Below are 72089 nucleotides of genomic sequence, written 5' to 3'. Positions count from 1 at the left end.
CTATAGAGAACAAGCCCATTATTCAAATAAAGCAAGATGCAAACAGCAAACAGGTGAAAGCAATGAGGTCACAATAAAGGTGATAAATCCCTACCTGTGTGCTGAAAAATAAGTAACAAGGCACATGATTGCCTGTTACACTATACTATGCAAAATAGGCAATTTCAATACTATATTAACACAACAAAGTACAGTACCATGACATTTTCACACTAATGCATGATACCAGGTAGAAGGATGAGACGCAATCATGAAAAGTGCATGTGACTGATCTCATTTATAACAGTATCAGTCGCCCATAATGATTTTCCTATGGCTGAAATCCTTGCATTATCAAGGATTCCAGTTAAGATGAGCCCCAGGATTGTATTGCTTTCAGTAGCTTATCTTCAGTCTAGCAATCTCCATAAGAAATGCCATCAAAAGAAAAATTTGATCAAAACATCCCATAAACATTGACAATGCTGTGTGTAGCCTCATTTTTCTGAGGTTTCTTCTGGGCAAAATGGCCTAATGGGTGACTTAGTGTTTGTTCATCTAAGCCTGTAAAGATAGACTGATCTGAGAAGAAGGGTCAGATGAAAGCATTTGCTCGTGCTCATGCCTATGTTGTCCTCTCTAGAGTAGACGTCAGCAGTTCTCTGCATGGAAGCGGTACAATGATGGTAAGTACAAGCTGTATCTCAGCCTCACCACTGTGGCAGCTGGGTCATGCCATGACAGATTAAAGAAACCAAGCAGACTCCTTCGCTGGATCCATCCCCAGCAGCTGGATCCCCTCCACACAAATTAAGTACTAGGTTTTTGCATTCGGGCAGTAAATCCACTGGCTGGAACAGGAGCACTCTAATGCTGCCAGTGCCCAGGGGCTCTAGGTCTTGTGAATCCCAGGCTCCTTATTTGTTAACAATTGGATTCTGAATGGATAAGAGGTGGGGGATGTGGGAAAAGGGGTTTTGTGGTCAGAAGAGACAGTCACTAACATAGAAAACAATTAATCCTTTATTACCTAGCTGCTATGGCTGTTTACTGCACAGAAGAATCTAGAATTAGAATCTAATTTATTTTTCTGTGGTGCTTAAATAAAGGGAGTGCTTGGAGTTACCATCAGCCTATATCATGAAACAATACCCTTCACTCCTGTTTTGTCCATGTAGGGAAAGTGTTGATCGCATAAGTATACTTGTAATATTTTACAAACGAGGATTGTATAGCTTCATAGAGGTTGTGGTTATTGATGATCTTATCATTTCAACACACATCACTGCTACTAAATCATATTCCCTCTGTGTTTTGTTTCACATGACCAGGAACGAGAAGCACGGAACATGAAGCATATTGTGATATATATATATATATATATATATATATATATATATATATATATATATATATATATATATATATATGTGATATCTATCCATGGATAAACTGCCTTGTCTCAGATTTGTAACACCTATAATGTGCTCCAGACAGAATGATGTAAGAATCAGGCAGAAAATAAGCTTTCATATGTGAATTCATCTCTGGCAAATGGCTCCAAACAAATTCAGACTTTATCATTTGTGTTTCAAATACTTTGTTGGATTGGTAAAAACAATCGTATCACATTTGTGGTCTTTCCATGTTGTTTTCCGTGTTGCGTTAGTGTGGGAATGCTACAGCACAGTGACATGTTGCTAAATCAGTCCACCTTTATCTGCAAGCAGAGCTGTGCTTTAAGAATCAGACTGAAATAATTCATAGTCCTTTTGCTGGCAATCATCTTCAAAACAGTTGGAAATACAGTTCTGTTACTGTTTTAATCATTTGAAGTCAACTGGCAAGTGAAGTCAAATGACAGTGCATCAGCTGTAATTTATATCTATCTGTAGCCCTAAGGGAGAGTCTTCTGTGTTTTGATCTGTAGAAAGAGTTTGTAGAAGTTTGTAGAAATGTGGTCTGAAAATAAACCCTAAAGAACATCTGGCAAATGGTTTCAAACATTTATTCCTGGATTTAATCAGCATTGTCCAAGACTCTGACTTTAGAATAAATTCAGGTGTAACATTTTTTCTCAACAAACATAGTTGATTGAGTTCAGTGATCCCCAAAATGAATGAATAAATTGTGTTGGTAATGAAAAAAGTAACACCTGCATTCATTCTTTAGTAAAAGGTAAGGACAGGTGTTGTCTGAATCCATCAATAGTAATGCATTCTGAGGGCAAATTAAAGCAATTGTCACTTATTTCCTCCTGAAAATTTATAGTTACACAGCAAATTTACTGTTAGAAACAATGGCTGTTTGTCATACAAGGTGTTAGATGCGTGTCTGTATTGTGTCTATTTTAATCTCTCTAGATGTTTGAAGTCAATTGCCAACCTCTGTCATTTTCAGATGACATGTAAATCAGTGAACTGTATGCATGTCCTGTTGCATTTCCTCAAGATGTAGATGTTTTTCTGCTCATCTAATGAAACATAGACAATGCATCTTTAATCTCTTCAGAGCATTTTTGAAATCTTCTTGCATGTATAATATCCTTTGGATGACACACATCATCTTAACAACATTTCCATTGCCACTCTAGAGTGTCTCTGTCCTTTGAGCTGTTTTATCTGAATGTTTAAAATGCAGCTGTGCATGATGTCCTTTGTGTTCATTCCACAATGAGTTATATTCTTGATTCAACCCTGTTCATCTTGATTTACAGCCACTGCATACTTTTGATATGGGACAAACACTAATCTGACTATATGGTCTAATAAACTTAATTGTGACACAGAAATATAAATTACCTTCCCACCTCTGAGGAAGTCAGTAAAAATTGCAGTCCCAGACACTTGAAAGCATATAGAAAGCTAGAATTCAAATATTCCATACTCCCGATATGCTCAGCTCCCCTGCTGACATCTACGGATGTGAGTAAGAACAATTAAATTGAATTAAGAACAAAAAAAAGAGGTGGGTGGAATGAAAAATAGTCTCCTGTGTTTCCTCTGCCTACCTCTGATGATAGTCACAGACTGTGTATTGTGGAGAGTTGGTCTGAGTTTTGTGATTGTACAGAATGTGGGGGTTTAATTTGAATGGATGACCTGAACAGCATCTGATTAGATTTCATTGATGAAAGGAGGTGGTAGGGGCTCTAAGCACACCACATGGACCTTACTTGAATTCTGGCACACAATCAGTCAATCAGGTTCTATTTGTTTTTGGTTTTTTTCTATATTTTACAATGAATTTTTCACAGAGTATTTTGCATAAAAAATAAAAGCAAATGAATTATGAGCAGACTACCAAATTGTTAAACAATTGCAGCAATATGAGACAGAACAGATATGGGAACTTTGTCAGAGTATTAGAGAAAGAATGGATGGTGTGGTCTTTAGAAGAAACGAGACAGAGAACAATTAGACAGCCTCAGAGTCAAGGGCAAGAAGGAAGATGAGAAAGAGGCTATTTTACTTGGGCAGGTATGGTGTGTGAAAAAACTGCAGAGAGATCTTTGGGGAGTCTGTGTCAAAGGTCCATGACATAATGCCATTTGTATCATTCGATATGTTGTTTTTGTTGTTCTTTGTTTTTTTCTGGCTTGTGCCCAATAATAATGGCAAATCCTGTGTAATTTTGGCAGACAAATACTTGTTCAAATCCATGGAACCAGCAAAGTACCAGCCTCTCTGCCGTTAAGCCTTTCCGGTCTCCTAGCAAGTTGCTATAGCACCCTCCTACAACCCTTCTCACATGCCTTTCCCTCCAATCCCTTTCTGGCTATTTTACATCAGCAGTTAAAGAGCAAACATACAGATGTACAGATTAACCAACAGTGTATCATAAAATATTTTTATTACAAAGAAATGAGACATGAGATGGGTAATTACATGCCTTTCCCCTTCAGTTCAAGCCCTGAATACTGTATCACTCCCTCACTTTCATGTGACTAACAATTACCATATACAGTGATTAAATAAGAACAACGAGCAAGGATGGCTCTTTAATCAAGCCAGGGGAGAGTATCAGATGACGATGGGTAGAATTTTTACAAGGCAGGTACCATAATAATTCCTTATGCCGCCCTTGTGTTTTGTCTGCTCGGCTGAACTCTTATGAGGACACTGACACACAGAGGTGGAGAGGTGTCCAGAGGAAGCTACCCTTGTACTAATTTATGCATATCTGTACTGTATTACATGCCTCTGCTTGTCCAGGGAACATGAATAAATTCTTATGTACTTCTGTCCAGATCCCTCAACTTCCAAGTTGGAAAAAGAAAAACTGAAACCTTTGCATGTGCTCTAACCTCAAGGCTTTAGGTAAGGCATTTTACAGAGTGAAGTAAATAGGTGATGCAATTGATATACAAAGTGCTGGTTGGAAAAGGGCCATCTGAATGTTTCATAAGTCCTCTTACAGATCATGGATCATAATTAAGTGGTACAGTTTTCTTACCTTTCTTTCATCTATTATACCACTCTCTCCTAGTTCTTACAGTCTGCTGTAGCTTTCCTCAACCTTGGATGGTTAAAGCTTGTTCCTTGATTTGTAGTGACTCGGTGTTACAGCTGGTTATTGGTATGCCACTCCTGGACACATCACCAGTTGATCTCTTTATTGCTCAATCTGTAAATTAGAATGCTTCCTTGGGGCGAATCGCATGCTCTAAAATACAAATGCCACCTCCTCCTGCTCTGGCAACTCTTCTATATTCATTAGCTGCACATTTTAACCAACCTTTCACAGCCTGTAAACCTTGTCAGGGAATCAGAAAGGAAAGTTCTTAATTCTCATTTAAAGATATGCCTGTGGCAAAGGGGTTCCCATGCATTTAGAATACCTAAGCAGTATAATAAGCAGTATGTTACAGCATATGAATTTGGTAATCTCATTATTTGTATTTCTACCATTGTAAGACAATACTATCAAGAATTGATGCTGCATTGCAAAACTACAGAGGTTTATGGTGGGATTAACAGACTGCAGGAGTGATTTCGTAGGAGATCTCTGTGCTTATTTCCACACAAAAATGATGCATCATGCAACACATGCAACACATTTGAATCAAACAGGGGTTCAGTATATGTACTCTAGAACATGAGGGTGTGAAAATTCACACTCTGTGTTAATATCAGACAACTACACAACCATGGATTTTTATATGTGAATGTGACCACAATTTGGGCAACTTTTGCTTTCCATTCATTTTTCTTAGGGTAATGCAGTGTACTGTTGGTCCAGAATTGGCAACCATTTACTATTGTTTTTGGGAACCAAAATAGATCACAAATCAGCAGTAGAAAGTTATTATTGCACTTCCCCGTACAAGTAGCACTTAGAACACCGACACATCTTTCTGATGGAGGGTTTTATAAAATATAAAAACTCTAGGATAAAAAATATTAATGCAGAAACTGTTTCAGTTTTATTTGGGGATGTATTTTCAAATCTTATTACTGGCCAGCATATTTTCAACTCATATTAAATCTGATTTACAGGTTGCAGTGATGGTGAACCTGCAGCTGAGGTGAGGGAAGGGAGGAAATAACATCAGAATATGAATTTTGTATCCATGTGTTTGTTCTGCTATTTTCTGATGATCCAGAATCAAGTTTTAAACCCAAAGGAAACACTGTGCTGCACTCCTTCCTCCTTCTGCTCAACATTTGCAATACAGTGAGTCATTGCTGAGTTGGACTCTAGATTACTTCTGGGAGAGCCAAGAAGTTAGAGCATGACAGAATTTTCCATACCAAATAAATTGCTTCAGTTCAGACGGATGACTACAGTGTACTTAACTTTTAATTGAAAATAAAAATAGCTGTATGTTGAACTATTATTCCATGAAATATGAAAATACCGTGCTCATTCTTGTTAACCCATCTAAGAGCTGAAGAGTAGACCAAGAGCATATTTAGGACCCAAAAATAAAATTGGATCAATGTAAATGTCTTACAATGTTGCCTTATTCTCTTTATATTAAAATATGAATAGTAACTTCCCTGTGCAACTCTGTGACAAGTCTTTATATCATTGGTCCTATGTTTGAAAAACATAAAGCGTGAAAAAACTCTTGCAACATATTTGGACATCAAATGCGGTTTCTATATTTTAGGCTTTTTGGAGAAGTGTTGATTACACATTTCCTTCGCAAATGTAGATAGTAAAAACAAGCATACTGAAGATTAGGCAATGCGCCCCATATGAAACAATCTTGTGCATATTCCCTGGAATTATACCTAACTGCACTGCAGGGGAGGAATTAATTTTGCAATTCAATTGGTTGCTCATTCAGTAACAACCCATGTTTCCAACCATTAAAAAATAAACAAAGTGCCATTTTCTTTTTCCAAGCAAACTGGCTTTAAGCTGCTTAACTGCCTGTTATATTCTTCCTGCGTCTAGTAGGCTGAGTGCTCCCCACAGCATTTGGATTAAACTTTAAAAACTGTGGAAAATCCAATATGCCTGTCCTGTCTGGTCCTACAATGCCACAGCTAATGCCATTGTACCGGGAGGAAATGAAAAGCATTCTAATGACACTATTAAGTGAACTGATATAGAACCCTCCTGACTTGACCACCCCCGTCTGTGCTTTTTTTTTTTTTTACACGCGGAGGGATTGATACAAGTCACCAGCTGTCTGTCTAGCAGAAAGGACAATGTTAATGTGCTCCACTATATAAGGAAAAGGGGACATGCAACTTTAATAGAGCATCAGCAACTCTGCTCCTCACATTTGGGCTTTTGGGACAGTGCATGACAAATGCTGCCAGCAAAACTGTGTGAGATGTCAGCTGTAGGCAACTGCATGAATGGCCAGGCTCATGCTGATTTTCAGCATTTGTCTGCTATCTTTGGCTTTATTCAGAAAGATCTTTGGGGTTACATATGATATAGTACTGTTCTTCATATTACAGTTCAACTTCACTGGTAGTATCATTCAGCAAGGAACAAATGACAAACAGTTACATATTTCTCAGTAAACAAACTGAAATATTTCTCAGCAGGAATTTTAAAAGAAATGTATCAATTATACCACAGAGGTTTTGAAATGCTTATGCCTGAGGCACTAAAAACTGAAGCTAATGGAAAGAATGTAAAAAATCAAATAAGGCCATTTATCTGCTCACCACCACACTAAGATACGATGCAAACTAATGGGGTGATCTGAAAACAAAATGAAAAAAAGTAAGTATGAGCAAATCAACATCACATAATTCCATCCATTTGCAGAGCACACCTTGATAATGTTCAAGGTATTAATACAAGTGACCAAACTCCTCCTGATCTTATTAAACCTTTATTTCAGTTTTGATCACATTACAGATAGACTGCATGAAAGTTTAAAGAGGGCAAACCCAGTGACGTTGCCAGGCTTGGCTCCTCCAGACACCTCAATGTAATAATATCAGTTTAGAATGAGAAACCATCCCACCATCGATGGCTCTGAAACTGCAAACCTGAATACATCTGAGACTAGCATCAATAAATCAGGAGAGCAGTGTAATATCATAGAACAAGAGCAGCAGGATGGCAGACAAGCTCACTCCCGATGCTCTGGATATTAAATTCCATGTGTACCGAGCTGTGTAGTCCTGTTGGTAATACAGTCTGCACAGCACAGCCAGTACATAAGTATGATAAAAAGCCATGGCATTGGAGGCAAGGAAACAGGATGCCACAGGCTTTGGAAGTTGCAACAATTGAAGCATTTTTTTTCCTGAGAATATTAAGTGAGAGGAAGAGTAGATGAGCTAGTCTCTTTGAACTAATCAGTCCCAGTGAGGGGAGCTCAGTTATGAAGCCCTCAGGACAGCTTTGCTGTGCCTTAACATCAGCCCATCCTAAACGGAACTTCCAGCAGCACCATCACCACTGACTGTTGGGTGATGGAAGTATCAACATCCCCTTTACCCCAACCCCCCCCCCCCCCCCCCCCCCCCCCCAAAGAACCTTGCCCCCTGCCTTTCTGTTCCTGCATCACAAGGAATTGCCACCCTTTTGAAGAGAGACAAAGTGCAGATGGGAAAAACAGAAAACTATGGTGGCAGACCTTCAAAGGAGAGCCATTAAAGAGCCGCACCCAGCAGCTGCGGGGTTCAATCAAAAGCTGGAGCATAATCTCTCCTGATTGAACTCGTCAGAGAGCACTGCTGATGCCCCTCCCCCCTCCCCTTCCCAGCCTCCTCTGTGTCTGACATGTCACAATTAGACCTTTTAAAAGCAGGCTGCATTTCTAGGAAGTTGAATACAATCAGTGCAGTGTTGTATAAGGAAACAGATCAGAAGGGGAGCAAAGCAATAACTGCATGTTAATAAATAATGCATTTTCCTATCTTAATGTTGTATATAAGAATAACAGGTACAGCAACTCAGTGCTATATGTGACAATCATACAATGCAGTGATTATTAGACTGACTGTCTGGAAAGTGTAATTACTTTTTTTCTGTCCTGCGTTCCAAATTGAAGAGCCCAATTTCCATTTATATTACTATTCAATGTTACAACCCTGTGTGAGGTCAGCCCTGACCTCAGCCTGATATTGCACACAGCCACAGTCACTGTACTGTGTGATCTCTTAGTCTCTTTGTTAATCACAGGGCAGAGACAAGAACACTTTCCTGGAGCTTGACTGAGTTCCTCCCAGGTCAAGTGACTTCCTGAGTGAGGAGGAGAGGTGAGCTGCTGAATGGATAATAGTACAGTGAATGAGGTGAAAGAGGAGGGGTTGCTATGCTGTGTCTACATATCAATAAATATGCTGTGTCTCCATATTGACAAATTCGCTCTCTACGTCTGATTATATGATTATAGCATGGTGACATCCAGAATCTATGTCCCATAAGGACCAGCGAGGTTTGAATTCAGCATTAAAAATGTGACATTTTGATTGCGCCTCAAAGTGAATGTTGATATGACAAGCTTAAAATGACCTCTGTCTTCCTTTGTCAAATGGCACAGCTGTCAAAGTTGGGAGGAAGGGGCAGATAGTATGCATAGCAAGTATTATGACACAGTTTAACAGGCATTAGCGTGATCAGCCTTTTGCTTTATAAACTAAAGGATCAAACAGAAGGGTTGACCTTTTATCATTTACTGGCTTTCTACATTGATCATCTCTGTAATTAGCATCATCTGAAAGATTTCCCATCTGCTTCAGAATTTCAAAGGCAAATACTGGCAGTATTGGTACAATATATTTTCAGTTATTTTTCTGTTCAGGAAATGTAAGTGGAGCATGTCCTGTCTTTGATCTTTTATTTGATGCCAGTTTGGGCTACCTAAGCCATGCACAGCAGAGGCTGGCCACAGGGGGTTCTGCAGGCGTCTAATGAGTGTGGTGGGGCCCTTTCACAGCAACCACTGGCCCTCATGCAGCAGTGTGACGGCACACTCCTCACCTCTCTGGGTGTCTCCCTTCATGTGTAAAATGGCTCAGAGCCCATTAGCATGACCAGTTTATCCTCTCCAAGTCTGCAGCTTAAAGGTTCCAGTGTGCGCACGATACATCATGGAACAAAGGCCCAAGGCCAGCTGTGTGATAAGCGATACCGGCACAGTGCGGCACCTTTTGTTTGGTCCTGACAAAAGCTAGTTTGATCCCTTAGCAAATGACACCTCTGAAGCAGGCTTTTGAAAAAAGTTCTCTGCAGGGTCATGCATTTCTGCAGGCACTTTGATAGGACAGGTACAGCATGTATTCAGTACATACTGCAGAGATAGAGTGCTGAGAGGATGAGAGGAAGAATATGGCAGCCTGAGCAGATAAGCACTGCAGCAGAACAGAGGGACCTCTGCTCTACAAGTTCAGGGTTTACAACAAGTATATCTTGTTAATGTGTTATAAACGTAGAATAACGTATGAGCCCTTGCATTTAAAATAAAGACATCAAAGATCATCATTTGCAATCACATTAAGGGGTGTGTAAGATTCAAAATGACCTGGCAAAAGCAATACTAATAATGTACTTGCTTTGTAAATACAATATATGTGAATAATATTAGTATAGTAAGTAATGTAGGATGCATGTGTGGGTTATGTAATGATTATACAATGTAATTGTGAATATAAATAATGTGTTTAATCATCTGAATATCTGTAGGTCTAGCCTAGTCCCAACCATGTTGTAATAATGCCATACTTTGAACTAAACTTGAAAATGGATGCTATGTCATAAATCTAAATCAAATTCCTTGTCTAATCTGAATAGAATCTCTCTGTAAGTACAGATAAAAAAGTACCCTACAGAGGATTTCCCTGTCATTAACTTTCTTTATTTGTAAAAATAAAACGACCTGTCAGAGAGGAGAGTCCACAGTTTTAATATGCTTTCAGTGGCTGCCAGCTCAATGCCCTGATGTGACACAAGTCTTAACAAAAACAGGCCAACAAACCCCTGATCAGTTTCTGCTTTTCTGCTGTTTAGTGCTAACAGTTGTTTACCAGCTGCCTCCCATGTTAGCCCAGGCTATTCCCTAGCAACAACTCATTGCTAGGATGAATAGCAAACCATCACCCACTGGTCACACTGATAACTTCACAGGGCAATAATTCTGTCTTGGCAAAGACAGAACGCCTTCTTTAGGACAATTACTGAGATCAGGTTCCTCTCTGCCTTTGTGCCACCACTTGCCACTACAAAGAGAAGAATGTTTTGCATTGGAGAGGGGACTGCACATGCATTATCCAGGAAAAAGAGGGAAAAAAGAGAGATTGGATTTTTTTTCTGATCACTTACCTAGGAGGTACAACATTATAGACACCAAATTGTTTTAACTGTGACAATCCTTGTAAGGAAAGCATTCACAATTTTTGCCATTTGTTTGTCTGTTTTTTGAATGTGTCTATTCATAACAGATTAAAGTGAGCTGACCTTGAGTTTGACCTTAATGAGAAAAACAGCAAATATTTGTGGAAGTCAACAGAGAAATCTTGTGCATGTAGAGTATTCCGAGAATTTGTTTGTCTTGGACTTTTCAATGTTATACCATTCTCTGTGAGCTAAACCCCAGAAACAACAAAAAATTGTCAAAGAAAAATTTTGCACAAAGGAGACGACATGTTAAATGTTTTTGAATGTATCTTTGGTAGTGATGGGGGAGCAGGAATTTATGAATTCTGGAGTGGAAGAAAATATAACTGCCGTCAAATAATCATAATGTTCTGCTACGGAGTTCAAAGTCTTTTGTTTGTTTCATGAGTCAGTGTTTAACATTACATGGTAGCTGGACCTATTACAGTATGGTGTTCATGAAGCCTCAGTCTCCAATCAGTCCTGAATGGTGTTCTGCTCTTCCAAACTGATCACCTTCCAAACTGAGCCTGAAAGTGTGAGAGGACTCTCTGCTTTACAAACCTGGAACGGAATTCAATTTGATGGCCCTGCTCATTACCATCGTCACCGCCACCCATCCTGTTTCAGTTCCATTTGTTCTGACCTAATAAAACGGGGATTCCGCCAGTGCACTGAGCAGTATGTCAGTGCACTTGCTGAATACAAAATGTAGGAAATGCAGCAGACAAACTGCTTATAGAGTTGAGATTGTTGGTCCTCTGTTCTTTGGTTTGATGCAGAGGTCATACACTAACAAAAACTTTTTGGCAGTGGCAGCAAAAACTGAAACTCCTCTGCAGGAGGTCTCATACAGTAAGTCATGTGGTTCAGGGCTTGACTTTATGTATGGATATCAAAAAGGGACTAAAACAAACATTAACAGATGGTTGTACAATTTCTATCATTTCTCTCTATAACTTGATTATGCATCTTACACAATGCACTTTGCCACTCTAAATACCATTGATTGCTATGTTGATATGGCTCCAGACAGAGCTGGGGAAGCACTCGACAAGGACTGCATATTATTGCTTGATATTTGGTTTGATCATTGTTAAGACAAGACTCCTGGTGGTTGTGAAGGTTGTGTTTTATATGTCTACCACCTTTATTTTGTTGTGTCCTTAATATAATGTGGAGATGTTCTGTCTCAGCAGCATGCATAACAGTAGGTTATTGTAAGGTGAGGAGGCATGCAGCGCTTTCAGAAAGCATGGGGAACTGTTATGAGTGCTTGTCACTTGGGATTATCACTGTAATGTACCTCTAATAAAAATAAATGTTCTGTGTGCCTGCATTGAGTCTTTTTTTTCAATTTTTTAAAACCATTTTAATGGTTATATTTTGTCTTATGTCAAGCCTTTCTCTCTGTTGACAGGTATTGACTGGAAAAAATATACCAGTTTGGTAGCTGGTGTCTTGGAAACTGGGAGCCTTTAACCAAACACAAAGTAATATTTCACTTTTTAAGTCATTATGTGGTGGCACCAGGGTATGGAGTGTCTGATACATGAGCTTCAGAAAGCAAAGACAAACTATTCCCAGCTTGATGAAACTTGTGGAATGGAAAAGGTTGGGTTGCTGGGTGGATTTTATGGATTGGTAAAATGAATGCTCTAGGCAATCATTTATCTCAGCATCCACTTCTGTTAGCTGACTACTCAACATTAATGACAGAATTACAGACAGAACATTCAGATTAACAACAGAGATGCCGCAACCTTAAGTAACCTTCTTAGTGGAGGTGATCGCATGGGCGAGACTGTACAGACCCATACATAGCATGGCTGAAAATAAAAGGGTCTGACTGAAGCCCACTTAATTATTCAGATAAACTAATTGCAGCACACCATGATTTGTAGAATCAAAGAAATATTTCCAGTCATAAATGTAGACTGAAAGCTGCCAAAGGTGGCTTGAGTAAGGCTATAAACCCATGATTAAATTTACTTGCATTGCATTTCATCCCTAACTTTGAGTGAAAAATGACTGTTTTCTGTGTCTTACACAACAGAGATTCTCTCCGTGATTAAACTGAAGCTGGGCACCAGTCAAATTTCTACACTGCAAAATATATTCATAGAGAATGTCAGGTTCATCTGGTGTTTTTTTTACAGAAACTCAGAGAGGTCAGGGTCAAGATCTTGTTGTGCTTTTCTTGTAGTTATCAAAGCTGTTTGGTGTCTGAGATATTCAGACAGTCAGTACCATTTTGATGATTATACCGAAGATTCCCGACTGTTAAAAACATGTAAATGAAGTTTTAAGTAAACAAAATCCTAAATGTCTCAGCCAGCCCAGCTCTGACAACAGCTTTTTCCCTTTTCTCCCTGCAGATTTTAATTAGTAAATACAGCAAGAGATTTTAGCCTTAGGCTGCTATGTAACACTGGACAGATGTTGTCCATTATATAAATACACCTCCCCACGACTCTTATTTGGAATGGAGATTTTGCTCATCGTCTTCATTTGACATCTCTTCTCCTACTGTAAAAATAAAGCAAGCCCAAACTGTCAGACAATTCACTTATTCACTTTATTGTGTAAAGCCATTGTTTTGACTGACTGCATGAAAGTAAGCCTTTAATGGCATGGCCTGAGGACATAGTATAGCATAGTGGTCAGTACAGTCTCGCCCTTGCAATCACCTCCACTAAGAAGGTTACTTAAGGTTGCTGCATCTCTGTTGTTCATCTGTATGTTCTGTCTGTACTTCTTTCATTAATGTTGGAAGCATAGTGGCTAAGGAGCAGGACTTATGACTGAAAGGTTGCTTGGTTCAATTCCCTGCTGGCTTCAGTAAATATCTAGCTGTATAAACAGGTAACATCATTAAAAAAAATGTGTAACTGCCAGTTACAGATTTTTTTTAATAATGTTATCTATTTATACAGCTAGATATTTACTGAAGCCAGCAGGGAATTGAACCAGCAAAATATGGTTATGGTTCAAGTATGGTTGTGCTCACTAGTTTGCAAAGTATGTCAGACCTCAGCATTTTTACTGTTTCATGACTCCATGAGACACTTCCACGAGCCTAGCTGTTAAGAAACTATGTATCATCCTTTCCTTTCTGACACCAGCATGGAACAAAATCATTTAAATCTTTTTATTCATTTTTATATTGTTTATGATAAAAAATGAAATTATCTGTTTAGATTCTTTAGATGCCTATGCCTTTACAGAATATTACATTATCAATATAATATGACAGTGTAAAAAATAATATATATGAATATATAAATTGTTTTATAGTAGTTTGCTTTATTGTATATCTAAATGAAATGTACGACTGTTTGTCTTAAATCACAGACAAAATATTGTAAGACAAGTTTCTTTGTTTAAAACAATTTAAAACAGCCCGATGCTCCAGTAAATTTTCTCTGTGATGTTTTCCCAACCTCCATATAGGGTTTTTAATTTAATACTACTGTCTGCAGATGATGCCATTTACAGAAAAAGAAATATATTTTTGTATGCAATTGTGACATGACTGTCTTGAAAAAAATTGAGAATGAACATCTGCTATTTAAATCTGAAATACAGCTCGCAGGAAACATCTGCTATCTGATGAAATCATTAGGGTAGAATATTATCCTGTCTGTTCATGAAAGTCGATGTGGACTTGACAATATTTAATATGGATTCAGAGATACACAGCTTTATGCATCAGTGATCTGAAAAATGGAACAGCAAGGGAAACAAAGTTTTACTATTGTATTTTGTAGGATGTGCTGTATGAGTTTATTACTTAGTTGAAATTTTCATCAAAAGAATTCCATCAAAGATCACTGTGATATTTTATTGATAGATTATTGCTGACCTGTTCCTGTTGCTCATGAATTAGTGTCTGGGGACATCTTTGTAGGTGAGAAAATGGTGTAAAACATATGTCCACCTGTAGCAAAGGGCGAGAGCAGTCACCCCGCCCAGCCTTGAACCCAGGTCTATGGGGTACCAAACATGCGACTTTGACCGCAACACCAAAGAGCCAGGCTTGTTGGCATGGTAGTCAGAGCACATACTCAACCGTAGTGACGGCACTCCATCACACCACCAAAAACAAAATTGGCCCTGAGATTTGGAGATATCATCAGCCTGTAATAAAATTGGAAGCGAGGCCTTGGTGTCAACTTGCAGCATATTCCATTGCTCATAAAAAGAAGAATGAAGAACTTGAAATATTGATTGTAGTTATTCAAGAGCATGAAGAAATGAGTGCTTACAATTTATGTTATTTTAGAATCAAGGCATGGAGATTGTACTGGGAATGAAACTCTGAAAAAACAAATAATCAACAGGAGGACATTTATAAAAGCAGCCTCTTCAATCTCTTTCTCTTGAGAAGAGATTATGTCATATGAACAGATACATTCTGGTGTATTGCAAGTTAGTTCTGGGCGAGTCTGGCTTGGCTGTACTGAAATCATTCTACATCTGAATTAAACATTCTGTTGAAACTCTGGATACCAGATGGGTGGCAAAATTAAACATAAGAGACATACATATTTTAATCCAAATAACAGTTGCTCTAAAATATGTGAAAACATATCATCTCATTATGAAAATGGTATGAATTGATCTCAATATTTAGGGTAGTTTTGAAGCAACTGGTGTGTGCAATGTTTCCACAAATGACAAGCCAGTGACAATGACTACTATCATAAAATTCTGGTATTTTTGTATATGTGTAGGCAAAAAATAATATTCAGAGAGGTTTTGGTTTGCAGTTAGTCAGAGGGTCAAAAAGATCTTGATAAAATCTCAATGCCGTCTAAATGGAAGTCAGCTCTGGCCCTCCGCCAGCTTATAGTAGCCGAAGGCAGGACACTAGTCCAGATATTTCTCTGGCGGCTCTGTGGCACTCATCCTGTCATTTCTGACAACATCAACATGGTTTTTATTTCAGGCTTTGAACCAACAGGCTGTGTTTCCACTATCACGTTAGTGTTTGTGTTCATCATCAGAAATTCGTTTAATAGCAGCAGAGCATTTAGATCCCTGCCACCTGCCGTCCTTTTCTCCCCTGCAGCAGGACTTTATAAAGACAGATGCAGAGTGACGATGTGAATTACTGACAAGGCCTTAAATGTCTTCATCAGCATCCTGGGAGAAGGAGAACAAGGCTTTTCAAAATCTCACCCCGACCACTGTGCAACATTCAGCTTGTTTGTGATGTTTAACACATCGAAGCTAATTTGTCAGATGAGAGTAATGGGGATTGTTTTGAACATTTCGGAGCTGTTATATGCCATTAAAGGTTTGTTGACTGCAATATGCATTTTTTCAGGATTTATTATGACCTAAAACACAAACTTTGCACTTTTGAATATTTTGACCATTTTTTATAGACTTGTCTATTTAGCATGGAGTGTAACAATAACATATATAGTAATGGGACCAGAGGAGTGGTGGTGGAAGCACAGTATATTCCCTCATATTGTCTCCATTTCCTGACTGACTCAGGCCAGACAAAGGCTTCCAGCCAGCCCTGACAAGCTCACCTGAAGGCAACGGACTAATTTAGACCTAGTCACATTGGTTAGTATGAAGTACCTTTTAAGGAAAGGTTTGGAGAGTTTTATGAGTGGAAGCACAACCCTGTTTTTAATTTTGCCTTGTCTAGGAACCTCAACTGGTGCTTTTAACATATGTGGTTTTGACTTTGCTTCTGCCTGCTGTTTTGGATTTGTTTGCTTCACTGGTAAACAGCTTAGTTGACCAGTGATAGAGAGGGACCACACCCATTTAGCTGAAGGTAGTTTTTATCCTGCAGTCCTGCAGTCCCTGCATATTTCCATATGTTATTACATAACTGCCTCTGGTCCCGTCAAAATATGTATATAAAATGATGCTGTCTGTATATGTGAAAACACATGGTGGAAATGTTAAAGAAAACCTTCTCATGATTGTTACAGGGGTCAATAGAATCCCATCATAACCTTGATTGCTTTTTGAGCAGACATTGTTTACCTGAGTCTCTTATCATTACAGTTTCAGAAAAAAGTGGATACAAAATACTATTGAAAGGATGTGGACCAAAACAGAGGCATGGGATTTGTAATGAATTCTGACTGCACGTGTCGTGTCATGGGTCACCTGTCAGTTCTAATTTAGACTGAAAGTGTGTTAACCTTAACCCTAGGCCTGATTTTGATGGTGCAAATACTGTATATGGAACAATTGGCCGATGCTGTTGGCACATTCATTTTTGCCAATTTCATATCAGCACCAGACTGACAGCAAAAGACTGTAATTTTCATTCCAATAGCATTAGTGTTTCATCATGGAATGGGCAATGGGTGTTGGTCAAATATTTTACGGTTTGTTTGTGAATATTAGGAAAGACATTTTGAGCCCAGTGCCATGAGCATTCCTGCCATCATGTTTTTGTCTGGCAGAAAGCCCAGCACAGTGTCCATCCCAAACATTTTGCATGGAGCATTTGTTTTAAAATGATGGTAAACTATGATAGATATGGGGGTGGCTTCTGCTGTTGAACACCAACATTTAATTACCATGTTTATAATTTTAAAGACTTGATGACAATACTTGATGTTGAAAAAATTACATCATTAAAAAAATTACATCATTAAATAATCTAAACTAAATGCAATACCATGGGTTATTTCCCATTCATCTGTCAGTTCTGCATGAGGTCTCATCAATTGCATCCATTTGTAGTTCCAAGTTCCAAGTTCTGTCACACAATGTTGTCATTTATGTCATCATTACGGGGTGTGTTCAATCAATGCCCACGTGGTTACAATATCAAACTCACCATCATATATGTACACTAACTATCCTGAGTCAGCTCTTGACTGCTTAACCCTTGGAACTCCCTGTGTGATTGAGCAGACATTTGTGACATTTGTAGAATCCTGAAAATATGCTGTTGTATCAAGCCACTGTATTTGTACATGACACCTTATTTTTGCTACCTCAGTGTAACCTTTTTGCCCCCTCATTTACAGCCTCAAGAATGAATGGCACTGGACCCATCCTTGTTATGTAAAAATGGATTGTCATTACTACTACTTTAACATATTTGAATTGATCACTTTGTAGTGACATATGCATAAAAAGTCATAACAAGCAGGGTTCAGGCAAGGACACCCCCTCTCTGCAGTTAGGGATCTTCTTTGACGATGACCTGCTTCCATGATGAATGCTCCTATCACCGTCTTAGTGAGGAAGAGTACAAATGGTCCATTTTCATTTTGTGCCAAAAAGGCCATGCTCATTAAAGCAGACTTAATCTGAAAAGAGAGAGCATTTTTACATCTCTCATTGTCATGACTGCAGGTTTATTTCCAGAGTCATTCACCACGTTACGCAATAATCTCATTTTTCCTAGTTCCTTAACTGATCCGACGGCCTGTAATTTTGTAAAGGTGCAATTAATCTGGAGTACATGTAATCTCCTGTAATGGAACACTAATGTGGGTTTTCTCTTTCCTCTTCAAAGGAACACTTCTTGTCACTGATCATTAGAGCCGTAATAGTGTTATTTACACTGACGTGCTTTTAAGACCATGGCTACTGTGACGGTGTTACCACACCGCTGTGGTCATGCTATGTACTGTCTGACTGACATTCTAGAAAATGTAAGGAACTGTTGATCACACGCTCTCTTTCTCCTGAGATCTTGCTGTAAAAACATCTAAACAATCAGTAGGTGTCAGTTTGTGCCTCTGAGAGAAAGTCCCTGTCACATACAATAATACCATTACTGTACCTGTGCCTGTTGCAATAGTGCTCCTTCAAGCTAATTGCAAATTTGTTTTGTGCTGAGGTTATCCACCGTACTTCGCTTGATGACAAACTGGATGGCTCAATGAGAAACCAATGCAAATAAATCATAGAAAAATTCTTACAAAAACATAAATTGCCATGTAGATTATTGAATGGAAGTTTGAAGCAGTGATTGAAAAACAATTAAATACTTTTTGACAACTCTGTTGTGACCATGCATATTCACTCAAATAATCTGTCCACACTTTCTTTGAACTGTGTGTATAAAGCATTATGTATCTTAATTAATGGATTCATAGTATAATCATACTGTATATTCAGCATAAAACATTTGTAAAGTCTGTACTATGTTTGATACAAGAGTTTGCATTAATTCAATACTTACTGTTCAAGAATTTCTCATTAAGTTATTGTTATACCTGCTAAATAAACACTTTTGAAAAAGTATAGTTGCGTTTAACTTGTTTAACATGTTTTCTGTGCAATCCAGTTTTGCAATATGCAAACATTTTATTTATAAACAAGGCATAGTGTTAACTATAAATTTAGCAAATAAATGATAGTAACCAATTTTTCAGACATATTTATACATAGTGACTTAAAGGGGTCACAATGATTTATTTTCACATTCAGATACAAGCCAGAATTTGCACAGTTGGGTATTTCGCTTTTGCAATCTGGGTAAAGCATCTTGCTTAGTTGAACATCTAGGAACCAGACCACAGACCTTCGGTCAGCAGTCTAGAAACTATTCAAAACAGTTTCAGCAAATGTCTAAGTATATCAGTTAATAAAGATTTTGCACTATTAGTTGAATTATTGATTGATTTGCTGGACTTAGTATGATTCTACTAGACTCTAGTAGTCCAATTAGTTATCAACTAAAGCTGGTCAAATTAATCACCTAGCAATTCTAAAACTTCAAAGAATGCTGTGTATAAACAAAATGTTAAACCGTTACATATTGCTACATCTGAAAAAAAATGCTGAAAGCAGTCTTGGAGGAAAAGTATGGCCCTGTTGTAACCCTCTCTGAAATCAATATTTTATTTTATTCCCCCAACTTAAACTGATTAAGTGATACTACAAAATGCCATCAATATGGAGATGATGCTGAAAATTACATTTTAAAAAATAGGATTAAAAACTGGGTTGATGTTTTGCCAGAGTAGCAAATAATTTTCCACAAATATCCTTTTTGCCTTGTACAGTCTATGGGTAAGAGCATTGTATGATTAATCTTGATGCCTCCACACCATAAAGCAAATGTCTGACTGTCAAATTGTTTTTGACTATATTTTTATTTTCAAAATTATAAAACCTTTGTGTTTATCAAAATGAAGTTTTTCCCCTGGAATGCTAAATGTATGTCTTTCTTTCCTTTCTTTTTGTGGTTTCATTACATCCCTACATGTATTTGTTTACCTAACAGATTCAGCTGAATGAGCCTTGGAGTTGTATTCCTCAGGTTATGAGAGGTAATTCACTAATGACATACTACCTGCTGGCCTTTGTTAACCTTAGCCATTGTTAACCTGCATCCCATAGTGCACATGCAAAGGAGTTTGTCACAGTGATTGGGCTCTGGGCCATGCCAGCAGCGCTGTGGAAGTGTACGTTCTGGAACCTGGAATTTCATTCCATTTGCCATTGGTGTGTTGATGGACTGATTCTGAAAAAGAAAACAGCAACTGCAGCATTACAGGGTTGCTGAGGGTTAAATGTATGTTAAGTTCTTGGCATTTTACATGAGATCTGCCACTTTTCAGCTTGTCCAAACCACCAGAGAGCCTGTAGTAGGCTAACAGCTGACCATTCCTCAGTCTAACCACTGACCACTCTAAAAACTTTGAGAGAAGGAGGGAGAGTGAGAGAGTGGGATGCTGTGCGTGTTTTGTTGAACTGGCCCCAGAGGCTCCCTCCTTCCTGAGATTTCTCTGTATCAGCTCCCCCCCTCCTCTGTGCTGCTGTGCCTGCAGCCTTGGGAAACCAACCTGCTGCAATGATTGCATTGTCTGCCTCCAGGCTGCCAGGGGCGATTGGACGAACTGCCAATATTTTTGGCAGGGTGTACATGCCTTAGGAACCCAGGAGAGGAGTGCTGTTGGTGGAAGAGATGAGAGTGCCATGTTTGCTTGACAGTGTAAACTGTATTCATACATTCTCTCAAATTATGGTGTGGAGTTCTGGAGAAAAACAATAACAAAAACATCATATAAAGGATAATGTATGAAATGAATAAAAGTCTGAATGGCAACTCTTGTTCATAGCTTATTCCTCGTAAAAATGAAATGATCTTTTTATAGTCTGTTACCATGATACCTTTGAGGTAAATCTACAGTTTAAAATGAAGAGTCCACATTCCCATAGCCCTAAAAGGGTCATGACTTATTTCAAACACCACTGATGTCACCAGTGTTTCTGTTTGTGGCAGTTATGGTTTTCATGTGGAATGCATTCAAACATTACTTTCAGGCTCGCTATGGAAACCCTATGCAACAATGAGCAATTGAGAGATCACTTAGCAACTACTTGGCAAATCATATTTGAGAAGGCCTACTTTTACTGAGAAATTTAGCAGTTTGTAACACACATTCAGTCAACAATTTGGACATTGTCAGAGGCTCTAAAAATCTTGTAACAATCCTTCAGAAAGTGTATGGTAAACCAAATTGGAGGCACAATTTCAGATTTGTGCTTAATGTAACTGTAAAATATAACTGCATCCTATGCGCAAAAGACATCTGCTTTCTCTTTAAAATGTTGTGGAAACTGAAAACACTAATGACAATGCCGTGACGCACCTTTGCAACGAGGGGGGAAATCAGTCAACCGGCAGGAGTCCATGGCGCAGAAACTAACCCAATTTTCTTTAGCTTTATTTATCTTAATCATCTTTTTAGGGGAAAACATGCACAACAAGGTATGCCAAGTACAAACTGTAATAAAAATAAACCTGTAAAGACAATGAAATTGTTTTCCTGGAATTAAACTGCAGTATGGTTCTATCTCATAAAGGCAGCTTCACTGATGTGTAAGGTGTTAGCTCTGCTCTCCCCCAATCCTGGCTGCATTTGGGGGTATGTATAATTACTGTGGGTATCCATCAGTGAGTTGCTCTAATAACAGGAGGATAGCTTTACCTGACGAAACTAAACCTTTTGTCTGTCATGAAGATCAAGACATACTTTGCTGTGCTTTGAGGTGAAGGGGTGGGGTTCGGATACAATGAAAGGCACAAAATGCTGATAGCATTGCTTGCAGAGCAAAAACAGAATGGTGCATTATATGGCGAATAAAGTTGCACATGTAAACAAATATTTGAAAATATCATCTCCACAGTTCAAAACGATCCTTTTGGGAAAATGGTGGGCACTTGTGTGAAAATGAGTTCGAAAATTTGACATCCAGAAATGCTGAGCCTGACTTGACCATAACCTGAGTGCTTTAATGCAATTATAGACTGAAACCAGCTTGAACCTGCCATGTTTTTTGGGTCCCATCAGGTTCAGGTTGGGTTGCAGGGTTTTATACAGAGGTACCGTAATGCAAAAAATTCATACAATGTAAAAAGGAATCATCTGCTGACAGGGGGCGCCGTAAGGGGGGAAAGTTAGAACGATTCCAAGGGCCCAGCACTGACAGGGGGCCCTCATAGAACACTATTATTATTATCATAAGTAAGTTAATGTCATTCAATTTTATCTATTAAAAAGACAAATGAAACAAACTTGTGGTTTGTTTCTCCATTTTTGGCAAAATTATCAGAATAGCCTTTATATTTTACCCCTCTCTCTATTCATTGCACGGCACGACACGTCATCGAAGAAGTCGGGATATCAAAAATGAAAAGCGAGACAACAAAAAGCTGAGAGGGAGAAAAAGGGGCGACAGTCATCCAGTTTTTTCCAAAGAAAGGTATATTTATTTACGGACCTTCCTTTGGTGCCCATTAGCACATAGCTACCTAGCCAACATTACTATTGTGGCTTAACCACTGCCTGGATGATCTAGCTAACTAACAAGTTAAGTTAACTTACAGTGCAGTGTCAGTGTCATTTTGCTTAAACATTCGGTAGGTTAACTTTATCACCACCAAAACTGAGATGAGTGCAATTTTGGTCCAAATATAATTAATATAGCTCAGGGAAGGTGTAGCCAGCTAGCGCGCACTCTTGCTATAGCTAGCTAACTAGCATACATGCTAACTAGCTTGTTCGCTTGCTCAGGTCTGCCCTCGTCATGCACAGATGCAGCTTCAGGATTAGGAACCCTTCCCTCAACCCACCTCCCAGTTGAAGGAGAAGGAGGTGAGCAGTATTTTGTTGATAATATATTTACAGCGCAATCCATGAAGCTAAAGGTCTTTGGGGTTAAGGCTCATACAAACTGATTTTGAATTCACATGTGTTTTTGTTAGAAAATAATACTAATGAGAGATGCCACTCAAGTACCTCTGACCATCCATCCATCAGTGGTCAATGACAGTAGGCTAAGTATTAGGTAATTAACATTTGCAATCTTGTTAATTATGAAAAAAATCAAAAACAGGTTAAGGGAGATTATCAGTTCAAAGGTAATTTCTCTGCTCCCCATGCTTCTTGCTCAGGAGCTTCCTCAGGTCCAGTAGCATTAAAGGCTGTATAAATTTGTGACTATTTCTCATTAATTAAACAAACTCATTGTAATGTAATTTAAGCAGTATCCACATACTGGGAGCCATTTATTCATTATGGATATTGATATTAAAAGTTTCTATAAATGTGTTATACCTCCCCTTTCCATTACTAAATAAGAGCATGTGTCAGCCACAATGCATCGTGTAACAGGCACTTTAAAACGAGGCCAATGTATTGCACTAAATTTCTCAACAAGAAAAATTGAAACCACAGCTTTAACGGTTCCAATTTAATTATGCTGCAGACCTTTCAACCGAAGAGCAATGTGTTTGTTTCCTGTGAGTTGTCTCCATAAAACCCCACAGAGGGATGTGGAAACGAGTGAATTATTCCTGCCTGCAGTTCATAAATCAGGTTGAAGCATGGTAAGTGCTCTGCTAATGCTGAATAATCAGGGTTTCTGTCTTTCTTAATAGCGTTTCAGGGGGCCAGGAGTTTGACTGACCTCTGAATGGCTGTACTGGGCACATCTGAGTGCCTGCACTCCCAAACCAAAATGTAGCCCTCCTCTGACAGCAGTCAGACACATGCGATGCACATTTACACTCATTCACTTTTATCCAGGAATGTGCTGGGCTGTGGTTACAGTGTTCATGGTAAGGCATCCTTGTGCTTTCTGCTGGAAGGTATGGCAGTGGTCTCTCTCTATCAGGTGAATATAGGTGTGAAGAATCACGATTGAGGCATGTATCTGCTTGCAATGAGCTGTCTTTGAGACCAAATCCAAGGAAAGCTGCTGCTATAACTGTCTTTCATGTCATGGATTGCAGGAAAAGAACCATTTTGTGCTTCCACTGGGTTACAGTAAATACAACTGGCAATACAACTGGAATATCAACGAAGTCATCCAAACTCTTTTAACCAAAAAGATTTCTAAAAGTTTATATATATATATATATATATATATATATATATATATATATATATATATACATATCCAATTGGCATGTTAAATCTGACACCATGTGGATCACAGTGTGTACACATTAAGCCCCTTGTTTTTATACTAAAGGAAACATTTGATTCTGATAAGAGGATTAATCACATATGCTCAGTAAACGAGAGGATTGATGCCAAGTCCCATGTTGGAACCCAACAATCTCACTCATATTCTGCAATGTAAACCTTTTACCTGACCTGAATACCTTTTGTTGTTCTGAAGCTCTGTCCTTGCTGAATTACCTATTCGTTTTAGCAAGCAATCTGCGCACAGAACTTTTGTCAACAAGGTTTTAGTTTTTGAAGTGATGGCGTTGGGAAAAAAAAAAAAAAACGAACAAATGAAATGCTGTGAACTGCTTCTCGGGATAAAGGTCTTATCCCCATCCCATGCTTAATCGCAAGCTGCCGTGGGATTTTAAAGAAATCAAATAACAATTTAATCAGTTTGGCTGGCATGAGTGAGCCGAGGCAGGAGGGTTCTGTGCAAAGTCTGTGCTTGGCTGTCTGTCAGGTGAGACAGGGCTAGTGCTGGAGGGGCCCTGGGGTCGACAGCAACGGACAGGCAGGTTAATGGCTGCTGCAGAGGATGGCGCGTTAGGTGTCACGTGACTGAAACACAACCATGGTCTTTTCTTTGCGGTGCATCTCTGGTTCCCTTTGAAACCTGTTCGCTAGTGCATGTCGGACTGCGTTACCCTTGCAGCCCACAAAGCCAATGGAAAATAATCCTGCCTGCACACGCTCGTGAATAGACAGTTATCCAGACAGGGAGAACAGACACACAGAGAATGGCAAACACTCAGATCTGGTTAAATATATACAAATAAATAAAAAATAAAATAAAAAGCCAAATTGTTTGATTAGAGGCACCAAGTAATTGAAAGTCAGCCGTGTAAGGGGCCAGTTTCTTGTCTTCCTGGTATGTCAACCCAAACACGATTCCTAGGATTCATGTTAAAATATTTAATGACTTCTCCCAGAAAACCTACAATAAATTTCCAGCCCCAATTAGATATGCCTGTTAAATAATTTGTGCCGAACTATTGATTATTTTCCTAAGAGTGACATACATAAATGGGTTGATTAAAAATATGAAAATATAAGCCTATTGCACATTTGTGTTGTACACATCTATACATTTGAGAGGTAAAAGCATGTCTCATGGCCAATATCATCATTACTGCCATCATTTCTTTAGCACAATTTTCTATGTATCACATTTTTGGCAATGACAAACGATATCAAATAGACTTATTTGTCTAAAATACTCAAGATTTAATTTAGGATAAGTTATAAAAGGTCGGAATATGAATTTTCAGTTCACATGCCCAATATTGTGTCTGCTGGACTCTAAATAATGCAATCGCAGTTAAAAGAAATTATCTTTCCCAACATCTTCAAATACTTCAACATATCCTTCAGGTGGTGATCACTCAAAAAAGTAATTATGAGATCACAATGGCATCATTTGCTCAATGCCAAAGAGAGTAGAACTAATAGAACATTGTGTATTTAAAATCTAAGAATAGTGCACTCCATTTTGAGCTCTGTGCACTTTCTCCTCAACAAAGAAAATTGTTGACAAAGACAAGCATATTAGCTGGATTTGATGATGCTTCCATCAGAAGTTGAAATGTGACAGGTTCTCAAAACACAGCAGCTCTAAAAGGGAAGTACATGCAAGAGGGGTAAACCAGTGCATGGCAGTTCAGGCTAAAAATACAAAGTACAGTCCAAGCTTACAGTGTGTTCTGTGGAAGTAAAGACAAGTCATTCACCCACCCAAAACAGTAGTAGAGTAATTGCATTAGTAAAAATTGGAGGAGTAGATGACATTCCAGATAAAGACCATGCTCCTCCTCTTCACCCCCATCTCCAGCTGAGCCAGGATCTCCCCGAAGATGTCCAGCACCATCTGTACCAGACAGCAGCCAGATGCACCACGCCTTCCTCCAAACATGCAATGGAGCCAGCCTGTACAGCTGCCTCCCACCAGCTCCTCTTTCATCTCCAGTGCTGGGTCAGGGAAGGTCCTCACAGGCCAAGGCTAGACGTCACCTACATAAATAATACATCTTGCGTGTGTATGCTATAGCATCCATTTTAAATATTAACCCCTCATTAGTCCTCCAATTGATCAGGAGACTTGAATTTAACACCACACCTTTAGTGACATTCTCTTTGAGGGTCCGCCAAGGGCAAATGAGGGACATAAGACTGGGAACAGTTTGACACCACTGTTTCTTCACTAATGTGGACTTGCTTCTACTGATGTTGACATCCCTTGATCACATCATAAGCATAATTACCATTGGTAAAAGTAACATTGTCTTTCTGTTTTGTGGGAGTAAATCCTACATTGGAAATTTCATCTTTCTGTTGCTTTGTTTTGTGAGAGGGAATCATCTCAAGAAAGTCTGCACTTGACCATACAATGTAAACAGTATTTTTGCATGAGTTGTAAAAATAAATTGCTTTAAAAACAGTATGTGAAAATATTATCTGAAATGCATGCACAATAAATGAATTGATTTTAATAAGTTGGAATAAATGTAAATAGTTGCAGTACCAGGACCCTAGCATGAAGAGGATATCTCTTATCATCATGAGTCTGAAAAGCACAGCAGTAGACAGCTTCTGGCATTAGGGACCAATGATTTTATGGTCTTCCATTTTGTAAATTGTATCAGACATAAGTTTACTTGCTCTGCCATGTAAAATTCATGATAAACCTTTTAGCCTCAGTGGTTACATGGCTGTTATGAAGGTTGTTGATATAAGAAATGCTTGAGGGTGATCCTGTGATGACAGGAATAAACGACCTAATCAATGTCAAACCCTAATACAATCGGTATATGATGGTCTTAAAAGGCAATGATGTCATTAAATCTTTGAAAGAGTTCCTGTTTATTCTTGTTCCATCATTTTCCTCTTCCTGTAGATGAAGTAGAACAATTTCTGAGAGTGACATTTAGAGATATATCGAATTGGGGGACCCCTCCCTGACCAGCACATACTCTAATCAGACAGGGTCTTTCCCTCAACTGATCAGGCCTGCAGTGTTCCTCCCTACGAGCCGGCTCTCAGGCAGGCACCTCTGAGCAGAATCCGTGTCCTCTTCAGTTATATGCCTTCATTAAGCGCTGATGTCTTTCTCATTCAGGCCCCGCGAGGGTGGAGCACAAGCTGGGGACCAGTGGAAGCGCGTCATGTCCTGTCTCCTCAGCAGCTTGGACATGCAGCCCAGGGGGACAGAGTCAGTAGTGTGAAACATCTCATCAGTGTCAGACAGGCTCCATCCACAGGGCTTCTGGTGGCCAGGATTCCACCCAGTCCCTGCCCTCAGCTGCGGGGGGTTGTGAATACAGACCCAAAGACATAATACCAAAAAAAAAAAAAAACATCAAATCACTACAGTCTGTTTCATCAATGGCCTCTGCCTGTTTTGTGAAGTAAGCTTGTGGTGGAGCATAACCAGGTGGTTGAAAAAAAGCCAGATACTGCCAGGATTGTCCTCTTGTCTACCGTACAAAGCTATGCTCTGGCCCTGTGTAAGTACCTCCTCTCATCTGTTAATCAGACTTTGTACTTGACCGGGTCATCACCAACAGCAAGAGCACATGGAAATTTTCTGTCTGTGCTACAATGCTACATGCAGTGTAAATCAAATCAGTCTCTATCTGAAGCTGAATACTAAGTTCAGTGAGAAAAAATGAATGCATAATTACTTTTGCTTTTAATTTCTAGGATTTTAAATATGCCTCACGGTTTGCTCTAGAAAGACGTATATAAACACATCAGTCCTTTAAGTCTAAAATATTTCAGAGGCTGTTTTAATATATGGTCAATCTGAAGATGAATCTTCATTTCTGAGTACAGAACTGGAGTGTTTAAGATGAGATTTTCAGGAAGTGCATAAATAATTATGCCAAATGTCTTTGTTTCCCGCAGTGCGTCAGATTCTTGACAGAAATTAAACTTTAAAGGGGATCTATTTTCAGAAGCTTCAGTTTGAAATGGAAAGTTCATTGCTAAAGTGGAGAGGGGACCTCTGAAAAGAAAGCAAAAATCCAGATTAAAAAATAAGTGATTGTTTATAATATTGTGAATATCTATTTTTAAGTCAGTGTGGTGACCATGCTATTTTTGTTAGAATAAAACTTGTTTCAAAGACACCTTTCTGTGCAGTGTATACCAGCATATAAATGTTTATACTATCAAGTAGATGACTGTCACTAATTAAAACAGAAGAACGGTTCTACAAAGAACAGGCGCATTGATTTCTGAACTGAACTATTTTTGTCTCTTCTTTATGCAAAGCTCTGCATATCAAGTATAATTATTTATGTCTTTTTTCAGCAGTGCCATATTTTGTATCCAATAGTAGATTAGTTCTCATTCGTGCAATAGGGAGATCTGAAGTCTCTTTACAAACAAATGTTCCACATGTGAATTTAAAAAAAATGAGTCCTCAGTCTGAAGAATTGTTCAGATGACAGGGCTGTTTCTCCATGCAGTAAGTGGGCATAAGGCAAGGTAATTATATCTAAGGTGATCACATCCCTCACCAAAAAGTTCCATGAAAGAAATTTTTATCTCCTATAGTGACTTACAGTATCCCGTAAAACACTTTGTGAGGACTGACTTTCTACAGTTGCCCAGATTAGTGCATCAGTAATAAGAGGGCAAATGGATAAATCATCCAAGCTTTGGGGCATCGTCACAGGAAATGACTTGTTTGTCAAGGGCAAATGCATGTCCAGACCAACAGTGCTATGTATGAGGAGCTGACGAGCAATTTTGTAGGTAATCCTGCTTCTTGCAATCATTGTTGGAGGACATTATGGGAATATGTCCGCAGGAAGCCTCAGTATTAAGATCTGTCTTTTAAAAGGAAAGGGTTACCTTTAGTAAACTAGAGCTTTTCAGTCGTTGGGAATCTGTTGCAAAATCTGAGTCTCTGTGGCTTTCAGCTGATAGACTGTTAGATATGGAGCAGCCTTCTAAACCTTGGGCAGGAAGAAAGCAATGTCTCTGAGCAACCGGTTATCCTAGTGCCAATCTATCTTCACTTGGAGACTGTGGCAGCAGTCAATATTATTGGTCCTGCCAGCTCTATAACTCCAGGTAACGAGCTGTCTAATAGATCGGTCACAGTCTACTTATCTTCCAGCTGCAACACCTAGATTTAATGAGCTTTACTTAATTTCCCACTTCCCTATGTTCTTTCCCATTTACTCACACCCAGGCTTTTTCACACACACTATCACCTGTTCAGCTCCATTTAGAAATATCATTAACGTTAATCCCCCAAATTTCTTTCCAAAAAAATAGGTATCAAGAAAAAGGAAAATAAGGTTATTAAAAAAAAAAAAAAAAAAAAAGCAAAGCAACCTGAACCAAAGTTTTTCTGCATATAACTTTATTTCAAGCTATTTTTTCCAGAGTTGGGATGCCTCATTGAAGTTCTGAACTGTGATTTCAAAAGCCAATCTTCTCTGTGAAAAAGAAAATCATGTTTTTTAGGGACACAATATCAAAGTCCAGCTGTGTTTGGAAGAGATGCAGAGTGCTTTTATGTTGTGATTCAGAGAAGTGATCCCATTGACCAAACAAGGTGGCAAGAGAGAAAAACTACAGGAAAGCCATACAGCGCCTTTCAAGGATCACAAAGAGCTTCACAGTGAAAGGAGGGTGACTCACCTCCACAACTGCTAATGTATATCACCCACCTGGTTGATGCATGGCTACCATTTTGTTCCGGAACACTCACTATACATCAACTGAGGTAAAGAGGGTGGGAATCTTTTATCCAGTTAAAAAAGCAATTTTGAGCAATTGACCAGGAACCAGGGTACACCCAACTCCTTACGATAAGTGCCATTGGACTTTAGTAACTGATGAGAGCCAGCGCCTCTTTTTAACATCTCACCTGGACAGAGACATCTCTTGTAGTGCAGTGTCCCCATCACTGCAGCGGGGCATTGGTCTGGAGTAAAGGCTGCCCCAAACCGGCCTACCAATACAACTTCCAGCAGCAACCTGGCCTTAATGGTTAGGTACCTTCTAGGTACTAACCAGGCCCTGCCCCACTTTGCTTCATTTTTCATTGATGCATCGTATAACTGCCGGAAAACATTTATGCATTAGCAATTCAGCAAATGTTGCAAACTTATCACCCTTTGGCCTTGTCATGCTGAACAGGTGAAGCCAAGTGGGGTTGGTCTTGGTTAGAACCTGACCTAGAGACCTGGGAGCACCAGTGACTTCTTTCCCAAAAATCATCTGCAACCAAATTTCTTTCCAGTTTGCATCAAGTCTATGAGGACTCTCATGGGACCTGTCCAGTCAATGTGCATAGTTCAGAGTGAAGGGGAGATTGCAAAATAAGGCTCCACCATATTCTACATGTGGAATACTAGATTAGTCAAGCAAGTAGGAGACAAAAAAGACATAGGCGGTACTAATAATGTTGTACTCAGGATGGCGGGTCTCAGCACTGTAAGGTAGATGGAACAGAAGCAAAACATACAACAGCACCATACCGAGGCACTTGTTTCACCAAGTCTTTAGTTTGACTCATCAGTTAAAGAAGACAAACATTTGGACAGATGATAAGAAGGCAGAGTAGGTAGACCAGTCTGAAACCCCATGTGTAATACCAGTGTTATACAACATGTAATGCAAAAAGAGCAGAATGAGCAGAATTGTGCCAGAATGGAGAACAAATTATAGGTATTATATTTCCCTTCTCTGCTGTTCAAAAATGAGAAGGCAAGGATGAATTAAAGACTGGTAAGCATTCACTTTGCTCTTCTCATGCAAACTCAGCATGAGAACCTATTGGGACTGTGCAGGTGGATATAATCTGCCCATCCTGAAATGCTCATTTGTCCAGGTGAACTGGCAAACCACTGGATTACCATTATTCTGGAGTCATCCATCTGAAGCACACTGGGTTTCAGATTGCAAGTTGATAATGGAGGTATAAATATGTGACAAGTTATCAGACGCTCACAGATGTGGCATTCATGTTGCCTGTTTGCCAGAGACGAAATTCAAGAGAATGAGATTGAGAAAATCTTCCAGGATTGTTTAATTCCACTACCTGTGTATCCAGAAGAGTTAATTTTCGAACTGCATGTGGGCTGGTGGGCCTATCATTCATCTATATGCCACTCATTAGATGCATATTTAGGGGTCTGAGATTACGTTTACTTTCATCCTACAAGGTCACTGATTTGAGAGCACTTGAAACATCATACCCACAGTAATTCTTTTATAAGAATTACTAATAAAATAATAATAAAATTGTTATGAAGCAGTCATTCCATATTGAAACTTGCACAGAGTAGAGCAACAACAAAAAGTAAATGAATTATTTACTGAACACCTTAAAATTCTAGCTTTTACTAAACTAACTGGACTGACTGTAAATTATTGATGTTGATTGTAAATCAGTGCATGTCTGTCTGTTAGTGAGCTAATGATGGGACATCGGTGCACCCGTGTGTGCTCAGCTTTAAGGTGCATTAGGTACAGGCAATGACAGGTTTAATACTTGGCACTTTGAAAGGTAGGATTAGATTGTTGTTTAGGTCTACTACTTTATGCTACTACTACAACACACACACACACACACACACACACACACACAGCTCTGTCTGTGACTCAGTCTGGGAACATCTGTTTGAAGACATTTTCAATGCTTTGTTTTCTGAATACACATGCGTATGTATACAAACATGTGTGTTAATCTGTGATGCCATCCAGAACACTAGACCACTGCTGATATAGTAAGAGTGACATGGAGCCAGTATATCTCCCCATTTCACACAGAAAAATAAATAAATCCAGTATAAATAGATGTTTTATAGTATTGCAGTAGTAGTAGTATTAGTAATAGTAGTAGTAGTAGTGGTGGTGGTAGTAGGAGAAGAAAAAGAAAATAAGGCTACTTAATTTTTCAAACCACTGTAATATTGCTGGTATTCGCAAGCTAATATTCCTGTAGCATTGAAACTCGTTTTGCATATACAAATTACATGCAGGTAATAAGGATATCTGATGCATTATGTTGACTGATTTTGTAAAATTCCAGTTCATAATGACAAATATTTCACTGCTTGTTTCTTACAGTATATAGTTGTCTACTGTGGAACCAGACAGTGTTAGGGGGTTCAGTTCTGAGTGGTTGATTTCAATCACAAATTACATTCAACAGCTTTCTAAGGGGCAAGGATAGCACAACTACAATATTTCCTTGTGAAAAGCTTTGAATAGGAAGGCCAAAAAATACATTACAGATAGTTCAGGTAGATACAGGTAGTTTACATTTTGTTGTTTTGTTTGCAAGTTTTGTGAAACAAGCTACAGGTTGCTACCAGAAGTAGTGTTGGTGGGCCAGTAGGAGGCACTCTTCCCTGTGGACCATGCATTGTACAATTTCCTATTGCACTGATGGAACAATATTCTGTGTCGTCCCATGGATGCGATGACAAACCAAGGTCTGAACTTTTGACCTGGAGTGCTCTATGAAATGGAAATATTCTGTTGTCCTTCATCCATATGGCTAGTAGAGAGACCAAGGCTTGCTGATAACTCACTCTGTTTTCTTCTTTCAAATAAATGCTTGAAGAAAATTTGGCATAACAGGGCTGGAAAATAATTAGTCAAATGTATACATGCTCTGTGTTCTTTAGCAAGATTGATCACCACTGTACTTGTGTTTGAAGAAAAAGTAGATTCCTGGTAAGTTAAATAATTCAGAAAGATAAACAGAGAGAAATGCCGCATTGATATGACCTGAAATTCTTGGCGTAAAAATGCGTATATGCGGAGCGTAAAGTAATTCCTAATGTAAAGGAATACCAATGAGACAGATAGCAAAAAGCACTTACAACTTCAAAGCTCAATGGTAGAGCTTCTGTAAAATAGGAGAATAGCATAGGATGAAGTTTCCTCTGTGCTTAATTTGGTGTTATATGGTTTACATTTATACTATGAAAGAAAGGTGACGCAGTGTCCAGCTAAACCAATCATTGTAACTGGAACAAACCTGCTGTAGAGGCATCATCTTCCAGGCATGCGATATGAAATGGAGTCCAGGTTGTCTTTCAAAATGTTTTTAAAATACTACCAATAAAAATGTCGTTATTGTAACGGGCTTAGAGCCACCATGACGTTTTCCTGTTTCCGAGAAAGAGATCAGTCCAATGGAGCTTTTTGTAGTGAAATGACAAAATTGTTTCAGATTTGTGTGAGCTGGTAAAAGCAGCTCTGTTTTTTATGTAATAGATGCAATGTCACTGGGCATTTTAGCATGGCACAAGACCTGCAGGCTGACATAATTCAGATGCAGGGCCACCCTGCCTGAGCTACGAAGAGTATGCACTGGCGGCACATAGATCCAGCAATGGTCCATGCAAATTCCAATCAGTTAGCGTTGGGTAGACAGGACAGCAAGCAGAGAATTCCTTCTGTACTAATGTAATGATATCATGCATTCACACATCTGCTTCACTCCACCAATGAAGAGCACTGTGCAGAGCTACACAAGCATTCAGTCACAGCTCAAAATAGAATGGCAGTCAGAAATATTGTAATTGGAATAAAAAACAGCACGTTCATTGCACAGGGGAGATAATAATAGTTAGTGATGCAGCACAGCAGGAGGGGACTTAATGAGCGCTAACCGTGTGTTAAAGTAAACAGACAGAGTGAGGGAAGTAATTAATAATTGAGTGAAACAAGTAAAAATTTCTCTGTCGGCTAAATCATTTATTGGGAGGAGCAGGACTTTTGCATAAGTGGAACAGCCTTCCAGTCCCTGTTAATCAATAGTCTCGACTTTGCTGGTGCCATTGATTTTTGGCTATCCTGATTGGGTGATTATTGTCAAGACCCTCACCCAATTGCAAAAATTTGTACAAATGCATTTTTTATATCAGCCATTGATAGAAATGAAAATAATAAAATCAAGTCATGTGAAACATTACGGTAACTGTCTATTTTGCTTTCATCTGTTATTTTATATTATATGCACTATTATTACATGTAATTTTCTGAAGAATCATGAGCCAGCTAAGGTTTGGTAAAACCCACATCTGAGGAATTTTCATAAGAAGAATTATGGAATATATCAGAATAAAGACATTTCTGTCCAGTTGTGAAGATTCTTATCTTAAATACTTTGGATGGACAGCTGAAAGGAACAGGTGCCATATTGTGTTCATTCTTAAATCAAACTGATCTGATTTTGAGAACTGTAACTGTAGCTGAAAAATAAGATGCTCAAGGAAAGGAGACTGAAACAGGGGTTTTTATAACTGTGTCCAAAACTGGAGTGACATTTCCCTCAAGTGCTTCCAACTGCTAGTACAAGCATGCAATAAAATTTTCAATTGTAGTCTTAAATCACTTGTATTTACAACCTGAACCTTCCATGACAACCACTCAAGGAAGAAAATCACTGGCATATCAAGTTATGCCTATATTTCCAAATAAAAAGAATGGAATAACAGCAGCACATCCAGCGGTATGGGCGATGTGGCCTTATGAAGAGAAAGGCAATTATAATGGGATTTTAGTAATCAGTTGTGTGGAACAACTTCACTAAATTAAATATGAAAGACCCCTCGCTTTTGGCTCTGCTCTCTCAGTCACAGTTCTTGTGTGTCAGGGACAGGGTGTCTGATTAAAGATTACTCTTTGATTCTACCCTTTCTGTAAAGAGAATACATGGTGTGAAATGTAGAGGGCAACCACAGTTTGGGGATTGATGACATAATTTTGTTTTTTTTTTGATGATGATGATGATGGTTGAAAAATGCAATTATGATTACTTTAAATTTTCCATTGTTAAAATTTCTTTACTCAACAGATTCTTCCCAGTCATCAGGGCTGCGTTTCACAGCTGGTCTCACAAACAACACTCTACTACAGCTAGTAGTATGCTGCCCTCTCATGGTATTATTCAGACATTACATTTTTGGATCACAAGTGTTTTCCTTAGTTCTTTTCTCTCTGGTTGTCAATGCTTCAGCTTGAGATGTCTTGCTTGTGTTGTGTTTCTCTGTCTTCCTGCCTGTCAGTGTGGGTGTGTCTTTGTTTTTGTTTTTGCCTGCATGTGTTTTTGTTTTTGTTACAGCCCCATGTGCTCTGTCGTCCCACCTCCTGCCCTTCTGCCACACCCACCACCCGAAGCCCGTCCTGCTCACCTGTTCCCTGTTAAGCCATTGTTAGTCTGTGTATAAATACTCCTCTGTTTTCTTTGTTCTCTGCCAGTTCATCTGTGTGTTAGCATGTTTTGTTCTCTGGTGTAACTTTTTCTGTTCTCTCTTGTGGTTGACTTCTGCTTTGCTCTTTGGATTACTCTTCCTGCTTGCCAGATTTCTCTGCCTGGTTAGTTTGACTACTCTGCCTGTTTGGACCCTGATTTCTGCCTGTGCCCATCTGTTCCTGTTTACCCGTTTGATCTCCTGTGAATGACCTCCGCCTGTATTTTTGGATATGCCTTTGCCTCATGTATTTGGATATTCTGCCTGTTCTTGTGGATCTTCTGGTTTTGACTCAGACTGTTTTTCTACTGTTTTGTGGCTTGTGCCATCTAATAAAATACACTATATGGCCAAAAGTACATGGACACCCCTCCTAATTATTGACTTCAGGTGTTTCAGCCACACCGATTGTTAACAGGTGCATAAAATCAAGCACATAGACATGCAATCTCCATAGAATGGGTCGTACTGGAGAGCTCAGTGACTTTAAATGTGGCACTGTCATAGGATGCCATCTTAACCACAAGTCAGTTCGTGAAATTTCTGCTCTGTTAGATCTGCCCCGGTCAACTGTAAGTGCTATTATTGTCAAGTGGAAGTGTCTAGGAGCAACAACGGCTCAGCCACAAAGCAGTAGACCACGCAAACTTGCAGAGTGGGGCTGCTGAGTGCTGAAGCGCGTAGCATGTAAAAACCGCCTATCCTCTGTTGAACCACTCCAAACTGTCTCTGGCTGCAACATCAGCCAAGAACTGTGCGTCGGGAGCTTCAGGAAATGGGTTTTCACGGCTGAGCAGCTGCACACAAGCCCAGCATCACTATGCGCAATGCCAAGCGATGGCTGGAGTGGTGCAAAGCACACCGCCACTGGACTCTGGAGCAGTGGAAATGTGTTTTCTGGAGTGATGAATCACGCTTCACTATCTGGCAGTCTGATGGATGAATCTGGGTTTGGCGGATGCCAGGAGAGCGCTATCTACCGGAATGCACAGTGCCTACTGTAAAGTTTGGTGGAGGAGGGATAATGGTCTGGGGCTGTTTTTCAGGGTTTGGGCTAGGCCCCTTAGTTCCAGTGAAGGGTAACATTAGTGCTATAGCATACAAAGACATTTTAGACAATTGTATGCTTCCAACTTTGTGGCAACAGTTTGGGGAAGGCCCTTTCCTGTACCAGCATGACTGTGCCCCTGTGCACAAAACAATGTCTATAAAGACACGGTTTGACGAGTTTGGTGTGGAGGAACTTCAGTGGCCTGCACAGAACCCTGACCTCAACCCCATTGCATACCTTTGGGATGAATTAGAACACCAATTGCGAGCCATGCCGTCTCGTCCAACATCAGTGCCTGACCTCACAAATGCTCTTTTGGCTGAATAGGCACAAATTCCCACAGACACACTCCAAAATCTTGTGGAAAGCCTTCCCAGAAGAGTGGAAACTGTTAAAGGTGCAAAGGTGGTGGGGTGGGGGGAAGGGTGCAATTCCATATTAATGCCCATGGTTTTGGAATGGGATGTCCAATAAGCTCATATATGTGTGATGGTCAGGTGTCCACATACTTTTGGCCATATAGTGTACCTACGTTTGGCATTCTGGCCTGCCCCTGGGTCCTTCCCCCTGAAAGATTAAAATATAGTGACAACCACATTTTCATAATACATATGGAGCATAAAGGGTCAGGTCCTGAGATCATTGGATACACCCCCCCAAGCTAAATGAACTAAGTCTGCACTTATTACTTGACTTATTCACAGTATCACAACCTGCCTTTCTCACAATGGCCACTTCAATATCCCAGAATAAGTGACTAACTTTATCCAATGAATGAATTATAGATCCAGTGGCTGTTATGCAGAAAGAGTCATGTCCTAACCTGGTGACTCATTGAGCCAGAGCCTATACAAATTCCTGTGGTGTGAAATAGCTTTGATGCACAGATAAGGATAAGCCCTCAGCACAGGATACCAGTCTGTCACCAGTTCATTACCCAAAACTATCTCTGCAATGCTGAGTGCTGAGGAGAGACAATTGGTGTCAGATTAAAAGTTCTTGTGAATACGCTGCACGAGCTAGAGCTATCAACCATCAATTATCGCAGAGGTCATGCCTAAAATCATTTAGGAGTGAACAAGAACAAGTCATTTCTTTACATCATCAAAAATCACACTTAGCTAGGAGTTGTTTAGGGGCAATTATTTTGAGGGTGACCATTTTTTTCTGGTACAAGTTCCATAGGAACATTATAGGAAAACAGCAATACTCAGCAACAAAATAATGGTGACAGGTTTGAAAATGCAATGTTAGTACACATTTTTAGTGTTAGAAAATGCATATTTTTGCTACAATGAAAATGGCACCGCTCTCTCCCTCTCTGCCCCCCCCCCCCCCCCCCCCCCCCCTTTATCTCTCCCATCCAATGTAATGGACAGGCTCACTGGCCATTGAACACAAATCATAATCGCAAGATTACAAGTTAAATGAAAATGTAATGCATACCAACCAGACTACATTAAATGAAACTAGTGTGGAAGACAAAAATTCAATACCTGTTTTGTAAGTTTGCACGCCAGCACATTAAAGAGATTGTTCCATTCCCTTCCAGAAAGAACACCAGAAGAGGCTGCAGCAAGAGATAAAAGGAAGAAATTTATTTTCTGTCCCAAAGGATTCTGACTCTCTCCACAGAGGAACTGCCTTCAGGTTCCCTGGGAGGTGGAGTGTAATTCTCATACCCTCTAAACTTTGTTTGTGTTTTCAAACATTGACATGAGCTGTATGTATTCCACATACATGTTGTTGAATACACCATTCAGCCATGAAAATAACCTATCAGTGCACAGGGTTCACGCCCAGAATGAACCTCAATAAGCTGAGGGAGCATAGCATTGTTAGGTAATGCTTTAACTTGGCAGGGTATGAGCATGTGACTTCAATAAATGAAGTGTGTCTGTGTCGACAGGGAACCAGCATGTTGTCCTCTGTAGGGCGGCAGAAGCACCACAAGGCTTCCTCTTCAGGCCTGATTACTGAATCTCAAACATTGATTGATTTCCACGTGGCAAGACTATTTTTAGCCAGTAGATTAACATGAAACACTGCCTGAATCAGATTTAATACACCCCTGGCCAAAATGACAGGATCATTTACATATTAGAAGATACATACCCCTGTGAAAGGAAAATGCTTGGCTGTTTCCTGACAAATAACTTCTTGTGCAAGTTAAAAATAGTGTATAATCTCTTCTTGACAGGTATCCTTTTGCATGCTATAAATTGCCTGCCTTAAAAAGTGCCAGTAAAGATCATAAAGGTCATTCACAGTTGAGCACTCAAACACTATAAATAAATGAAAGAATTTATTTATTGTCACTTCAGTGTTGTATCAGTCTGATGTTTGGAATAGTTTCCTGTGAGATCAGTGGAACTCTGATCAGTGGAAAAAGTGAGGTTACATAATCATTTGAGTCTCATTCAATTTTTGTATGACTCCAAGATGCAAAAGGGCTTCAAGTAGATTTATCCATTCAAAATCATTTTGTGAACACTGGGCTCACAGCAGACACATCCCAATTAGGTATGGCCATAGAAATACATATATTCCTGGGATTCTAACTTTCTTCTACAATATGATATATGACATGAAAGAGAAAGCTTTGTGCAACTGGGCAATGTGTCAGTGTTCCCTCTGAATCCTTGTCCAAACAAAAATGTTCCCAACTTGATTTTTCCAAGAACTTTGAATTACTAAAAGAGCTCTCTATTCTGTGCTGTCTAAATATTTTGAGAAGTGAAATCATGTAACTGAAATGTAATAAGGTCTACAGAAGTTTAAGACAGGGCAGAGCCACATTTAAGAAGACAGCCCATTTTTATTATAAAACATGCATGACAAAACACAGATTCTTCAGTATGCATCATGTTCTAATTGGGAACATACACTTAGATGTCTAAGCACAATTAAACAGTCATTTCTGGGGGCATCTTGAAATGACCCTAGATAGAGGACCACAGAAAGCCAAAGGTTTATGAACTCTTACAGGCAGACAATGTATTTTAGCACTCAGGAGAAACTATAGCATTACATCTAGCACAAGATAGTTGACGGTTTTTGTGTAATAAATTGCAAAATGTGCATTATTCCCCTGTATGAAAATGTGCATGTTTTCCCTGTAAACCAGGTGTCCTGCTTGGATTAAATTCTGGACTGAAACCATCTGCTACTCAAGTATTACATTCTAATGCCTGATCACAATGGATGGTTCCTGAAGGAGCTAGCTTACAATGAAATAAATATTAAGGACCCTTTGTACACATGTCTGCAATTTGTGGCAGACAAGAAATAAAAGTTTGCCACTCATGCCACTATGTGACAGCTGGGCATTCTACTCCTCCAAACCAAGTCATTGCCAGCCTTGGGCTTCACTTTGACACCTGCCAAAACCGCCATGCCCGTCACTTCCTCATGGCAAAGGTAAGAAGAATCTGCCTCGGCACCATCCCACTTGCATCTCTGCAATTTCCTCCAGGTTGGAACACCTGTCAACGCCGCCCAAGCTCTCCACCTCTTCTCTTTCCCCACCTACTCTCAAATTCAACTAAATCACTAGTTCTAGCATACTGAGCCTACAATAACTGTGTCACAGCTTATTTTTTTGTCCCTGCCCACAAATAGCCCCTGTGTCCTAGGACCCTGCTCCACTGGTCATCTGTCTGTACACACACTACACAGCTCTTCAGCAAGGGTGTTATTATCAGCTTTGGCCTCCTAGTGGTGGAAGGAACAACTTTTCCATATAAGGAGTGATTCACCACCTTCTGAAGTGTCATCTATTCAGACAGAACCTGGGTCACATCCATTTTGTGTCTGCCAAAATCTGGCTGTTGAACTAAGATCTGAAGCACACCTGACTGCTTTGACTCCTGCTTTAGTCACCCTTATAGATGACAAGTAGTTATTTATTAGTATTTATAGTACAGTTATGGATTTGAGTTTTAATTGGACATGAAGGTTTCATGGTACTTTTGTGTTAGTGAAATATTAAATGTTTTTTTCTTTTTATTTCTCTACTATTTGTTTTCTGCATTGTAATTTCTGATTCTCTGTCAGACACCCTGGATAATTATTAATGATATGAATATGATACTGTATGAATAATGATACAACATTTACATTTATTCATTTGTCACAAGTGAGGTACAGTACAACACAAGCAAGTAGCCATATTAAGAGTCAATATTAGAAGCATTGAGACACAAGTGAGATACAAGTGCATGAAACCATAGATTTGATTTTTTTTTTTTTAGGAAAACAAAGATTAAGACATAAGAAAGTGTTTTAGGTGGTACTGTTTCAGATGTTCAAGTGAGCTGTGTCATCAGATGTTTCTCCTAAGATAATTAAATTGTTTCTTGTTGCCGCCTTTACCCTGACGCTCATTGTGCCGTTTGAAGTTGTCGAAGTCCGCCGTTTGAAAGTGTATCGTATTAGTTGCCCTATAGGCTGTAATTGTACAAATCTAATAGCACTGTGTCCTCAAACAGACCTCGCTCTCAGCTGAGAACTCTCATTGTGGAACTGTACACATCCTGTCCCCGTACTGTCGCTATACGTGCTGTATGCACTTTTGTAAGTCACTTTGGATAAAAGCGTCTGCTAAATAAATAAATGTAAATGTAAATGTAAAATAATGAGGGACTCAGCAGATCAGTGTGGAAGCACTACCATCTAAAGCACTTTATGTCTTAATCTTTGTTTTCCACCATTGAGGAACAACAAAGAAGAATGCTCTGGATAGTGATTTTGTGCCTGAACTTTCTTCCTCATTGTCCCACAATGGAGGAATAAACTTCCATAACATCACAGGACTAGATTTACAATGGCCTGAAATAAGCAGTCTATCATTTTTCCTGATGAAAATAATTAACTGTAAAGGGCTGTATACACATTGCCTATGAATGTCAGGGCTCAGGCATGGACTCAAACGCAGACAGGCGTATTCAGGTCCCAAGTGGTTTATTCAGAATCGCAGGGCAAGTTCACGGTGGCAGAACAGACAGGGTCGAAAACCAGGAAGGCAGTCCAAGGCAGAGCAAACAAGGAGCAGGGATCAAGACGGGAACAGGCTGGGTCAAAACCAGGCATGCAGGTAGATCAGGCAACCAGGGCAGGATGGCAGGCAGAGACAAGGTAGGCAGTCAGGCAGAAGTCAACACAGGATCAGCAACACACATAATCAGGCAGGCCCACAACAGAGAAAACACTGAGACAAGCTGGCAACAAGACAGAGCCAAGCAGGGTATATAAAGGGCTGGGCTGATGAGGAGATGGGATGCAGGTGGGCAGGCAGGCAGGTGGAGGTGATCAGGAAATCAGGTGGGCTAGGACAGGGCGGAGAGCGGGGCAGGGCTGGAACACATGGGAACCGCAAACAAAAGCACATGGCAGACAGGGAGAAACACAAAAACAACAGCTAGGGGGCCAAAGTACTGACAATGAAAAAGCCCCAGTTTCCTCAGATTCATTATTTGAAGGTTGTGTACATGCCTGGACTTACCTGCCATTCCAAACCATGGCAAAGCTCTATCACCATCTCTGCTGCATGTTTTGTTTGTTTATTCGTTGAGTACAAAAAGCAGCGGAAGTTTTGTCAATAGCATGTACATTCCCACAGCAGAGTGTTGTCAAAATGGTTTGAGCTTCTTTCTGGTAGAATTAAGAGCTAAATTTCCTTTTTTTTCCGCAGATTTAATGATGTGGGTTTATGACAGTTTGATGAGGGATGAGATCAGCCTTTCCTGGCTATTTACCCTTAATAAAAATTGCAGAAAAATAGGCTTGTACTGTTTGTAGCTTGCAGTTATAACCACTGGCTGGTCACTGGGACTGAGAAATATTAGACATCAATCTCCTGGCATTCAATAAATAAATTAATTAATTAATTAATTAATTCTTACCGTCAGCAATATCTGAAATGAATAACTCAGGTTAAATTGGTTGCTTTAACATTACATTCTTATTCTAAATAATATACGAAACGTGAGAGCAAGTTTGTCTTTGGTAGGCTTCCATACAGTTGTTTCTAGGGTACGTCACGTTGCTGGGGGTTGCCACTGGTGACGGGTCACTTCTCAAAATAGCCCCGCCCATATATCCAACCTCCCCTTTCTGATTGGTTTATTTTATTTTTGCCTTCGGTTCTCTGCAAAGTGTTGAGTCGAAGGAGCTGTCAATCCTTAACAAATCTATTTAGGGTAGGTTGATTAAAGGATCAGGAGAAGTATTGCTGTTGAGATTAAAACTGCAACCATTGGCCTTTTGCGTGTTGTGGTTTGGGTTTATGACATTTTCAAGTTCAGTGGTCCTATAACTAATCTTTTTGGTTGCTTTGTTTGCTTTTTTCATTCAAGAAACTGAAGATTTTCGAAATAATGTCTTCAAACGAAGACAGAGCCAAGGAGATTCTCAAAGGCTTTAAACTGTATCCTTTGCGATGGATGGGGCTTTGGCCAGCTGTCATAGCTAGCAAGCTGTTTGAGGTGATCATTTTACGGGTTGAAACACCTTCACTTTATGCGAGCTAAGTGCATAAAGTAGGTAGGTAATGTAAGTGTGACCAGTTGGCTATCTAGCTAGTTAGCATCCTAGCTACAATTCACATCTCACTTGCTAGATCTGATATTGTGCTCTAGTTACTTAGCTAGCTGTTTAGCTAGCTTCATGAGCTATTTGGCAAGTGACCGACGCGAGGTAGCTGGCTAGCTACTGAGGGCAGCTAACTTAGGTGACTGTTACGCTATCTTTAGATTTCCCTGGATTATTCCACTTAGTTGAACATTGGCTAGCATGCTGTGGCTGGCTATTAAAATGTATAATACTTCCCGAAGAACAAAATCATTTTGTAATCCTCAGGTATAGTTAACAGTAATACTAGCTAGGTAATAGTTTATCTTGCTAGCTAGCTGTCTAATTGTGGAACACTAACGTCAATATAGCCAGCTAACCAGATGGATTAAAATGGGGCCTGCTTTTGGTTCTCTTATTCATGTAAAAAATGTGACACTAATGTTTGGGTAGGGGAATGTGCGTTAGTGGACGCTACAAGGTATATCTAGTCAGAGGTAGTGATTTTGGACAGGGTCGGTGCTGAACAAGTTCTTGTAGAGAAGATGCTAAAAGTTTGAGATGGCTCTGCAGATGAAAGATTCACTGGGCGACAGTTTGTGGAACATTGTGCTCTTAGTGCAGCTGTATATGCATGTTATATATAAGATTTAGGCACTACATGTAATGTATTTCCATTCACTTGCATGTGTATATATTGGTCTAAATTGGTAAAATAGTGTCGTGTGGGTTTATTTTGCGCAATTCGGATAGCGGAAAGATCTTTGTTTGTAATGGTCTTGTTTTTGTTTTAGTTTTCTTGCGTTATATGGATGGGTTTGCCCTCTAGTATCGCCTATGTTGTTCATTAAAAGATGACAGGACAGTTCCGTGAAGCGAGTGCCATGAGTTGCGAGATATTCCTCACTTTCCTGTAACAAATAAGTGGCAGCTGCTCCGTTTACATAATGCGAGTTCTTAAAATAGGTCCAGGAGCACCAAGCAGAGTAGGTAATCACACCTGCAGTGCTCTGAGTGGTGTAATGTATAGAGTAAAGCAAACAGATTTTTCCTGGACATAAGACCTGGCATGCCAAACCTAAGTAGAGTTATGTTTGATAGTGTCTCTTGGCAATAGTGGTTGGTTATGTTCATGACCTTCGTCGGGAAGGCAAGGCTTCGTTTTCTAGGCTGATAATTCTTAAATCCTTGATTTGCAAGGACAGGGATTTACTGCTTTACCGCTGTTGCGGGCCTGGTGAGTGAGACTAGCGCGTTTCGGAACCCTGAGCGCTGTCTCACGAAAGGTTCGTTTGAAAGCCTTACGTAGCAGTGCATTGCTTCACTTTTAAAAGCTGATCGCATTCAAAGCACTTCGTGTACAGAAACTCATGACTCAATCAATAGGCATGGCGTGGAGACCGTGAAGCTCTTGTAATCTAATCTCTAAGGAGCCATCGATAGTGTAACTTCACTGGGTTTGTTTTTGTTGTACATGTTTACAAAATACAATATGTGTAAGTAGAGCTAGAGACTGAAGATTCTCCATTCAAACTGATTCAAACTGTAGGTCCTCAAACTTGCAAACATTTTAAAAATATTTATAATATAAATATTTATTTATTTATTTATTTATTTAAAAACAGCCACCCTAGATGCATACTGGAGGCAGTCTGATAAGGTCTTTTGAACTGGAAATTTTATCTTATATTGTCCAGTTATGTAAAATGACAACATACAGTGTCTACCTTAGTTTTGCGCTTCACCATGTTGTTGACCTGCCTGTTACATAATGCAGATAAACATAGTATGTTCCAGAAGTAGTAGCATTGTCCCTAGGAATGATCTTGCCCTCATCAACTACTGATAACCCAAGTCATAGAGGGACCATAGTTTGAATTATAGGCTTAATTGTTTTGTTTCCTGAGGTGAGAAATATTTAGGACTAAAAAACTATCGAGTAAGTATTTTAAATGCCGTAAGTATAGGTGTAGGTCTGTCTGGTGAATGGTATGGATTGAGTGTCTGTAGGAAATGATGTGGACAGCATCTTGGAGTAGTTTCTTTAGACATACTCAGTAGGTGTGAACAAAATCATTATTGTACACACTATTTTAAAGTTAAAATACAAATGGGTCCACTTCAGGTATTAAATGAGCAAGTTTGTGTCTGCTAGGGTTGGAGGTCAAGTGTAATGGGCTGTTAGGTGTGAGGATATAGACCTGTTGGTTTAGACTGATTTTATGTCCAGAGATTTACTATATTTATTGAGGTTGTAGTGATTAGATGGTTAATCGTGCAATTTACTCAACTAAGAAAGCTTTAGTTGACAACTTTTGATCAAAATGGAAGGAGTATTACTTTTTGACATTTATGAGTTAAATGAGAATGCTGGTTCCTTTTCTTTGAAAGGGATACTCTGTTCTGAAGATGAATAACTTAATTTGTGTAGCAATTTCTGTTGTTACAAAACACAGAATAGTTTTTCTGTCTTAACACATTTCATTTTTCAGTTCCATCTTTTTCATGCTACTATTTTTTCCATTAGTCTGGCTTATGCTCAGCCTGTTGTTTCTGTGTGCTGATTTCCAGAACTAAGGCAATGTGCTGCCGTAGTATTTAAGAAAGCAAACCTAACATTTCCTACAATATAGCCTGATACAAAAAGAAAATGTGGATAAAGACTGCTAAAAAGCCAATGCAGAGAGGAGATGTCAGTTTGCATATTTATTAGGGTAATATTTTTCTTTCAATTTGGTGGATTCACTTCCACTGCCAGCCAAGCAGGAGGCTACATAGCCTGTGTTAGAAAACTAAGATGTTGTGAACCACCTGGGTCAAGGACATATTACTTGCAAACCCTGTAATGTTACAATCCACTGCTAAGAACTATATCAAGTTATAAGTTTTTACTGGTCATTGTTGATCAGTAACAAGCCAACAACTTGACTGTTGCTTGTTATAACTTGCTATTGGCTAAGTTGCTACCTCTCAGAATCATGAAACTAAGAATGTTCAGTTTTGCAGAAGTACCAACACACCTCTGCTCCATAGTACTTGACAGAGACAGTGGCTCTGCAATTAATCTATTGATCAACTATGAGTGTAGGCTGAGCCCTACAGCCTAAGATTTTGCAAGTGCAGGAGCACTGAAAGAAACAGGCGTAGAAGATGTTGCAGTGGGGCAAGTGTACTATACAGTTGTTGATGCCAAATTTTCTACAAAAGCATAGTGAAAATCTTTTCTTTTTTTTTTTAACTGGCAACCCTACCATTAAGGCTTACTCTCAAAGTCTTTTCTGTCAAGCGGCCAAATACTCTGTGACTTTGAGTCGCTCCCTCTCACTCAAGCTTTCATGGCTGCAGTGCAGTGTTCTGTGTATTGCTGTCTGGTAATATTGGCGTAACATTCTGGAGAGGGTTATTGTCTCAGGCTGTCCCCCCCCTTTCTGCGCAGATTCTGCTGACAGTGTAATAGGATCAAGGATACTGTGTACCTCTGGACTTGCTTGGTTTGAGGGCCGTGATCCCTCCCTAAACTCTACCCTATACTGTGCTGCATAAATGCAGTGCTGCGCAGCAACCAGGTCATGTTTTATGAAATGTGATTTCGCATTACATGCTCAGGAGTTCAACAGTAAAATGTCACAGCAGGCACAGATGACTGTGCATTGACTGTGAGGAAGCCCGAGGATCACATATCAAATCAACTTTACATCTGCATGAGATGTTCTGATCACACAGAGTTTGCTGAGACCGGAGAGGTGCTGAAACCGGTGTCTCTGAGGAAGGCAACTGACTGGAGATTAAGGCTAAGAGATGCACTGTGCCTCAGATGGTCTCTGCTCCCCTATCCCTGCTCACGGCCTTAGTGACTGTTCACACGGCAGGACCCACCAAGGGCTGGATACACTGCACTGAACCATTTCCCCAGAGGAGAACCTTCACCTGTCCCTTAGAAACAGGAGCAGAGAACCTGAACAAGGGCTCAATTCGCAAGGGCACATATTGTGGAGTATGAAAGAGGTGTATGCATATGCTGTCTGACTATGGGAGGGACTCTCAAACTGTGGCTTGAGTAACTGCGATCAGTGCAGTAGAGTAGTATTACAAAGGCTATCAGTGATTTTTATGTTGAAACAAGAGATGTCATCAGCATTGACTGGATGCTAATGATCCCAGATTAGGGGTAGGAAGGAATCCAAAAAACTTGGGAATGCAGCAATGAAAAGTTATGTAAAAAATTACTTAAACAAATCCAGCAGTCTTTGAGCTTCTTGATACAGTAATATAGTTTATCATACAGTTTAATCACACAATGTCATACAGTTTGTATATGGATTTGGACTTTTCTTCACCATGAAGACAGGTTGTATCTTATTTATGGCTTTAATGTGAATGGAAATGCAATTAATTTTGTAGATTTCATAGATTTTATTGACTATTTTATTAATTACCATGTGCTGTCATTGAAACCCAGTGATTTTCTATAACATTCCAGCCAACATAAACAGAAATGCATGATGGGAGTTATCATTTGGTAGTGCATTTAAAGTAAGGAGGTACTTTTTGAGCTGAGTATAATGATCGTAGTGATGCAAATGGAAAAGCATTTTACGTCTTCAGTCCAATTTCAATGTTTTTTTTCCTTGCCTTTGATTGTTACTTTTTTCATTTCTTTCTTACACAGAATGCTGTTTACTGAAATGAATGAAAGCTGTGTTTGAAGCAAAAAATAAATGGATAATCATCTAATTAGTTATTCAGACTCAAGGAGGAAGCATATTACATTGAGATGTCATTGTTAAGCACGCCCAGGCTTCCAAACAATAGGCTACTTTTTAAAAATGCATGTGCAAAGCATGGTTTTGCCATGCGACTGTAATTTATGGGATAATTAAGGAGAGTCTCAGGGTCTGCCGGTAAAAGGGCCTTGCCCCTGCTGTGGCTCCCCCTGCTTACCACTGTGGTGTGCTCAGCAAGGGTGATCCCACAGACATCTGTCACCCCTAATCTCAAATGGAATATTAGAAATGAACTGAGCGAATTGTTCCACACTTGCTGGTTCTGCTATCAGTACAGTGCAGCACTTAGGGTCATAAATGGAATGTACTGAGAATCTTGGCAGAATCATGAATTTGGGGTATGGTGAAAGGGGGCATGATGGTTCTTAAAAATAATGATAATCTTAATTGTCATCTTGAGCAGTTCCAAACCGTGCTTTGGTTATTGACACACCTTAAGGAGTACATACTAAGATGCTTTGTGTTACATAATCTGGCACATTAACACAAATTTGTTTGCTCTGCTGTCTTTAATACAACGTTTTCTCAGCTATTTTTAGAGCAGCATTTAAGACTGCCAATGATCTGTAAGTAATATAGTCTCTGCTGTGTTTGAGAATTATAATTTTCACAAACCTTGGTCACAATATCCAGAATGAATTATTGGAAGGATATAGTTGATGTATCAGTACAAACTGTATGTTTAAACTTAGAGGGAGTCAGTTTCATTCTTGGACTGCTCATCTGCTCATTTGGCTGTTAATGAGGTTTATATGATCAGTCATCTAGACTACATGGTGTGTTGAATACATCTGGGAGTTCATGTGGGATGTCCTTATTTAATTGCAATTAGCTTGTTGATTCTATGTAATTAAGGTGATTGAGTGCTCAGGGGTGCCAGAATATTCTAGAAGGTGCAAGAAGTGGCTAGAAAACACTCGGAGCACTACAGGGTTCTCCTTTGTGGTCATCCCAGTTTGAATGGATCAAATCGTGGCTCCACAGTGATTTGATCTGCATTTTGTTAAGCAAGGGCTGGACAGCCCCATTCCTGAAGGGCAGACAGTGATAGGTTTAGATGACATCTGACCATATTTTTCATTGTTTGAATTACAAGGTGCATTATTTTCCGACAATTCCAATAATCTATGAGTTTGTGCTGTTATCCCTGTGAAAGGAATTTGTCTTGGGAATTGATAAGAGACTAACACTAAGCCTGTTAGACTATTATGTTATTGGATCTATTGGTTTTCAGTCTGTTCTAGGATTGTTTTATGTATGTGCTTATTAATCCAAACTTCTCAGAGGATCAGGTTCATCTTAACCTGAAGAGCTGTATGGTAACAACTCTACCTATACAGTTATAGGTTGCTGTTGGCTCCATTTTTGAGTGGAGCATGAATCGACATGGCAGAAGTGGCAAAGCCAGAGGGTATGTTTAATTTCCTTTCTTTGGGTAAATAATTGAAGTAAGAAATCTGTCCTTTTGGATCCCAAGTCATTCCAGCCTCTACAGAACAAGCTTTGGGATCAAGAGATGGAATACTATAGTCTCCCGCCGGGGGAATGTAGATGAGGAAAGGCTAGGGGAGCAGAGTGCTTAAAAAACACAGCAAGAATGTTAGGTTTGGTGCAGATCTGAGTTCCAGTTGAGACTTAAGGAGCAAACTGAGCAACAGCAGAGACGACAGGCGGAGCAGCAGGATTCTGTATATGCTGAAGCAGTCATGGTGCATGAGAAACATGGCCAGCAAAGGGAGAGTCCTCTGCACTCGCCTGGGAGGCAGAAGCGTAACAAGTGCAATCCTCCAGTGCGCTCGTACTTCAGTCTCAAGCTGCTTTTCACAATACAAGTCCCACAGTGCACCAGAAATAGGCACATTCACCCTGATGACATCTGACCAACCTTAGGAGTGGCAGGGTGCCAGAGGCAGTGCATAGAGGGGACCCTTGCTGTAGTAACCTCCCATGCCCTGGCAGAACCAAGCAAATTGTGTTCCACCACAGGGGATTCCTGGCTATCATTAGTGATGCATGTCAGACACAAACCTGGTTCTTGATTGTAGGACTAATTAAGGTAAGTATGTGCACAGTGGTGCTATTTTGTAAACCATAGAATATATTTCATAGGTGCTGAAACTGTATGAATATGGCAAGAGAGTCAAGGGTGAACAACATTGGAAGTTGGGGAGCAGAGAGCTGATTGCTAAAATACTGGAAGGTCAGTAATTGGATGAGGGAAGCAGGAATAAATAAAAAATTCACATGTAAAAAAGTTATGTTTCATGTGAGACAACTCCCTCCTCAAATCATTGTCATTTTCATATTTCTGACCCGTTACGGTCTGTTCAGTAATGTCTGTAGTCATCGTAATGGCACAGTAGAGGTTTTGGAACAGACCTTGCAACCATGGAGGTGCAGACTCAAATCCCAAGTGAGATTCTGCTTCTTGAATGAGGTACCTGTCTGAAACTGCTTCAGTAGGTGTCCAGCTGTATAAGCGGGTGATATAGAGGCTGTGTACCATACCTCACCTTAAGGTTCATAACTGCTAAGCAAGAAATGGAAACATAGCCTGTGAAGAGTTGAACTGAGAATGTTGATGTGCATTATGGAGCCTTACATTGCTTTATCTGTTTCCTATCGGAGTGCTGTCATTTTGCCAGTCTGCTGGTTTCCATCAATTTATAGATTGGATGAGGATTTGTACACCAATGATGTTGTAATTCTTTGCTTTGTTGGGTGCTGACGTTTCTCCGCATCCGGTTGCAGATGTGAAGGTTGACTGTTGATTTCAGTGGGAAATGTTGGAAGTTCATGCCACCTCTATGCCTGCAGAACAGACGGGTTTGTTCTGTTTTGTTTTTTTTTCTTTTCATGAGGTCAGCTGAAGATGAACAATGTGGCACATTCAAGGCAACAAAGAGGGGCCATTGAGGCTCTTTGCTGTTCCTTCAGAAACAGCAGGTTTGTGATTGTGACAGGGGGGTGATGGGAGGGTGGAGGCTTGTGAGACAGGATGTATGTGAAGGCTGGCGGTGACACACTGCGCTCTGTGTCTCTGTGGTGTGGAGTACTGGAGAAAAGGAGAGGTGCACAGATGGCTCCGAGGTCGGAGGTTCAGGTGCCGGTGACACACGGTACCTGGAATTGTCACAAACTTTTGTTTAACAAGCATCGCTGTGACTTTTTTTTTTTTTTTAAATCTGTGTCCGTGTTAGGAATTCCTGGCTTTGGGCAATCGTCTCAATAATTCTTAGAAATGGGTGGAAATCTCCCCAGACTTATGTGTGTCTTGTCTATATGTCTTTAGACGAGCCCTAACATAGGTGAAATGCCGTGTGTCAAAAAGATGAGGGCAAAAGGACAATTCAGACGATTGTAAGTTAATTAAGTTAACATTATGTCTCATGAATGGCCTTCATGAACTGTAAAAACCCACTTCTTTAAAAAGTTTGATGGTTTGTTTCAAAGAACAATGATTAGCAAGTGAGAGAGTCTACTTTTAGCAGCAGACATGTTGTGTATATGTCTGCATTCCAAGGGCTGTTTTGCACACCAGGCAATAGAATCTGTCCCCCCCCCCCCAACACACACACACACACACACACACACACACACACACACACCTTGTAAAATTGTTACTTTCATTTACAGTTTTCATATTATTCACGTTTTCACATCACACTGTCCTATTAAGTTTACAGTGAAGCCATATCACATCTTGAAAAAATGTGTAGTGTGTATTTGAAAATCTCCCTCCACAATGTAACGGCACTTCAGTGGTAATTAAATGTTTGTAAGCTTGAGCTGGAAAGACAGTAACAAACAGTAAGTCACAAACTTTAGAAGAGGGCCATTGTATGCACAAAGCCCACAAAAATCTGTGCTTGAATTTGGATTGAAGCTTGGGGTTGCTTTCCTCCTTTTGCACCAATTAATTTGCTTTGCTAATTGAATGCAGGTACCCAGCATGCCCCCCTTGTTGGAGTCTGTCTTCCTTAATCCCTCTTATCAGAAACTGGATGAACTTAAGAGACGCAGAGACGGGGAAGGTTCTTTGGCAAGGTACAGAAGACCTCTCTCTTCCTGGGGTAGAACATGAAGGTAATGGATTGCTTATTCCTATGAAAGCTTGTTTTGGTGTGGAGGGCCTGCTGTTTTGAGTCACGTGAAATTGATGTCCATCCTGGCTTAAAAATCAAAGGTTCAGGTGAGGGTTCAGTTAAGCAATTAACAGCTCAGCTGAAAGGAAGATAAGAAATGGGTTTACTCAAGGACCTGTGTTGATTGACCCAAGACCTCTAATGCCAAGAACTGTAGCCATGGCCACAATTCTGATAGAGACATCTATTATATAGCTGTAGGTGGTTCATTTGGCATTGCTTTTAATTGACCCAGGTGGATTATTTAGCCTCAATTTGTTAATGAAGACTTCATTTCTTTCCACATGCTTCAATATACAGAGTGGTTTAGGAGATAGTATTATTAGTATAGTATGATAAGTATTATTCAGACACAGCTGTCCCATGAGCATTTCCAACAGCGTTCTCCTGGTTTTATCAGATTTATTTGTGATTCTATTGGTATTCCAGGGATCAGAGGGCACTACTGTGTTCCCCACTCCATCTCATAGCTGCCTCTTTAACTGCTCCCCATGGAGCTGCTCTGAACTCATTCAAAACCTCCAATAATGATGTCAGAGTTGGATCTCAAAATGTTTATTTGTATCACATTCATTTGTATGAAGTGGACTGATATATCTGAAGTGAAATACTTGTTTTGGTTCAAACCTAACATCCAATACTTCCGATTTTTTAAAATTTTATTGTTCCTGTATGTCAGCACTGTATACGTGCGTTACCTATCAAAATGGCCAGATTGATGTCTCATTGTACTCCTTACAGCTCGAGTTCCCAAGAAGATCTTGAAGTGCAAAGCTGTTTCCAGAGAGCTGAATTTCTCGTCAATAGAAAAACTGGAAAAGTTCAGACTTGAACAGAAGGTTTTTTTCAAAGGCCAGTGTTTAGAAGGTACTCCTCTCCCTTTTGCCTTTTCAACTTATCCTTTCTTGGACTTTTTGTCTCAGGTCTCCCTGAGCAGTCAGATGTTTGTGCCAGAAAGGATTAAGACTAAGAATTGTTTCAGGGAAACGGCTGGTGCTCTCAGGCTCTCAAAAAGCACATTTCCTCTTGAAGGGTTGGTTTTTACTTTTTTCTCACCCACATTTGGCTGGTCATGTGTATGATGTTAAAAATATCTTGGTTTGTGGGTTTTTGTTCATTTTAACTATAGTATAATGCTGTTTTAGTATGGAAGACAAAACCAAAACAAAATTTCAATACATGAATGTACAATTAAATATATTTCCTGTAAGTGTACAGTTTAATATTGAAATAAGTAAATGTTCAAACAGTATTCATAGATGTTCAGGGAAATACAGTCTCGCATGTTTAAATCTTTGTAATAGCACCCATCAACAGGGTGTTTTTCCATGTGAAGTTCCAGTGGGGCACCATCCTGTTTCAGCTGCATTTTCACCTTCACTCCATACTTCACATTCACTCATGCAGCCTACTGCACAGCCGCACTCCTGTCAGTCAAGGCTAGTAGGCAGAATCAGGCAAGGGATTGAATCCATGAACGAAAAAAGGTGGTACCACAGTATCATGGCACTGACCAAAGTTAACTAAGTCAGTTAGTTAACTTGTTTCCTCTCAGTGTTTTTCACCATTGCCACATGGGAGATGCAATAGGCTGACTGCTGTAATGAAGTTTAAACAACTATGAATCTTGCATTCAGTTGCATTCACCAGCAGAATAGCACTTTTTACCAGCTCTTTTGCTTTTTGGTTTTTTCACCATTTATTTAGAGCATTGCATCTGTGTATATATCGTGATTGTTTTGTTTGGTTGAATTACATATCTGTTTTGTTATTCATTTTGACATTTAACAGTTTATTCTGTTGTTATGTATTGAATGAATTATGTTGATGCAGATTCATTTCCACTGAATACATAATAGGAAAATAAATGCATATCTTGCAGTATTGCTGTGGTTTTGCAGTATTACCGGGTTATGTTCGCTAATCGAACACCACAAGACAGTCTAAGTGCAGTGTTGTCCACAGACAAGTTCTTTTGGTGTACAATGTTCTTTGTATTTTTTACCGTGAAAAAAATAGGACGTTGCTGCAAGGATGTTTTGTGCTGCACCCATTGACATTTTCAGTGTCCACACATCCAATATGTGAATGGTATATGTAGACAATTTAAACTACAATGGTTTTGATAAAAATAAAAATAGTAGGGTATGCGATTTGGAAAATGTATACATTTGCAGCGTATTTGTCTGAATTTATGTCAATATATTGACAGGTTTGACATGAATTTTTGTTACATTTGCATTTACATTTATTCATTTAGCAGACGCTTCTATCCAAAGCGACGTACAAAAGTGCATATAGTGGGCAGACAGGCACAAGGGCAAGATGTGTATAGGTCATACAGTGCAGATAGTGCTAAAGCTGAGCGCAAGGTCGGTGTAGCGAGCCAGAACTAATCTGATCTAGGATCTAGGATATTGTTAATATGGCTTTGTTTAAAATGGCTTTGTTTTCTTGTTTCTCCCCTGTAGAATGGTTCTTTGAGTTTGGTTTCGTGATTCCCAATTCCACAAACACATGGCAATCTTTGATAGAGGCTGCACCTGAGTCACAGATGATGCCAGCAAATGTTTTAACGTAAGTCTCTTACACTTTCTGGTATATTTAGTATGTCTGCAACCATTTCTTGAATAATTTGCTGAAGAATTTAAGTGTAAGTGTGAAATGCATAGCTGTTTAGAGGCAGTAGCTGAACAAGCTATTGTGAAACAGATTTGGATTGAGAAATATAATCTGTTTTTCCTCTCTTTCAGCGGTAATGTTGTGATAGAGACCAAGTTCTACGATGATGAGCTTCTTGTAAGCACTTCCCGAGTACGACTTTTCTATGTCTGAAGTGGAACACCTTGCATTTCTTTTTTTTTTATCTTTTTTTTTTTGAAGGGGGAAAAGAACAAGTCTCACGTAGCTGCAAGACTTTTGTATGGTCAGAGAGAACCGACCATCTAAAGTGTTTTTGTCTGTTACTGTGACTAAGTCACTCTAATGGAAATGACGCGGAAACAATAATCAAAGCAAGCTCTGAAGATCTCACCGGCTCACTGCAGATATAAAGACTTTTTGTATATATGAGCACCGATGCTCATCGCGACCAACCTTGTAAATTATTTTATTTGTACATTTCCCCTTTCGCTCCTAAATCTCCAGTTGCAATGTACACTGCTTCATTGTTAGCTTGTATTAAGATATTTGTTTGCTTCCAGTTGATGTTGTGGTTGCAGATGTTGTTGTTGTTAGTTGTAACTAAGCTGTAAAATAGGTTGTGTTTAATACTGAATGTAATTATGAATTAAAACATTCATAGCCATCAAAACCAACTCATTGAGGCAATGTTTATTTTTCAATTAATTTTTAATCCTTTCCTGCACAAACGTGTGCCTGGGTTTACTGATTACTCTTTTATGCAGGGAAATATTGACATTTGTGAATTTTATTCCTATTCTTCCCTTACTAGTGGGCAGTTTGTCTAAAGGTAAGGAATTATTTTACTTAGAAATTATAACTTTGTAGCTCATGAATGATTTTACATCTGCTGAGATTTGGTTGGAACAGGGTTAGATATTCCTTCTGTCCTTTAAACCACTGCATTTATGTTATTTCATCCCTTTCTGAAAAACAATTGAAGCATTTCCTCACACTGCCCAGTTCCATGAAAAAAAATATCAGTGAAAAAGAAGTGGGAGAAAGGGTTTGGTAAGTACATCTATGGTACCGGAAATTCTTCATTGTAAAACAAATTACTTTACAAATTACAAATTACTTATGTAAAATTCCAATCAAAGTTCTGAATTGCCATCACCCTTTGATTTCTGTTGTCAACTTATAGTAGTTCTTACAACCTGCCATTGAAGATTTTGTCAGTAGCATGTAAAGTCTTCTGCTTCCATTATGTATAATATAATAATATAATATATTTTCCCCAAACTAAGAGGGGGAACCTGTAGTTATAGTTTTATGCAAATATGTCAACAAAGTCAGAGTTGACCAGGTGTTTTTGAAAATTATTCTGCCAGCCATTTTTAGAACAAACAATCTTGCAGAAATTAAGGTGTGATATCTAATCCATGCCCTTCATGTTATTGGCCTCTAACAAAAGCACTGCTCTGCAAATGTTTATGTATTTCAATTAAATCTGGACTACCTGATGTACGTGTTGATGCAAGAGTGTTCATATTTTCAAATCAGTACATTAGTGCTAATGATCTATTTAGTTGGCCCAGTGTAGAGGCCTATTCCTTTCCTCTTTGCACACAGTGGATATTCTCCTATAGATCTAGATAATCTATTTTACCAGTTTGTACTGGGATTTTTATAACCTTGTATTTTCAATAAATGGTTTACCATTTTCTGACAGGGTTTATATATATAAATATAAATATAAATGTAGTGGAAATACTCTCGTTAATCAAAAGCTAGACATATTAAAGCAACCTTTTCAGAATAAAAACATCATCATATTGCTGTCCACTAAGGAACTAGTTGTTTAAACCGCAAGTTATTTTAATTGCATTGGTCTCTTTTCAATGGGTGTGACATGGCAACAACGAATTTTTTCTTTAAATCTCTCAATATTAGTCACTTTATGAAAAGGGAAAAAGGGAAGGGAAAAAGAAGTTTAGACAGATTACAGTTACAGTACTTCAATTGGGTGTAAACTACAAGTCCCAGAAAGCCTTTCACCGGGAAAAGGAAGTCCTTTACGACCTTGGATCTCCAAGACTGCAAGAAGCGGCATGGCGAATAAAGAGCCCAGTGTAAGTATTCGAATTGCTGTATAAATGAAAAATGTCCCATAATAATTCAGGTTTATTAGCAAATAGAAATTTGAATGTGTCTCATTTGTCTGTATTTACAGAAGTTCGGAAATATTGGCTTGTGTTTTATAATTTGATAGAGGGGGTCTGTTTGACATTTTGTCAAATCTGCACTGACCTGCTAGCTAGTAGCTATCTGTTTACGTCAGGTCCAGTGCCGTTGTTACGTTTTTGTAATATCTGTGTTGCATTTTACGCAGGAGAGAGAGAGACAGCATCAGACTGTTGACTATTTCATTCGCAAGATTATGCTTTTGAGTTACCTAGCTGGCAAGCTGGCTGGGTCAGGCCATGCTCAATTGCCAGCTAGCTGTCATTCTGTAATTTTAGATATACGCGTATTGAACGAAAGCTAGTAACTACAACTATTATAGATTTGTATCTTCAGTTTGGTAGGTAATCGGTTCTGAACGTATACTTATCTGGCTAGCTAGGTAGTTACCAGGAGCAGCTCAAGAAGCAGCTAGCCAGCTAGTATTAGCCACGTTTATTGACAACATGCTGTCAGCTTGCTGACTAGCTAATCGTTCCAAACAGAATTAAATGGTGTGTTTGATTTTTGAATGTGTTGTAGCTAAGACCTATTGTGTCGTTTATAAGTTGCCATCGTTTACAAAGCCAGTGTTAGTGAAAACAAGCAGAAAGTTCGAGATGGCTACTACTATCTCATATGTCAATAGCCAGTACGTCCACAAGATGGAGTACTCGCCTCACATTGGTCCACCTGAAGTTCATAGTAGAATTTACCGTCACCCAAAAGAAGTTTACCTCCGTTAAAAATGTACTAATCTGGTTGATGTAGTAATCTGTCTTTCTGTAAATCATTAAAGGGTAGTGAGTGTAATTATGTGATATTACATCCCTATACTGAATCTAGAGATAAATTAGTGTTAGTAATGCATGCAAAAAGGAAAAGTCCACTCTGTAACCCACTCTATAACACTTCATATATGTGTAATGAGGAATGGTAAAACCCCCTTTCCCTCTCTCAGAGATTCCTGCAGCAGCTGAGGGATATCGCCAGCAGGATGTCCTCAGGTTCCAGGGGAGCTGGCCTTGGAGTCAAATTGCTCATTGGGGCAGGTGCACTAGCCTATGGAGTCAAAGAGGCTACGTATACAGGTACTAGGAGAATGTACTAGGAGTTGCTTGTTTTGTTCTGCCTTTATTTTCATCCACTGTTCAGATGTGTTAATGCCATTTACTCTCCAGCCATGTGAGGGCTGTTCCTGTGATCTGAGCTCTAGAACAGAACTGTGGAGAGAAATAACCTTTCCTTTAAAGTTCAGGAAAGTAGGAACAGTTTCTTCCTCTTTTTAGGGATTTAGAGTGCAACATGAAAGACCATACATCAGAGAACAAGTAAACAATGAATGGTGCAGTAATGTGAAGCAAATACTCAGAGTACTAAATGTAAGTGCAGCTGTTGTTGCACAGTCATATCTACAAACACATTGTCTAAATGTACAAGCTACTGCTTTGGGCACAAAATCCTCATTGGAAGATAAGAAGCAAAGAGTTACACAGGTTAACCCAAGTACATCCTATTTTTAATTTAGTTTTATAAGGAGAGAAGTACAGCAGTGGTGACCATAGTGCAAATTAGATGCACAACAATCCCATATCTCACAGGTTGTTCTCTGTATTTTTTTTTATGTAAAATGGGGTTACTTGATTTTTCGAGCCAGTGAATATCAGTTACCCAAACACTTGGAAAAGCATCAATGGTCAGCCTATGGTCTGATGGTAGACCTCTGCTGACCTGCTCCCCATTAGCCCTGTTCTCCAGTAGTGATGGTTGTTAGTGGTCTGTTCCCAGTGGAAGGAGGGCAGCGGGCAATTATCTTCAACAGAATTGGAGGGATGCAGATGGACACCGTTCTTTCTGAAGGATTACACTTCAGGTATGTCCTCACATAAGACCTTCTGAAAATGAATTTTTTATGTCCCTTTTGGCAAAACCTCACAGTTTGGTCAGTATTATTGGCTGGCAGTTGTTATAGGCTCCTGATGCATGCTATCAATGCTATATTTGCATTGACTCTGGAGAAGCAAACTAATTAAACCAGTGAAAACAGCCAGGATATGTCCTGTTAGATACATCACATGGTTTGTATTCCATTATTTTGGGAAAAGATTTAGGACTGGCATTAAACGCATAGACTGCTGATTTGAGAAATGAGATTTCCAAAAGAGCCGACGTCAAAATACGACAGAAAAGACCATCACTTCAGATGAGGGTACTTCCCTTATTTGGGTTGTTTATCAATGAGGCTACATGACAATGCAAAGCCGTTTTTGTGCTTTTTTTTATACTGGAGCTCAACACTGTTATGTCCACCTTAAATAATTAATTTTTACAGAGAACTGAATTTTTTTGTCAAGTTCCCAAAACTTATTTTGTTAAGACAGAAGCATTTTAAAAGCTTTTTTGGCTGACAGTATACTAGGTTGTCACCAAAAACCCATATATAGCTTTCATATAAAGGGTGTAAAATTCAGACTTAAATACACACTGTTGATATTTAAAAATACACTGTTTTTGTCCAATGATAATATGAAGCCAAATTCAACATTAAAAAAAAGCCCTGAAAAAATGTTGAGCAAAAAAAACAAAAAAACAAAGAATCAGGAATTGTAGTTATGGATACAGCTTGCCTTTTGAATAAAATAGGTATAGGGTTCTTAACACAGTCATATCTTATGCCACGTTTGCCATTATACTCTATCCTTGTCACAGGGAACAATAATCTTAATCTGAATTTGTCCATCTGGACCGGATTCGTTGTCAGTAGTGATACATTATTCTAAACATTTGGTATCTTGAAGCCTTTAATACATATGAGCATAAACTAATTTCTATTGTACCAGAACACCTGACTAAAGGTGCTGCCTTTACATGTCTTGCAGAGTTTGACCGAGTGTTTATGCACATTATGTCTGGCAGAAGCAATGTAATTTCCCACCCAGGAAATACGTAACATCAGCTAACACAGTGTTGTGTTCTGTTTTTTTTTTTTCTTTTAGGATACCATGGTTCCAGTATCCCATCATTTATGACATAAGAGCAAAGCCCAGGAAGATCTCCTCCCTCACTGGAAGCAAAGGTAAAAAAAAAAAGTTAAAATATTTGCCATTTTGTATTATTATGTGGACATTTCAGGGGTGGTGATGACCTCACCTGAAATGATTAGTTCTCTCCATGTCTATGAACCCAAAATTTAAAAATAGTAGTCATATAATTATGTCACAGCAGTCATATAATTATGCTGTTTAAGACAGTCTTCAGCTTTATAATATTACTACCTGTTTCATGAAGTATGACTCCAACAAGGTTTTTTTTTTTTTTGTTTAAAGGGCAAATTACTTTATTATATATTTGGACAATGCTGCACATAAAAAATGGAAATAAAAATCAATATGGAATGCAAAATTAACACAAACCTTGTTGACTTGCACAAGAACTCATTCTGTTTTATTTTATTAGTGAATATTCGTTTGTTTTTATTTTTGCATTCTGTCCACTGGTGGTGGCATTGTATTTTCAAAATTCTAGTTTTGCTGCAAACCACATCAAATTCTGTTGGCCGGCAGGATTCACCAGTGTGCCACTTGAATTTAAAATGTAGATTAACAAAACTGGTAAGCACACATTTTGAACTGAAATTAGTCTATTTTAATTTTTGGGTCACAATTGGGGTTGGGAAATGAAAATGTTAGATGAGCTATGTTTTACCAGTGCCCCCCCCCCCCTTTAAGACCTATAAATGTGTGTACTCATGCTTATTGCTTATTTTTGGCTGTCCTGTGTAGATCTTCAGATGGTGAACATCGCTCTGCGTGTACTGTCCAGGCCTGTGGCCTCCAACCTGCCAGCCTTGTACCAGCAGCTGGGCAAGGACTACGACGAACGCGTGCTGCCTTCCATCGTAAACGAGGTCCTGAAAAGTGTGGTAGCCAAGTTCAACGCCTCGCAGCTCATCACACAGAGAGCCCAGGTAAAGCCCATGTCTCGAGGGCTACCTCTGCATGAGCTCACAAGAGGCTTTGGTCATGCTTAAGTCAAACATAGAGCTGCTGCTCAAGGAGTCATTATCATTATTTTATTTAAGATGCATAGTGAATTGAAACTTCATTTTATGTAAAATCGATCATGACAACATGCAGCATCCGTGGCCTTAACAAGGCTGGCGCCCTTGGTACCTGAAGCAGTACCTGCATCTCTTTTGTCTGAAGCAAAAATGTTTTTACTTCTAACTTTACTTTTGAAAGACAGACCTTTAAATGTACAGTGGAAGATCTTCAGTTTAAGACAATGTCCTTTTCTGCTGAAATGGCTCTGTCTGCAGAAGCTCTGTCCCTTTCTCCGTCAATGTCTACAGGTGTCATTGCTTATTCGTCGGGAGCTCTTTGAGAGAGCCAAGGACTTCAACATCATCCTGGATGATGTGGCCATCACAGAGCTGAGTTTCAGCAGGGAGTACACAGCAGCTGTAGAGGCCAAGCAAGTCGGTGGGTGACCTCCTCCCGAGCCCCACACTCGCAAAAGGCACTGCCACCGTAGTGCCTACTTTCACCTCTGTATTGTGCCCCATTACTCAGCTCACCTGCTTTTCCTGAATGCATTGCTCAGAACTAGTAGTGGATTAGTTGCCAACCTGGCTGAACTGTTTTTTTTTTTTTTTTAAGTTTGAAATGAGTATACTACACAATTCTATGATGTAATCATTATGAATACAAATTGATTTTTTCAGGGTTGCCCACTCTCCCACATTCATTACATTACACTCATTTAGCAGAGAGTCTTATCCAGAGTGACTTCCAGCACAAAAGAACAGAAATATATATCCATTCAAGTTGAATGAGCGACAGTGTCAGACCAGGCTAACAACACTTCTGCTGTCCTGACCCCCATGGGGAGTTCATCCTACCACTGAGGGACTAGGGACTGGGAAGAGTGACCCTGTTGGGATGGGACAGTCCCCCAGTTGCCCCATGGCTGTAGAGTGTAGTGATCTGGGCGGTACATATGGTCTGAAGACTGATTGTTGGTGTGGTCCCACTCACTGTCCTGTATGCCAGCACCAAGGTTTTCAAATTGGTGCGAGCGATAACTGGAAGACAGTGAAGTGAGATGAGGAGGGGTCTGATTTGACTGGAGGTTGTAGACAAGTTGTGCAGTTGCACTCTGGAGTAGTTGCAGGGGTTTGATGGCACAGACAGGAAGACAAGCAAAGACAGTAGTCCAGGTGTGAGAGGACCAGGGCCTGAACTAGGAGCTGCATAGAATACATAGTGAGGTAGGGATGGATCCTTTGGATGTTGTACAAAAATACTCTGCAGGCCTGACTCACCGCTGCAACCTGAGAGAAGGACAGTTGGCTATCAAGTGTCACGCCAAGTCCTTTGACAGTAGTAATGCTGTTTGTGAAAAGGGTTGCGAGAGGGGTCTTGTGACAGGGAGGATGGGATGGGATGTAAAGTATCTCGGTCTTAGCCAAGTTAAGCTTTAGGCGGTGGTCCGCCATCTACTCTGAAATGTCCTCCAGGCAAGCTGAGATGCGCACAGAGACCTTTGTGTCCGATGGCAGAAAAGACAGGAAAAGTTGAATGTTGTTAGCATAGACATTCACCATGACACTTGCACTTGGAGACCATGAGAAAGGGTTCCACAAAATTTGTGGTGCTGTGAATGCTTGAAAGTTGGCACCCCTATATTTTAACTCACTATCTAATGTTACGGCACCTAAATATTCAGAAACTGTCAAAACTTCCCTTCCTTTCTGATGCTTTGCTAAAGCTTTGTTAAGTTGAATAGGTTTTAACTTATTTATTGCAGTCAGCCCATTCAAAAATGACCTTCTCTCTCTGAAATGTAAGGTCCTTACACACAGTAGCTCCTCAGGCACAGCCACTTCAAAATTATTTGAAGTTAAGACTCATTACACTTGAATGTGCACTTGCATGCTTATCCATTTATATCAGTTGACTTTAGAAAATTGAAATGTTCAGTTACAAAAATACAACAGTATTTGGGTAGCTACTTATTAGTTTTGTCCTTTGAATCTTCTGCCTTTTTAAGTTACAAACAGAATGGCCAGCATGTTGTTCTCAAAGGCAGTAGTATTATTTTTGCAGTTAGTACTCAGCAGCATTGTATATACTGTGTATTTAATTGTTCCTCTGGCTTGATATGTTGAGAAGAGTTATAATTTTGAAAGATGCTGTACAGTCGTTGAGAAAATTGTGATTAAGCACACTAAGTAACTAGAAAACTTTGGACTTATAGTGAATTACCAATACTGTAATAGTCGTGCAGTATGGTAGTTGAGAAATCTATTTTAATTAATTAAATTTACTTAACATTTCAGTGCACAGGTAAACATGGTTAAAATTATGTTCTTTGGCCTCTCTTGTGTCAACACCTTTGGGAAATATTGAGACCCTGTTAAGTCGGTTACATTGTTTAAAGCAATAATGTGTGTGGTTAACATGCATATTCTCTTCTAGAATAAACAGATTTATCTTACACAATTAGATTTTTACACAATAAATTAGATTTTTGTATTTTGGCAAGGAGTTTCCATTTACAAAATAATTTCATATAGTTGCATTTCGGTACAGATGTGTTTGCATGTGATTGTGTCAGTTTTATCAGAATTTAATGAGGAGGCAGTATTTTCCTCCTCTGTAATACAGTGTATATGAGATTAAAAGGGGCAGAGATTTTAGAACAGATTTTAACATACTCTACAAGATGATGACTGTCATTTCACGGACTATATCTCAATATATTTTCTTTATTTCTACATAATGACGAGAATCAAAAGGTACATGTCCATATCAGACCACTTGTCCAAGTGGTACTGATTTGCTCAGTCATGCAATGGCTAAAGCAGTTAGTTTAAAAGTGATGGGCCAATTCATGGCTGTGTAAAAATTTAATGAATCAAAATGATTTCATCATAACAGAACTAAAATGATGATGAGTTGTTATGTTGTTAATACCACAGCCACAATTACATTTTGTTGTATGCTTTGTTGTTAAATTTCTCTCACTATTGGGTATTTTATCATAACAGAGGCTATGCTGATCAGGGTTAAGTTTCGTTTACATTACATTACATTATTGGCATTTAGCAGACACTCTTATCCAGAGCCACTTACATCGGTTACAATTTTATTTTTATTTTTTTTATAATGTTAACCATTTATACGGCTGGATATTTACTGAAGCAATTGTGGGTTAAGTACCTTGTCCAAGGGTACAGCAGCAGTGCCCTAGCAGATAATTGAACCAGCAACCTTTAGGTTATGAGTCCTGCTCCTTAACCACTACGTTACACTTTACTTCTATGCTTCTTGTAAGCTTGGGTAATTTATTTAAAACTTGAACATGTTTTCAATTGAACAAGAACTCCTATGCTTGGTACAGAATTTTTATAGCTGTGTAATTAGCTGGTCATCTTTTAAAAGGAGGTTTCAGCAAAAAAGGTTTTAGTTGAACAAAACTCAGTTGCACAACTGCATTTAAATGAGCACAGTAATGATTTTGTAATATTTTAATACCTCAGAGAGTCAGATGTTAGGCAGATCAGCACAGTGATTGTGCACTTTATTCTAAGAGGATAAAACTTTTAATAGTTGAACAATGGGTACATAAGGTTGGAGCTTTCACAAGTTCTGTGGCTTGACATGCAAATAACGCCACCCCTGTTTGTGTGTGTGTGTGTGTGTGTGTGTGTGTGTGTGTGTGTGTGTGTGTGTGTGTGTGTGTGTTTTTGCATTGGTTCTTGATTCAGTCTCTCTGTGTCCACAGCCCAGCAGGAAGCTCAGAGAGCCCAGTTTTATGTGGAAAAGGCCAAGCAAGATCAGAAACAGAAGATCATTCAAGCTGAAGGAGAGGCCCAGGCTGCCAAAATGGTAAATCCATGCTAGGAAAATAAGGAGAATGAATCTGATTGAAAGTGGCTGCTAGTCATCTTCACAGTTTTGTGATACCGGGGTAAATACATGAAGTCCACATGGGTCAGCTCATTTGAAGTGAAATGGAAAATACCCAAATGTCCACGTTCATTGATTGAGTACATAAATTGAGTTAAACAAAGGAAAAGTGGCCTGTGCTCTTTTAAAGCTTTTGTAGGTCTTGTTAATTACAAGACTGCGTAAAAAGTATCCTGGAATACACCCTAGTGTTACTACAACACAATGCTGTCAAAAGTTCACGAACCACAATATACCCGGGAGTCTTTGTGCTGATCCAATCCTGTGTATGTGCTATGGCCTGAAAAACAGGCACTGAATTGGTGAAACATGCAAACATCATTGTGACTTATTGGTTTGTAACTGTGTGGATGGTCCCTCAGTCCCTGTGACACTGGATCATGGAGAATTGTGTTCTCAACTGTAGTTGTCCTCTGAGATAGTGCTTCCCCAGATGTGAAAGGCTTGACCTGGAATTCTGCATACCGAACCCTCTGTGATCATCAGTTCTGCATTCTGCAGATATGCTGAATCCTACTCTGGATAGGTTTTCAAAATACTTATCTTGAAATCTGTAAATATTCATCTTAATGTTCTGAATTAATCACCAATTCTCCAGCGTGAGTCATGATACATTTTTGTCAGTATTTGACAACCATTATTACCTCTCAGTTTTCATTTTCCAGTTTTTACAATATGCTGTTTATTGAATGTTCTGTATATATTAACTCTTTGTAAGTGAAAGTTGGCTAATAGCTGTCCATAGTATAAAGTAAAACATGACATTCCATGTTCAAAAGCTGTGTAAGGTAGCAATTATCTTTGTTACCATGTTAATGTATTTACAAACATGTATCTTTAGAAGTTAAAGCAATAGAAGCACACAAGTTTTAAATCCAGATTGATGCAGAGGTAGGAATCAGGTCTACAACTGCTGCAGAGAGGGACTTAAGGAAAAAATTATGGCAGGGCTTTTCACAATTCACTGCATCTGTGAAACAGACAACACCGGATCTCCATTTTCCAGCATGCAGGATTGAATCTGTACATAACTGTACATATTCTTAAACTATGCAATTCAATTACTGATTTTGAAGTTTACCTTTATTAAAGAAATGCAGTGTTGTGTACAAAATCAATATAAGGTTAAATGCTGCAGATGAAAGTAAATGTTTTCTCCTTTCTGCTTGGTAGCTGGGAGAGGCAGTGACAAAGAACCCAGGGTACCTGAAGCTCCGGCGAATCAGAGCAGCTCAGAACATCGCTAAGACGGTACGTCTAAAGTCCACGGCACTGTATTTCAGTTTTGCCTTTCATTGCAGGGTAGTGCCAATAAATGTTGCTATTTTTGCTCAGTCATGGAGAAGACATTAACAGTGACTTGAAGGGTTCTATATTTGTTACGTTTTTGTTGTTGATGTATTGTTTTTACTTTAAAGAGGTTAACCTGAATGTCATTAAGCAGCCTTTTCAGTTTTTCAAGCTCTTTCTGTAATCCTCTTCACCATTTAGTTTAATGCAACCACGCAGCAAAACCGATAGTCAGCAGTTCAGTAGTGGAGCAAATTGCAGATCAGGTTACTGCCTGTGCATACATTGAGTAATTGAATTAAAGGTCCATTTAAGGTATGGATGAAAGACGCTCTGCCACACATCTTCGAGAAAAGTGTCAGTTTCCTGAGCAATAAGGAGTATCCTGGGTGACCTTCATTTCTACCATGGCTTGGACTAATTGCATCTAAGCACTTTTCATGGGTCATTTTGATTTTTGGGCAGGAAACCAGGTGATAGAAGGTGATCAATGATGTCTCTTGGAGATGATTGGTAATTCTTGTGTGTGTGCCAAGCCTTTTAGAAGTGGTCGATTCAAAGTGTGGGTGTAATTCTATTGGAATGAAAGCAAAATGGCACATTTGGTCACTGACTTTTTGCTGGAGCTGAAACCAGGGATCGGCTTGAGACAATTCATCTGCCTGCATCAAATTTGATTGAATTGAAATGACTTTCATTAATTGCTTTAGTTCCTGTCTGCTTCACCGCCTTAGGCTATGTGTGTCATTGTTCAGACCTCATCCCGTTTTACACCATACTTATGCTTTCCTTTCGGCCACATTTTATCTACTGTGTCATTTTGGTCTGCTGAAAATGGACCTTTAATTTTGCGTAAATCTGTTGACAGAACCTAAGTTTTGTGTTTTTTTTTTCCCTCCAAAAATAGTTTGCTTGTCACTGAAGGTTACTTCAACAATGTTTGAAAACAAAGCAAAGATGACAGCAAAGGCAGGCAGTTGACAGTTTGCACTGTCACACATACTAGAGACTCACAGAGAGTCATTTTACAAACCTCCACCTGCTATATGAGAATGGTATTATTGACATGTCTGTTTTCTGTCTCTTGGGTATGAAGCCAAATGTAAGACAGAAAACTAATATGCATTGAAATTCAACCTGTTCTGGAGAAATATTTGACTTGGCATATTTGAGTTAGTTTTGGATCACTTTTTTCTCCACTTCTGTCCAAGCAGGCTTGGAACAGCAGCTCTAGCTTCATGTCTGTTGTAAATGGTGTTTTTGTTGTGAGTATGTGTTTGTGTGTGTATGTTCCAGGTGGCTGCATCACAGAATAAGGTGTACCTGAGTGCAGACAGTCTAGTCTTGAACCTCCAGGACGACTCATTTAACAAGTAGGTTTCTGTTCCATTTTTAAAGTTCATGCCATTTAGTCTGGCCTCTTCCTTTCGCATGTCAGGACAAGGACACAGGGCTGCAAATGATTCATGACAATTAATTTAAGGTTTCCTGGGAAAACACTAATTTCACTGAAATCCTGAAGGCTTTCCTCTGGAAATAAAGTCCTCAGGAAGCTGTAACATAATTGGTTTTGCTGCTATTTTCGGCTTGAAGAGAACTTTGACTTCAGTAATAGTAGTAATGGCTGACAGTTTCAGAGCTCATTTTTATAGTATGCTGGTGTCAGCTGGTGTGGTCTGTGTCGGGCACCACTTCGCCTGGTAAACAGGGTGTGACAGCGCATGTGCTTCATTACTCTGCTGTTAAAAAGCTCTTTGCAGTTGACTGAAACCATTCTCTTCTTGTTTTACTGCTGCGAAGGACATTGGCCTTATAGCCAGTTGTATAAAACTACATCATCTTTATGCTGCATTGCCTTTGAACAGTTGTGTGTTTTAATTACATTCAGTGAATGTGTGAACACCCATTGTGTCAAAAAAGTCCTTTGTGCATTACCTGTCCCTGAAGAAGAATCATTCTTTTCTTCATTGATGCCTGGCCTTAAAAAAGCACTGCACCAAAAACAAGCAAAAAAAAACTAAGCTTATGATTCGTTGCCTGCCTGCCTAGTAGTCCTTAGCTTTTCACTCATGTTGGGATTGGTTCCAGTAATCCACTGTCATAAGTAAAGTGAAGACAGTGTACTGTTCAGCACATGATTACATTTTGTGACACTGACCACTAGTTCTTGGTCATGAAAACACCAGTCAATCTGATTTGTGCTTTCAACAAGCTTATATTGTCGAAACAATTGATTTTGAATCAAGTAAGTGGTTGACAATGAGAAATAGTGAAACACTGCTCGGACAGTCCACACTAAATTCTAAATGGACAGAAAAGTCACTGTTGGCAACATTCAGAAGGTCTCGTGTTTCTTAAACATCACGGGTAGGGAATCTGTGTTCCTCAGGGATATGGTGGTTTTTGTTATCTCTCATTATTTAGTAACTTAAGTCATTAATTACAACCCCAAATCAGAAAAAGTTGGCACGGTATGTTAAATTAAAAATAAAACTGAAAACAGTGATTTGTAAATTATCTTTGACCTGTATTACATTGAGCACAGCAACAGCACATTATTTGATGTTTTACCTCATGAATTTTATTGTTTTTTCAAAATAAACACTTGTTTCAATTTTGATTCTTGCAACATATTTCAAAAAAAGTTGGGACAGTAAAGCGTTTACCACCTTGTAATGTTGCCATTCCTTTTCACTACACTTAAAATACGTTCAGGGACTGAAGACACCAAGTAATGAAGCGTTTCAGGTGTAATTCTGTCTGAACTGAGCTGTTGATGGACCACATGTTTGATTCAGAATCAGTTTTAAAAAGCAAGCTGGGTCACTCTTCAGAGCATGCTGACATCAGATATTTTTAGTGTCAAGCACAAAAGCCAAAATCTTGGATTACAAAGAAGTGTTGAAGGGCACACTGTCTCTGACCTGTGCCTCAACAGTTACAGTGTTCTGGGTCACTGGAACCTATCTGCAAGTTGCACTTATTTTATTAACACGTGTATAAATATGCTGTTTGTTACATTGCAGGCTTCTGTTGCTGTATAAATGGTGAATAAATCTGTTTTAAATTCTTTTCTTTCATTTCAGTTTATCACTGGGGAAGAAGTAACCTTTTCAGAAAGAGCTTGCATTCCACATGTCTGAGACCTATAAAGCTATCAACTGCAAACAACTGTCTTTTCTTTTTGTGCCAGTTTCTGGTTGTATTAAAAGGCATTCTACCAACTCTCAGAGCTTTGGCCATAATCGTCTGATTTGTTTCCCATAAGCTAGTTGAGTCAATGTATGAAGGAAATGTAGTAATGTGTCTGGGACTGGCTTTTGTTGCTGTATCAGGACAGGAAGATTTACCAGATGTTTGAAGACTGTGGAAACCAAGATATTTTTGTTTATGATTTAATTTAAACCTGCAGTCTGGACTTTGAAGTCTCATTTAGTTACTGCAAATCACCTCGGGATTCTCTATGCAGCTTGCATATCTGTCCAGACATGTTTTTTTTTGTAATGTTGATTGTATTACTGTTCAGCAGACTGACATGCGTTCACAGCAGCAGGTGCTGTTTTTATACAACTGAAGGGGACTGTGGTCATCCAAAAGATAAAAGATCATCTCCATCCACACTCTGTGAAGAGGGAAGTAAACACTTTGCTGAACACTTTTCAGGCCAGCTTTAAGCTCTGATGTTTGAAACGTGGCTTCAAAAGGACAGAACAATAAAACATTTTTTTCCAGTTCAAGGTCTTTCGTGTGAGTCTGTGCGTGTGTGTTCAAGGTGATTTTCTTCAAAGGGGTTCGGGTAGCATCAGAATCCTGAAAAACTTGCTTTCTTTCCCCCTCAAACTTGTTTATCTATAAAGAGTTCTTTGATCATTTTTATTGATCGTTCTCTCAGCCCGTTGTTTATACAGCAGTCATGTTTTATTGCTTTATGAATTTATTTATTTTACGCAGAAGCTATGCTCAGTAGTTTCAAGAAGACCTGACAGCTGGAAGTTGATTCTTAGATAGAAGATGGTTAGTTGAGTTGCTCAGTGGCTTGGTGAGCTATGTAGAATACGTGTGATGGGGGAGGCCGTGTGATGCCCTGTGCCCTGTCAGAACACTGTGTGTCTCCAGGTCACTGGGGGACCGGGCCCGATTCCTCTCAATGGGTTTCCCAGCCCAGACCAGATTCCTCCACCCTGAGCTTTGAAAACACCCTCTGTGTGAGTTATTCAGTTAAACATAATGGTCACTTCATCTGCGTAGGTTAAAACTTCATGTTAACCACTTGTATTGACCGTTTAAATGTGAGCTTTAATGAATGTCCATCCAAATATGTAATTTTATTGCTTTCATCTGCAAGCCTTCTCTGGGGTGTATGGGCAGGGCTGGCTGGCTTCATCTGCCTCATGAGCTATAGCTTCTCAGCTACTACTTCAAACCCTTATCTGTGCTGTGAGCAGCACATCCCTACATCCCTCTCTGTTCCCCATCTCAGATAACCTCTATCCTTTTTCTCTGCCTTGCCAGTGGGACTCATCCTCTCATCTCTGCTCATTCTCTGATGGACTAATGATTCCCTGTGGGCAGTCAATGTGGCACATCCTCACCATTCAGTATCTCTGACTCCCCTGTCTTCCTCTCCCTCCTGCTCCAGTGTTAATGGAGTAATTTAGCAGTGTTGACTAGTGTCCTTTCCAGTGCTTCAATCAGTCTTATTCACAATAAGCTGGCATTACATTTTACACCTCTTCCTTACTCTGTAATGTCTGACGGAGAGTACATTTTAATAGACTCACTTGGTTTTCCTTGAAGCTGTTGCACTGCTGTGTGTTATCTGATCCCTTATCGTTTGTCCACATTGGGTCATGTCACATTAAGAACATTCATCTGTGGATTGATGTATCAGTTTATCATGACTACTGTCCTGTAGCAGATAACCATTAAGCACAGCTTTCTATGTGCTGGTATGAAAGTCACCAATGCGCTTTTTCCACTCACAGGTGATCACAAATTCATTATTGTATGGTGGGGGGAAAAAGTCTGTCAATTTCTAAAAAAATAACAGGTTAATCTTTCATAGGGCTATAATGAGTATAAGACTGAAAGATAGAATAGAAAACGTGCCAGTTTACAAAAATCCAGTTAGATAAATGGAGTCAACAGTCAATAGTCTTTTATTCTGTCGGTAATTGAAATTGGGTTGAGAATGGTCCTCTCTCCCTGATGAATACGATCCAATGGAAATGTGTTCCATTTTGTAGCCTTCAGCAAATCATTGCAGTGCAAACCCATTCACTCTTGGGCACTTGAATTTTTCCCCTTTGCTTGTCTCTATACTTTGCAAATGTTCTCTTGTACCAACTCACATTGGTACATCTTCTCATTAACTATATTCCTGTAGACAGATAATATTGTCTAACTCTTTATTTGATTTAGTTGCAGTAAGTGGTTATTGTCAGAGATTCTTATAAACTTGGGTCCAATATTATGAATTTTACTGCACATGCTGAACATTGTGCTGCTGGATAGGGTTAGGGTCTGGGTTTTATGTATGGTGGTGACCCTAATAAAGAATGTGCAAATTAAGAGTATTGCCAGCTTTGTGGTGTGATATTGGAAGTGTGATTTCCATTAGCATTTTGGGTGTGAAGTGCAGGAACAGATGCTTGGACAAAATTTTAAATGTCCTGAACGTTTAATGTCTGTAATCCATGTGAGTGATTAAGGAGTTTTTTCATATTATTGGTCTGTGGAAGTTTGGTTTCCAACCAATCCAGTTTATCAGAAAAGGAACCATTGTTCCTTTGTCCAAATAAATATTACAGTTGAAAATCAATTTGACTAAATTCATAAAGTTATGGTGCTAGGGTGTTTGTGGTTTCTTTCACTAGATGGCGCCATATACAAAGCCGAAGAGTGCTTTCTGGATTTTCGAGACCCGGAGCGGGGGAATAATGGAGGGGGGGTGAGCAT

The 72089-nt window shown here is 39.3% G+C and overlaps 2 protein-coding genes across 2 annotated transcripts; both read left to right on the top strand.

Moving 5' to 3' along the window:
- Positions 1-42766: 42766 nt before the first annotated feature.
- pde6d (phosphodiesterase 6D, cGMP-specific, rod, delta) lies at positions 42767-55313 on the top strand. Its single transcript, XM_036522570.1, has 5 exons — positions 42767-42951; positions 51876-51964; positions 52765-52890; positions 54495-54600; positions 54777-55313. The coding sequence occupies exons 1-5, from the start codon at positions 42902-42904 to the stop codon at positions 54856-54858; spliced, it is 453 nt and encodes a 150-aa protein (XP_036378463.1). The 5' UTR covers positions 42767-42901; the 3' UTR covers positions 54859-55313.
- Positions 55314-56711: 1398 nt separating this feature from the next.
- On the top strand, positions 56712-69837 carry phb2b (prohibitin 2b). Its single transcript, XM_036520991.1, has 10 exons — positions 56712-56777; positions 57830-57959; positions 58657-58741; positions 59865-59944; positions 60651-60835; positions 61220-61349; positions 64657-64760; positions 66015-66092; positions 67428-67504; positions 69218-69837. Exons 1-10 carry the CDS (start codon positions 56757-56759, stop codon positions 69237-69239), a joined length of 912 nt encoding a protein of 303 aa, XP_036376884.1. The 5' UTR covers positions 56712-56756; the 3' UTR covers positions 69240-69837.
- The last annotated feature ends 2252 nt before the right edge of the window (positions 69838-72089 follow it).

The sequence above is a fragment of the Megalops cyprinoides genome, chromosome 2 (assembly GCF_013368585.1).
Source record: "Megalops cyprinoides isolate fMegCyp1 chromosome 2, fMegCyp1.pri, whole genome shotgun sequence".
NCBI lineage: Eukaryota > Metazoa > Chordata > Actinopteri > Elopiformes > Megalopidae > Megalops > Megalops cyprinoides.
Note: the sequence above shows the minus strand (reverse complement) of the source record. Positions and strands in the feature narration are given on the sequence as shown.

Bases quoted from the DNA above. Each gene is read 5' to 3' on its own strand.
- pde6d (XM_036522570.1), top strand. From the start codon at position 42,902: ATGTCTTCAAACGAAGACAGAGCCAAGGAGATTCTCAAAGGCTTTAAA. The intron at 51,965-52,764 runs GTAATGGATTGC...TACTCCTTACAG, and splicing joins TCCTGGGGTAGAACATGAAG to CTCGAGTTCCCAAGAAGATC. The intron at 52,891-54,494 runs GTACTCCTCTCC...TCTCCCCTGTAG, and splicing joins CAAAGGCCAGTGTTTAGAAG to AATGGTTCTTTGAGTTTGGT.
- phb2b (XM_036520991.1), top strand. From the start codon at position 56,757: ATGGCGAATAAAGAGCCCAGT. The intron at 59,945-60,650 runs GTAAAAAAAAAA...TGTCCTGTGTAG, and splicing joins CTCCCTCACTGGAAGCAAAG to ATCTTCAGATGGTGAACATC. The intron at 60,836-61,219 runs GTAAAGCCCATG...CAATGTCTACAG, and splicing joins TCATCACACAGAGAGCCCAG to GTGTCATTGCTTATTCGTCG.